The sequence below is a fragment of the Hypomesus nipponensis genome, chromosome 5 (assembly GCF_054491055.1).
Source record: "Hypomesus nipponensis isolate SF chromosome 5, ASM5449105v1, whole genome shotgun sequence".
Taxonomy (NCBI): Eukaryota; Metazoa; Chordata; class Actinopteri; order Osmeriformes; family Osmeridae; genus Hypomesus; species Hypomesus nipponensis.
In genome coordinates this window covers 3555079-3627167 of record NC_140365.1, presented here as the reverse complement: position 1 = coordinate 3627167, position 72089 = coordinate 3555079, and the positions used below count along the sequence as shown (strand labels likewise).

At 49.4% G+C, this 72089-nt stretch overlaps 1 protein-coding gene across 1 annotated transcript; it reads right to left on the bottom strand.

Moving 5' to 3' along the window:
• Positions 1-15202: 15202 nt before the first annotated feature.
• gabra3 (gamma-aminobutyric acid type A receptor subunit alpha3) lies at positions 15203-62381 on the bottom strand. The gene is made up of 10 exons (XM_084698727.1): positions 62353-62381; positions 61516-61637; positions 58450-58520; positions 46833-47053; positions 35285-35367; positions 32724-32867; positions 30482-30634; positions 26156-26361; positions 20164-20202; positions 15203-20029 (listed from the first exon to the last, which is right to left on the bottom strand). The coding sequence occupies exons 1-10, from the start codon at positions 62379-62381 to the stop codon at positions 19694-19696; spliced, it is 1404 nt and encodes a 467-aa protein (XP_084554853.1). The 3' UTR covers positions 15203-19693.
• Positions 62382-72089: the final 9708 nt, after the last annotated feature.

The following is a 72089-nucleotide window of genomic DNA, read 5'->3' as shown; positions in this document are numbered from 1 at the left end:
CTGGATTCTGGCCTTTTTAATTAGAATTTATGGTTGAAGAGCCTCCTGGAATGATCACCCTTCCTGACAGTGGGAACTAATCCCAAACATGCTGACTCTCCTTCCACACGTTAAAAATCACTGCATTAGAAGTCACACATTATGCAGGATCACTGACTTTCCGCTGATTTTTTTTTTCTCTTAAAAAATGGCGTACAATAATTCCGACAAATTAATTCCCATTAGACAGAGACATTCTCAAAATGTTGGACGATATTCAGAAGGACACGATAATGAGGTTCTAAGTGAGGTGGCTTTAAAACCAGACAGAGCTGCTTCTGGGTTCTCACAATTTCCTGTGAAGTGACTCACTGAATTTAAATGTCATCGGCGCTCATCAAGTGGTGGGTGCGGTCCAACAATCGGAAAATAGGAGCTCAAATTAAGATTCCCTTCAGTGAACTCAGATAGTGAGCACTCCCTACCCTGCGCTAAGACTCCAGCTTTGTATTCTACTACTCCATTATCCTTTTTACAATAACCCTAAGAAACCTTAACAAACCATCAGTATTCACAGCAGACTCCTCCGTGACAAGGGATGTGTTACAGGGTGAAATCAGGGTTCAATAAAGGTGTAAATCCAACTGTACATTTGACTCATTCCTAGATGTCAGTTCCCTCAGGGGCTTTTTAAATGCTCTGCTATCCCTCTGTGGTTGCGCGGCAGAAGCTTGCGGCCTTCTCTCTGCTCGGCCGGCTCCGTTGCTCATCCGTTACCCTAATGCATTTTTTAACAGGGACCTGACACCGTCAGTGGGCCGGTATTCCCCTGCTGATGGCGGGAAGCGCGCTAGTGCGGTATGGCGAAAACCGTTCAGGATGCGTACCGGGGCTCCCGTGTCCTTTAGGCGTGATAGACTTGTCCAGCTTGATGCATCTCATGGCACTACTAATCACCTTGGCTGTTGCACAGCCATGCATCTGAGGCACTGGGAACAGTGTAATGATGCTGGAGAGCTGGAGGAAGTTAGAGGGAGCTTTCTGAAAGCATTTTGTAGATAAGAGCTTTGTTTTCTTGAGCTACATTGTTTACCCCAAGCCCCCCCCTCGCCCCGTCCCCTCCTCGCCGGCAACAGCTACAAAAAACATTTTGGACGCGTTGATATACAGCATGAAGAAAATTCAGCCTTGATGATTTTCCGTCAGTGCTTGGCAACAGGGGAGAACTGTACACATACTCCAACACTTCTCCTTGGGGTCTCAAAGGGAACTGCCACTCGGCGACAATTTACTACGGCCTTGCTGGCTCTGTTCAACATTCAAGGTCCGAAGTTTTCAGACTTCGGTAGTGAGTGACTGCATTTTGCAAAAAGAACTATCTCCCAAAGTTGGTTCTTCTCAACACTGTTTCTTTCTTGTCACAAAAAAATTAACTCTTACACCTTACTCTCCTTTCAACATTTAAGGAATGGACGCCATGTTTGTAACCAGACACTGGCTCAAACAAAAGAGGATTTTAGAGGGTCCAGTTTTTCACCTGTAGCTACAACAATAGACCATGAACTCCAATCGGTAGGTCTGTCATTAACAGTCAACTACAGCTAATCAAAAGTCCTAGGTCAGAATGAACAATATAAAACTGAATGTACTGGTTAAGATTGAGGTAATTACACAGTAAAATGTTTGGAGTGAGCGGGCCTGTTTAACATCACATGCAGTTGTCTAGTCTGTTATTTGACAGTGAGATGAGCTAGTGAAGGTTAGTGGAGAGCCTGCTGCTTATTTTATCCTTTTCCTTTTGCACAATTCAAATACAGTACTCAGTGCAGAAAAGGTCAATACATTCATTTGTTTACTGGTGGAGGGTTAATATACTACAGATATCGAACCAGGACTGGCCCTGGACTCTGGACTCTGCGTTCGATGAAGGTACTGCTCCTGCCCGAATCAACGGAACATGGCAATGTTTTCTAATGATTCTATGTTGATCTGATGTTGAACACATCATAATAGCTCCTAAATTATCACTGCAGTCACACAGGCTTGCATGAGGAAACCCAGTAATTCATGCCTGTTTTTTTTTACGTTCTTTCGTTCTTTCTTTCATTTGAAGTTCCCTCAAAGAATGATAAGAACGTCTTTCTCTGTGGAAAGGACACATCCGTTTTTTTTATAAAGAATTTAAATACATACGACTGAATGGGCTTAATATAAGTGATGTCTTAAATTTGGAACTGATGACCAAACCCTGGTGTTTCCGGCCTGACAGTTCTGGCTAAAATAAAGATATTTCCATTTCCTAATGTGAAGACAGAACTTAACTGCCTTTGATTTCATATTCAGTGACTTATTAGACTCACAAATTTAATCTAATAGTCGCACATTTCTAACATAATAGTTAAGGCCCCAAAACATTACCAATAAAGCTTATGTTTCATCTCCATCAGATTGAGGATGACTAACCGGTCTTAAATTGTTGAAGTATTGGCAATTCAACGAGGAGGGAACCAGATGGATATCCTGATTAATCTTTTAGTGGGACAGATCAAACGAAAGGGGCCTCTGGAGTCTTCTCCGTGCAGCAACTTGTAACTTTAAAGATTAAACGTCTCATCTCTCCACAGCTTGTCATAAAAGCCCGGGTGAGTTCACGTCACATAATGTCACAGATTAGGCAATTTTACAGAGAACAGCACAAACAAACAAAATACTAATAAACCCTTTCCGATGTGTTGACGAAGCTTAAACCAGAAAGGGTTCCACCAAACATAACCAGAAAGCATTGCACTTTAGTTTCATTTTTTGACTTGTTAACAGTTGATACCACGCATCCATGCAGTACTGTATCCACTGTAGAGGGACCCAACTCTATCCTATCATACTTAACCATCCGTTTAAGTTAGTCTTTCTGCTTCACAAAACAATTGTTCCCACAGTTGCTCGTGGCCATTGAGCAGGTTAACAACATTGGATGGACACTGGACTGTCTCAGTGAGGTCAGAATAACTCTGACCAGCTGGTCGGCTTGTCTGCCCTTGAAGTTAGGTTAGTTACTCCCTGAAGCACAATCCCTCTCCCCCATCCCGTCCCTCATCCTTCACTCTGCCCTCCCCCCTCTCCCCTCTCTCCCCCCTCAGGAACTCTGTGAAGTTGCCCGCTTCAATATGGGACGTCCACAACATCTGTTTGGGATGAGAGGCTGGGTTCAGACGCATTTCATCTGCTTCATTATTCATCCTGCCTTGACAGATACATGCTAGAGAAAGCATCCACGAGCTTAAAAAAACTAGCAGATTCTCATTAGCCTTCTATGTTAAATTTCTTCCTCCTTACTTTCACATAAAACCTGGTATAGAGCACGCAACGCGAGTATAGAGCAGTCACCAAAGGGTCAGCTGGGCGGTACATACACCCCCCTCCTCCTCCCTTCCTCGCATACAGCCTAAAAATGCTCTGCAAGTTTTTGGAATATCAGAAGCTTCTGGAACACCACACCTTCTGGAACGCCACACCTTCTGGAATACCACATCTGGCATACCATACATTCTGGAACACTAGAAGCTTCTAGAACACAAAACCTGGTCAATAACCCAATGGGTTTCTGGGTTTACAGTTGGGACTGTGTCTGAATGGACTGTGTCACTTCTAACGTTTACAAACAGCATGACATATTAAATGTTGCACAGGCTGTTTTCAACAGATGTATTGTTTGTTTAATGGATTGACCACAGATGGACACCATGAAAAGGTAGATTCTCTGGAGAGACCAGTCCTCAGAATGACACATCAAAGCGTGTAGCCATCGCACGGAGCCATCCCAGAGCTCACTCTTTGTGGAAAATTCACACCTTCCCCTCTCATCTATCTGAACCCATTGTCTGTGGGTGCTTTCTCTTTCATAGTGGAGAAGGTGGGTCCATGCTGAAGAAGCAGGGGTTCTTTATGTTGAGCAGATCAAGGACAGTCTGACAGGGGGCTTCAACTGGACATGAGGCCCTGTCTCTGCTTACATTTATGTGTAGCACATTTTGCAGATATTTTCATCCATTGCGACGTACTAATAGTGCACACAGAAAGCACATCAGAAGTGCATAGCTCTGCAGTATTATACTGGTCAGAGTCTAGGAATAGTCTGTATTTAGAAGCAATATCGCAAAGTAACCGCATCTCAGCTACCAGGCACCGTAAACAAAAAGAGAATTCCTTCCCTGGACCAACTGTGCTATAGCACATCTCAATAAGCTGCCCATCCCCAGTGGTCTCCAGGGAGCTAGAGAAGGTTAGTGGGGCGACTAGGAAGCTGAGAACTCAGTCCCAACCTTCAAATAGACATCTCTGTCACTTCAGCCTGGGGGGACGCACGACCAGAACTAAGCCAAGGTGTCCATTTTGAAGACACTTCATCTTCTTCCTCATCTCGGCCCCTGGAAGACCTTTGTTGGGCGCACAAAAGACTGAACCGGTCCAGTTAGGAGAGGGAATTATGAGGCCTTTTATCAACACCCTGGCACCATCTATAAATTCTTAAAGGTTGAACCTGCGTCATCATGTACCCATGTATATTGTGCATGTTTCCATCCAGACTAATTAATATTGGCAATGTTTTTATTTTTTATGACTGTGTTTACTGTCTTGCAGCAGAAACATCAAATTGAAAATCTCTATATTACAATAGATTAAACAAATGCCAGAGTTTCAAGGAAAATGTCACTTGTTTACTGTGACAACCCACGGTAAAGGAAGTACGTTCTGTAAATACTGGAGGTTGGAGAATTCAGTAAATGTTTAACTGTAAAAGGTTTGCAGCTAGGGCTGAAGGTTATTGTAGTCCCTTTTATCTCATCACATGCACACACACACACACACACATCTGCGAATGCCCCAACTGAAACCTTTGTGTCCAGAAAAGGGATTGGAAAGTGTCGAGAGTAGAAATGAAAGCCATTATCAAGATTTACCCTGGCATCCTTTACCTGTAAGGGAAGAGTGCCTCAGGCTCTTGAGTACAGAAACTGTCCATGGCGCTGTGTGGCTTGTCAGAGCAGTGGTAAACACAGTACAGAAACATCTTACCAATGTGGAAAATACCTATGTATGAATGGACAGGCCCGTGTTGATTCTCACCTCCACTGGCTATGTCTGCTCCACTATCAGCAATACTCACCTTGGTACACTAATGTAAAATGGCAACACTGTGTTCTGCAGACTGGCATATCCTCTGTAATCTAGGGATTCAGGTCCTCTGGTGTTGATGAGAAATTGTAGTCAAACACCTGCTCGTATGACCAGCACTGTAGCATTCAGCTATGGGCAATTCACACTGAACATGTGAAAGAATAATTCATATTCAAAGTATGTTTGCTATCTGCAGAGGAATACAAATGCATTCTTACATGACATGAAAAAAATTATCATTTAGCGAAAGCTTTTATCCATATTTTAGGTAAATATATTTTCTTTATATTTTCCTGATGCTATTTCCTCTCTCACTCTAAACATATGTTGGTGTTTTGTGGTCATGCTTGGCTGGTGAGTCTCTGTTTTAGCCCTAACACAATGACAAAAGTCATTGAGGTTTGAGTCGCGAAATCGCCGGTCAACCAATACGCGGTAGCCCTGTCTTATCTGTGTCAAACAGACCTTAGAAAACATCTGAGCCAGTTTTCGATTCCGGTTGGCGAGAGAGCGAGAGACTGCCTGACTAAGCTCAGGATGCGGAAAGAGAGGGTTTCAGTTGTTCTGTTGAACCTCCACAATCGTTTCGGCTTCACAGAACACCACAGAGCAGTAAGTCTAAGGGAGGAATGTGTTCGACACACTCATTTTCATAGCTTGCAATCATATGAATGCAAAATGTTACACTTGGCCAACGTTCGCCCTCACCGTGGATCAAACACGGCATCTCCAACATCTTAAGCACGACAGATGAAAGTGAAAGAAAGACATAAAGAGAAAGAGAGAGAAAGAGAGACAGACAGACAGAGAGAGAGAGAGGGAGGGAAAGGGGGAGACAGAGAAATAGAGAGAGAGAGAGAAACAGAGAGAGATAACCTCACAAAAATGCAGCTGAGTTGTTTGAGAACTGGTGTTGAACAGAAAGGTTGCTAAAGGTGAACGGCAGGCACGGTGGAGCTGTGAGAGTTACTCACTCAGCTTTTCCACACGTTCCCGCACACCTACTTCTGACGAGACCCGAATGTGCTCAATATTCGACAGTTTGATTCAAATACAAGCTGATTCCAAGAAAACATTTTCTTTGTTTCCGGTGGGGGCATATCAAAAACATTTTAAAAATTGTATTATTATTTTACAATTCCGTGCATTGTACATTCATGTCAGACAATTCATTTTTAAGTTGACACAGATATAACAAACACCCATCCCAGAAGCCCCCTGTGGTTCCTAGATCATTACGGCGCCTTCCCTACTGCTCCTTTTGCTCTGGCAGCCCAGAAAGACATGACGACAACAAAGGTCTTTTTTCCTTTTCTTTCTTCAACTTTATCAAAAGGCATCCGGCGTTCCTGCTGCATAGCCGCTTCCTCTTGGTTCTACCGCTCAGCCGGGCTGCTCCACCCAGACAGACTGCTGAGCGGTGTTTCAGCTGTCAACATCAATCCAGCGCGTCCGGACAGAGACATCTGTCACTCGGCCCGCGCTCGAATCTGGCACCGAGAACACAACATGTTAAATGAATAAGAAAAAGATTTTAGGAACAGAGTTTAAATCATTTTCTGACAGGATGTAGGTGGATGCGATGGGATTGGGGAGGTATGTGTGTGTGTTTGTATGTGGTTGGTGGGGACGGGTGTGTGTGTTAAATTCTTACCTTCTCTTACCAATTTCCCAGAATCCTCATTGACATACAGTCACTTCAATAAAAATGAGGCTGCCATCTTTGCTAGTGCGGTAGAATCAATCACTGGTGACAAGGACTATTAGCTGGCAGCTGGTGACACAACATGACGTTCTTTTCCTGGGAGTGTGAGTGTACCATTTCACCTCCACCAGCCAGTATCCTCCCTCTGCTCCCGGCAAAACTAATGACCAGGAAGTGAGAGGTGAGAGGGTGGAGGGGGAACCTACGGATAAACCAGGAAGCAGACCCAGGAGGAGAGGAGGGAGAGATGGAGAAGAGGAGGGAAGGGGGGGAGATGGGGGAGGAGAGGAGGGAGGGATGGAGAAGAGGAGGGAAGGAAGGGGAGATGGGGGAGGAGGAGAGGAGGTAGAGATGGAGAAGAGGAGGGAAGGAGGGGGAGGAGGAGAGGAGGGAGAGATGGAGGAGGGGGAGGTGAAACGGACTCATAGTTTGATTAGGTTGATCGATCAAGGTCTCTGTATAGGTGTTGGTCATTGTCTGATCCTCTGGACTGTTTTTCAAATCACACAGAGCATGGTAGACAGATGCAGTAGAGTATACTTACAGGTACTGTGCCATTCATGTTTTTAGGTTGCTGTCGATGTCAGATTACATGTGCTCCAAAGTGGAATAATCCTGAATCAGTAGGCCCGTTTATCTAAACAACACAGTCTAAATCTCTGTTTACGTAGATCGTTTACAACAAGGGGAATCTACACGCTCGATCTCCTGGAATCCCACACCAGCATCTCTAATCACTGCACTGGGCACAGACTGCAGAGTTAAAGGTACGGTATGAAAAATAGACCGGGGGCCAAGTCGTGACTGCACCATTTCCTGTGAGGCGAAGAGAGAGGGAGGGAGGGGGGTAGGGAGGAGGGAGGGAGGGGGGTGGAGAGGGAGGGAGGGGGAGGGAGGGGGGAAGGAGGGGGGTAGAGAGGGAGGGAGGGGGGAAGGAGAGGGGTAGAGAGGGAGGGAGGGGGGAGGGGGTTAGAGAGGAAGGGAGGGAGGGGGGAAGGGAGGGAGGAGGGTAGAGAGGGAGGGAGGTAGGAGGGAAGGAGGGGGGTAGAAAGGGAGGGAGGGAGGGGGGAGGGAGGGGGTAGAGAGGGAGGGGGGAGGGGGGAGGTAGAGAGGGAGGGAGGGAGGGGGGAGGGAGGGGGGTAGAGAGGGAGGGAGGGGGGAGGGGGTAGAGAGAGAGGGAGGGAGGGGGGAGGGAGGGGGGTAGAGAGGGAGGGAGGGAGGGAGGGAGGGGGGAGGGGGTAGAGAGGGAGGGAGGGAGTGGGGAGGGAGGGGGGTAGAGAGGGAGGAAGGGAGGGGGGAGGGGGGAGGGAGGGGGGTAGAGAGGGAGGAAGGGAGGGGGGAGGGAGGGTGGTAGAGAGGGAGGAAAGGAGGGGGGAGGGAGGGGGTAGAGAGGGAGGATGGGAGGGGGGAGGGAGGGGGTAGAGAGGGAGGAAGGGACTCCCCCCGAACCCCCCAGGGGATCTCCTCTCTGGCTGCTGGGCTGCGAGGCCTCTCCTGGAGCAGGCCTGCTAACTCCAGTCCAGTGGGGATCTGGAACCCTCTGAGAAGTGGTCTGACACACTTCACAGTGATTCCATTACAGGCACATTGGACTCTGCCCACAGTGGCTTGGTAATACAATTTGTTATTTACAGTATAGATTTCTTCCAGTGAAGAGGAAGGGAAGAAAATGCATAGAGGCGAAGCCCAGTGCCACACCTGTGCCTGTAATCATGTTGTTGAAGCTAATTCAGGCCTTATCCATGGGTGTTGCTGTGATGAGATTTTAATGTTGTCACAAGGTTTTCCTGGGATCATCTATCATTTATGTTTCTGTCAAACACAAGAAATGGTTTTGCGGGGAAAGAGAGAGGGAGATAGTGAGAGAGAGATAGTGAGAGAGAGAGAGCAAGGGAGGGAAGGAGGGAAAGAGAGAGAGGGAGAGAGAGAGAGAAAGAGAGATAGATAGTGAGAGAGAGATGAAGACAAGAAAAGAGACAGAGAGCGAGCCATCGATAGAGAGCAAGATCAAGATGGATGGAAAAAGAATGAGTTTTGTAAACATGTTGAGAAAGAGAGGAATATATATAGAGAGAGGAAGACAAGAGAGGCGTTCTCTCCGTAACCAAACATGTGGATATGGGCACACGTCTCTCCTCTCTCATCTCTCCCAGTCCTCCAGATGAGAAGTGACTCATCCGCGCTGCTACGCAGCCATGCCGGTGTTGCTAAGATACTGCATGGAAACGGTGGCCTCCCCACATGTCACACATTAGCGTAATGTGGCTCCAGTGAGTATGTCACTCTGTGCACCACCATTGCCCACAAGGCAAGTACTCCTCCTCTGCCAGCATCCCCTCCACCTCCCCTCACCCTCACCCCCCCTCACCCTCACCTCCCCTCACCCTCACCTCCCCTCACCCTCACCTCCCCTCACCCCCACCTCCCCTCACCCACACCTCGCCTCACCCCCACCTCCACCACCCCTCACCCCCACCTCCCCTCACCCCCACCTCCACCACCCCTCACCCCCACCTCCCCTCACCCCCACCTCCCCTCACCCCCACCTCTACCTCTCCTCACCCCCACCTCGCCTCACCCCCACCTCCACCACCCCTCACCCCCATCTCCCCTCACCCCCACCTCCCCTCACCCCACCCCGCCTCACCCCCACCTCTCCTCACCCCCACCTCGCCTCACCCCCACCTCCCCTCACCCCACCTCCACCTCCCCCGCCCCCTCCACCTCCCCTCACCCCCCCCTTCACCTCTCCTCACCCCCACCTCCCCTCAACCCACCTCCACCTCCCCCGCCCCCTCCACCTCCCCTCACCCCCCCCTTCACCTCTCCTCACCCTCACCCCCACCTCTCCTCACCCCCACCTCCCCTCACCCCTTCCCCTGCTCACCCTTCCCTTGCTCACACTGCCTCTCAGTTCTCCAACAAAACAAACCCCCCCCCCCCCCCTGCTGTCACAGTCTGCATTCCAAGGTAGCTCGGAGATACAGTAGTTCACATTTTAAGTCGCGCGCACAAACGCCCACAATTCTCCAGTCCAACGACAAAAACAATCCACACTCCCGTCTGTGTGTCATTGCAAAACAACCCCCACCCCTCCTTCCTTGTTTAATTTTCTGCATGGCTCCAACTGTATTTATCTGTTGTGACAAGAGCCGGTATAATTCACAGTTGCCTCTTCCCAAACATCTGCAGAGAGACCATGAATGTTGCTTGGTTTCGCCCGAGGGGGAGAGCTGATATGCAGAGGCCACTTGATGTGCATCTGTGTGTTTGTGCGCTTGTGTTTGTGCGCTTGTGTGTGTTTGTGTGTGTTTGTGTGCGTGCATGCTCAACCCTCCATCCTGATGAAACTGGCCACATGAGGCATCATATACTCCAGCACTGATTGGCTCAGAGGGGCACTGAGATCATGAATGATTTATTGATACATACAGTATATTATCCAATGGCTACTGTTTGCCACGACAACAAAGACAACAACAACCTCATCAAAGCTCAACCCTACAAATACAGGAAACATTCGGAAACGTATATATAAGATTAACCTACTGTGCCCCAGAGGGAACTCACTTCTCTTTGCGCGTTAAGTTTCAAACCGATACATTACAGCCTTGGCTCGATGTGTCTGTGCCATTATCTTTTACTGCCAGAGAGACTTACCTTTAGATCATGTCTGCCTCGACTCCTCGAGATCACTTCAAGCCGTCCAGAACTAATTTGGGCAGAATCGCTTTTACCTTGGCGGGTGCAGAGTAGCGCTGCCAAGCGAGGTGAGAGTGATGTTCTCATCATTAGGAATGGTACAATTAAAGCAAACCTTGTGGAAAGCGAGCCTTGAGGCCCACGAGCGCCACTCTGTCTGATGGAGATGTATTAGTTGCTTAAAAAGATCCTCGTCTTTGTCTTCGAGTCGACCTATTTGGAAGATCTCCCATCTCACATGGCCTCAGAGACACCTGGAGGCTGCATCCTTTCCATCAACAACACCAGATGACTCCAAAAATACAAAAAATAAATAAACGTTTTGTTTACCTCAAATCCTGACGTTATCATCTGAGTGTGACTAAAGAAAAGCAGTTTAATTGGGGTGGTGCTGGTGAAGGAGTTGCACCAGACAGCCCAGAGACAAGCAGCTCTGTGTTCTGGGGTGTCTCCCTTTACATATGAGGTCATCGCCCTGTATGGCTGTCTCGCTCGGTTCGAAACCATGTCGATGGTGTCTCAGCTCACCTCCAGCCCCTGGCAGTCCCTTGAGGTGTCGGCCTTTCCAAGACTCATGCATCTTCCCGCTTAAAGAGGTCGCCTAGAGGCCCCTACCACCACGAACTGACATCGTAATTGGGACGAGTCCTGCTATGGACAGTACAGCACTCTGCCCTGAGGGCTGCGACAAACTACATCTGCCAGGAACCAGGGTCGGACCAACCTAGATTGCGATGTCTCAGTTTTATTTTCTTCCGCGGGCTGTTCAAGTTTAAGAGGGTCGCTCGATTCTCCCGGGAAGTGGTCCTCCCTTGTCGTGGACTCACAGAGCGCTCGGATGATAAAACAGGGGTCAGAAGATAAAACAGGTGTCAGATGGCTGAGCGGTTAGGGATTCAAGCTATTTTTCAGAAGGTTGCCGGTTCGATTCCCAGCCGCGCAAAATGACGTTGTGTCCTTGGGCTAGGCACTTCACCCTGACGTTCACCCTACTACCCTACTTACTGTAAGTCGCTCTGGATAAGAGCGTCTGCTAAATGACTAAATGTAAAACGCAGGCCCGTCCCTTATCATTCTCCTGATTAGAAGACTCTGTCCCCTGCACTGTACTGTACCACTGTACTGTGGCAGGGATCTGCGCCCTTGTCACAGCGAAAGGGAAGCTGGCGAGGTGAGGGTGGAGTGTGTGTTCGCACGGAGAGGCCGTGACAAGCGGGCGGGATCGTCCCCTCCCGTGGCCGGGCCACGTCATTGAACGCAACATCTGTCTGCTCTGATTGGACATTCTGGAATGGGTCGGGTCTCTTGACCCTGACCCTCGGCTGCCCTCAGGCTGGTGGGGCGTCTGACTCCACAGACTGGGCAGCAGGGAGTTAGGGTGCATTTGGTTCGGTAGCGGTGAGTTGTTGACCTCGTGCACAGTGAGGTCTGTGGAGGGGGAGAATACCAGGGATGTGAAATAAAATATTACTACACAGGAGATTGTTCCAGCAGTGTTTCTAGTTAAGTATGAATTATTTGACGTGTTCCCCCCTCCCTTGAAGGTCAGATTCAGGAGGCCCTGTCTGCTTGGCACAGATCCTGCTTCATCATCTCATTCCATACCTTACCTTCTGGGATTGCTGAGGAAGGAAAATATTCTACCCCTTGAAGCTAACCATGATGCCTCAGTCCACCTCAGGTGCCCAATGACACGGTGAAGCTCTGTCTCTTCAGACGTACTGTCAATCAATGTTATTTATTTATCATTCATAAAGAGACTCACAACACAGGGTGGGATTTGAACCTGGGACCTCTTGACCTGCAGCCAAATGCTCTACCCTCTGAGCCCAGAGGGAGAGGGAGTGTGAGGATTGACTGTGAGGAGTGTTCTGGAAGGTGATGGGTGTGTCTCCTCGGTGGGGAACTTCTAAAGGATGTTTTCCAGAAAGTGAATGAGAGTCTCACAAGGACAATGCACAGCTGTATGGAAAAAATGGTGAGAGAGAGAGGGAGGGGAGAGAGAGGGAGAAAGAGGGAGGGGAGAGAGAGGGAGGGAGGGGAAAGAGAGGGAGGGGAGAGAGAGGGAGAAGGATAGGGAGAGGAGGGAGAGGGGGAGAGAGAGGGGGAGAGAGAGGGGAGGGAGAGAGGAAGAGAGAGGGAAAGAGAGAGAGATGGAGAGGGAGAGAGAGGGGGAGAAAGAGGGAGGGGAAGGAGAGGGAGAGACGGAGAGAGATGGAGATAGGGAGGGGAGGGAGAGAGGCAGAGAGAGGGAGGGAGAGATGGAGAGGGAGAGAGAGGGGGAGAGGGACGCGAGAGGGGGAGAGAGAGAGAGAGAGGGAGGGGAGGGAGAGGGGGAGAGAGAGCGAGAGCAAGAAAAGGAGGGAGAGAGAGAGCGTGAGAAGGGAGAGTGAGAGAGGAAAGAGAGAGCGCATCCAATGCTTTTAGTGTTCCTATGTGAATTGTTAGAAAAGGGGAGGGTATACCATTACATTAAACACGATGAAGATCCATAACCTTTAATCCTTCCTTTCCTTTTAACCTATTAATTAATGTGACATTCTGAGTGATCGGGGGTCGTGCAAGTGAAGTGGAGGAGTGGGGGTTTGAAGGGGGGCTATGGGAGAGGGGGGGGGGGGGTTCAGAGGATATATCTAAGAAACAGGAACTGCATGCTGTCGCAGGTATAGAACATCAATCTCCGCCCCCATCTCTCCCGCTTACCCCATTTCCTCCCTCTTTCTTTCCCCTTCTCCCTCCTCTCCTCTTTCTCTCACCCTGTCTTCCCCCTCCCCAGGAGCCCCCCCCCCCCACCCCCCCTTCCCCTGCAACGCCTGAGCTGGGATTAGAGCACCTATAGATTTCACCCCAGCCTCCACTCCATCAGGCTCCTCATTAAGCCACTGGTTAACATAACAATGGCCATTGTTCTCCCCCACGCCCACTGTCACACCCTCTAGTGTGTGCTGGCGCCAAGATAAAACCTGAACAGTAACCCCCCCCCCTGCTTCCTTCTCAGCTTCTGGTCCACGTCTTTGCAGAGTGTCACAGGCTAATAAACCACCCATATATATAGCTCTCTGGCCAAAGGGCTTGGCGCTTAGTCTTTAAACCCCTGTGCCGGAGGAGAGAGCGATGGTCCGGACGCTGCTGGAGCCGAGCTGGATGTGGATGAGACAACAAAGGGCCGGAACATTCTGACCCGCAGGTGACCTCAGCTACATCTTCTTCAGGTTAGACCCTGTCACTTCATGGGGACATATTGAGCTTTTTTTTTTTTTACACTTTCCTTTTCTACTCCCTCCATTCCTCTCTTCCTCCCTCTCCCCTCTCCCTCCCTCCCCCCTCTCCCTCCCTCCCTCTCTCCCCCTCCCCTCTCCCTCCCTCCCCCCTCTTCCTCCCTCCCTCTCTCCCCCTCCCCTCTCTCCCTCCCATCTTGGGGCAGGGTTGTGTTGGGGGGTTGAGAGTGATATCACAGGTCACTGACCCTCTGTGACTGGTGATATAACTGACCATCCCAGAGGACACTCACACTGACTTCAAACGCCCCCTCCCCCCCCCCCCCCGGCTTGAGGGATGAAAGCACACACACAGTGTGTGCTACAGTATGCTGTGTGTGTATCCTACACAGTGTGTGATACAGTATGCTGTGTGTGTATCCTACACACAGTGTGTGCTACAGTATGCTGTGTGTGTATCCTACACAGTGTGTGATACAGTATGCTGTGTGTGTATCCTACACAGTGTGTGATACAGTATGCTGTGTGTGTATCCTACACAGTGTGTGCTACAGTATGCTGTGTGTGTATCCTACACACAGTGTGTGATACAGTATGTTGTGTGTGTATCCTACACAGTGTGTGATACAGTATGCTGTGTGTGTATCCTACACACAGTGTGTGATACAGTATGCTGTGTGTGTATCCTACACACAGTGTGTGATACAGTATGCTGTGTATCCTCTGACAGCCCGCTGACAGGTCGTTGAATTGGGAACACATGAGATAATATATACACTATGTTGCCAATTTTGTGATTTTCTTTCCAATGATTAGAGTGTCGACGGAGCACCACAGACCGTAGTTGAGCGGGACTCGCCAAGTTAATATTTCAACAGATATTGATTGCTTTGAGAAACACACAGCCAGACACAGACAGGGCACTTTAATGTTGGGTAGGATCTCTCTGAGCTGAGTGATGGATCGAGGAGCCTTCGGGTAGTCCACACCTTTTAAAAGATGGATGCGGTCCACCCATTCAAGCACACACGCTCGACGAAGCCTGTTCTGCACACTCGGCACACACACTGAGCTCAAACAGAATAGCACATCACCGCCATTCATATTTCATCGGTCTAGACGCTCAATCACGTCTTCCTAACAGCAACATGGAGTTTCATCAACAGAGCGGCTGGGCGTGCGCACTGGCACTTCTAGCCTACCGCTGCCATGAGTGATGGCACTGACGTGATTAAACCGGAGATGTTTGATGCGCGACTCTTCATTCATAAATGGACTGGCCTACATGTGTGATTGTGTTCACTGCGACCATAATGAGCTGTGAGAGGAATATTTATCATGAGGTGGAAAGCGCAAAAGTATTTTGAAGGAAAACCCAATGGATGAAAGCACTGTATCTTTATTCAATGTAAAGAACAGCCGAACCTGGACAGAGGGATGAATAAAACATTTTTAGTCTTCAGCCCCACAAACAAACCTTCACAATAGAGCAAACTTAACACTTTTAGAAACAAGAAAACAAATAAAAACAAACAAAAAATGACTATCTCTGACAGACTTAAATCTTCACATCTCACTCTTATAATCAACAGCGTAGCGAGAGGTAAACATTATGAACCGACTCCTCAGAGAACTTACTGTCTTCACATCAACAATACGATGTCAGTTGTTGCAGAAATGCTGGCTATAGATCAGTTTTTCTGTTAAAGATCAGAAGAGATTCATTTATGTTGGTATCTCACCTATGACAAGATTAATTACAGGACGGCACAGTGACATTATCTTTAGGAGACGGAGTAGCGACATCATCTTTAGGAGACGGAGCAGCTTCCACACAGGTCAACCAGCAACTAGATCACTGAAAGTTGGCAAATGTTCTTTGCTCTGTTATTTTGGGGGAGAGGAGATCAACAGTGCAAGACGCAGCCTCACACTTACCAGAACACAAAGTCTGGCAAAGTCCACAACTCACAAAATGTATCATTTATTTGATCATAGCAAGCACAAGCAAGCAATAGCAGTCTAACCAATCAATACGTCAAACTATTCTAGGGTGGCTTTAAATATTCATGGGCATATTTTAACAGGGCCTATTCTCCTTGGTGAGTGCAAGACTAAAAATGATTTGGCTTTAAATATGATGGACTGGAATGCCCACCTTGTCAAGCCAGTCAAGAGGAATTAGAGTTTCCACTGAGTGATGTTGACCCTAGTGTGTCTTGTGTCACCCTCTTTAATGGTGGCTGACAGGTTCGGCTGTATGAACCTTGCTACTGTCACTTTAACAACCGGGGCAATTTGCTAATAGTGGCAGGGGTTTGAAACTAGTCAGCGTCGAGTGTTGTTGCAGCACTGACACAGATTAATTTACTTCAGTCAGCCAGGTCAACGGACCATCAAATGGAAAATATTCACCCTCAAAGCCCTGATGATTGTCGAGTGGTCTTGGCCTGGCAATGTGAATGTAATATCTGAAACCAGCGCCCGATTAGTGTCTTTATCACTGCCCTCTTGCTACATTTAGCAGACGCTCTTATCCTTTGCTAACCTCACCACCAATCTGTCTAAACGCCCAGCATGCAACATTCTTAAGGAAATGGTTTTATATCAAACTCTCTGGCTTGAAGGTCATTTGCCACATCACAATGTACGGCAATGAGAAATATACCGAATGGAGGAGGGAACTTACATATCCTATATACCCAGACTAAATCGAAGCAGAACTCTCAGTATCATATTTCCGGCACATCTTTCTCATAATACTGTCAAGCCTCTACAAGGTGAGTATCGAGGCTTTACTGTAAGTCCGATGGGCGTGTGCACGAGGGCGTGTGCACGAGGGCGTGTGCACGAGGGCGTGTGCACGAGGGCGTGTGCACGAGCTGGCTGCACCAGTGGGTGCAAGCTTCCACGTTGTAGGAAATGACATCGTTCTCAAGGGCATCCAGCTGACCCCCCCTGGGTTCACCCAAGCATGACGGTACAGACAGCGCTCCTGTAACGTGCCCTTGTTCTGTTCAACTACCTTTTCTGCATCGGATCACAGTGTCAACACAACACAGAGAAAGAGAAGGACTATTAGCATGCGCCGTAGCTCAGCCCGTGGAACAGACGTTCTCACCAAGAGACACGGGATTGATGTTTCAATGAGCCACTTGTCACCAAACACCTGACGACATCCACAGATGTCCCTTCTCCCCCTGAGAACCCCCCGTCCCTTTTGTACTTTTTCGCAGACATGTTACGTCAGCGTCCTTGAAATCCCAACTGCCTCCTATGTGCGCATGGAACACCCAGGGTCCCTGACACAATGCCTAGATTCAGCTTGTGACAGCAACCACCGCCATACAGGAGGACGGCGACCAACCTCCAAGGTCGCATAGGATCTCTTACTGTGGGGGAAGGGTCTATATTCTTACAATGCTTTGGGACATGCAATTTAATTGTTTTAGAAAGAGAATAGAGACAAAGAGAGAGAGAGAGAGAAAGAGAGAGCAAGAGAACAGTATGTACAGCATACTTTGCAGACATCTGCCTATTCACAGTTTCATTAAAGAAGTGCACAATATAGACTGAACCGGCTAAGTCATGTCATGGATACGGAAAAGTTCCGTAACACCAGAAGTGTTGCAGAGTTGAATTAGACAGCAGTACGTCTCAAATGTTAAAATGCAGAACCTGGCTTATTTATATTCCACACACACTCGATAATTTGGATTCACAATATCTACAAATTCACAACTTAGCAACACTTTTTTTGGGTGAGTATGTAGTGTTCTTGCCCTTTATGTTTATACTCTATTACTTTATATTCTTGTCTCTACTGGTTTCTAGCCATCAAGGGGTTTGCACTGATGCTGTAGAAGCTATATCATATATAAAATGTGTAATGAATAGCATAAATATATGAATATCTAAATATATATTCCTTATATATATATGACCTTATGCTCTATTGACTGAAGCTTCAAGAGACAGAATTCACAACCCCCAAGGACCAAACCCCAACTTTGATACTATCGGAAACACAATGCCAACTTTACATGGACATAAACACGCTAATGAATGTCCAGTATTGTGGGTCTAGAGTTAGGATCTGGTCCTGAGGTGAGTATAATGGGGACCTCAACCAAAAAAAAAACAAGCCGTATATTTCAACATGACGAACAGCACTAACTGTTGTTTGCAGACACACACATGTACAGATTGTCATGCATTAACCTAAGTTTCATACATTGTACATGGTTTGTGTATCGTTTTCTTTTCAAACACACCACACCTAGAAGCTAATATGAATCAGCATCCATTGTCCAGACGGTTCGCACTTCTGAACGTCTTCTTAATAACATGAATGGTTTGGAGCGGACCAGAAACCTCTCACCCAGTCCATGGGCCCTAGCTCTCCCTTAACTTTAACAGGCATTACGCAAGTACGTCAGTATGCGACGTGGGCTGTTCAGATTATCATGTTACAGTACGTAACCAAACATCAACAGCTAGCTTCCGTTCTCCTTGCATCGTTGAGAGAAAGTGAGTCATGTTTCAATGTGCTCGTGCTCTGTCCCATCTTGAGTTGTTTTGTTTGCGCTTTCACAGTATGCGTCATGTGGATCACACGTCGTACTGGTGGAACAGAGTTCTCGGCATGGCAATGAGACGAAACGGGGATATAGTCATTTCAACAACAACAAATAGCGATCTCCTCACGTGGACAGGAGCTCCGTCCTGTAGCCTCCCACGAGGAGAAACCAAACATCAGGGACAGGCACGAGGGTCAAAAGCTTTCATCAAAAAACATCGAGAAAAGACCGAGAGAAGGAGAATGTACGTGGAGCAAACTCGACACACGAAGCAACACAAACATTACAAACGAAACATGTGATGTACAGCGATGGTACCTGCTTTCCCACAGGCTAACCACCACACGCTATAATATGGAAACCCATGTGTGTGTGTGTGGCGATAAGGATCAGTGTTATCATTGCATCTCATCCAGTTCAGTGGATCCTTCTGGTCTATAGCATCATGTTGCTTTACACAGGCTTGGGTCCACTGGCCAGCCATGCTTAGGGCCATTTTCATCCTCAGTGACCACAGTGTGTGTGTGTGTGTGTGTGTGTGTGTGGGAGGGGGGTTGGACAATAGGGGACACAGCCACAATCAGACATAACCATGTTGACACCAGTATGGTCAGTGTGTGAGTTGTGTGCATGTGTGTGTATTCATTCCAGTGTCTCGAAAGCTGCATTGTTTGTTTGATAATGTGTGTATACAAAAAAAAAAAAAGGCACAAACCTCTTCTTTATGTTTTAAGCATACTCAGCCTGTTAAAATAATAAAAAGTCGCTGGCCTGGAAAATGTGCAGACAAACCCATAGGACACAAAAGCAATTCCAAATGATATTGCATGGGGTCTGTTGAAATTCATCTGGGCCAAACACTGAGGGTCATTAACGATGTTTCTGTGAAGCCGTACTGGTTGCCGCTGGCTACGGGAGAACACTACCGCATCAGACAGGGCAGTGGCTCTCAAGCCCTCGTCTGACGCACATCAGGGGGAACACACACACACACACACAAGCGTACATATTCTAAGGACATGGTCTTCTGTCATGAAGTGTTCAGACAAAGGCTTTCTCTGCCTTTCTCTTTTCACCACAAAACATGACAGATGACATCTGTCATTAAAAAAAAAAACACACACAACCAAGTGTACAACCTAGCGAAACTGTAAACAAACCGCACACGCAAATGAAAAGAAAACCTCGGATTATGTACAGAAAACGGGTCTACATGAGTCTTGGGCCTATCAATAACTGAAAATACCCAAAGCAAGTCAGAGACGGTGAAACGCTAGCATGTTATGTCCTGGACCCCCTGTCTTCTCGGATCCGCCAGTCTCCTGGGGTCAGAATCACTTCTGGGGGTTGGACTTCATAATGGTGGGTTTCCTGTTCACGTAGGTGGCCCAGTAGACCAGGTTGAAGATGAAAAACAGCACGGGAAAGATGATGCGAGATATCTTGTCCACCTTGCTGACGCGGTTGTAGGACTTCCTGGCTTCCATGTATGGGTCGTCCATTTTGGGGATGTGGTGGTGGTGGTGGTGGTGGTGCCTCACAGGAGCTGGAGAGGCGCTCTTAGAGACGGTTGTCAAGCCTTGGTCTTTGGCTACGTTGATAGCATAGGTGGTTCCGACTATGTTGAACTGGTTGTTTGCCTTTTTGGAGAGAGAGGCTGATTCTCTCCGCTGCGAAATGAAAGAAAGAGAAGCAAAGAGAATCAGGTCTGAAGCACCAAACTGAACCATACTTCCATTTGGGCTCATATAGAGGAAACAGAAGCGACACAAGACGCCACACAAAGAACAAAACATAGCCTAACCATATCTTTAATCCTGGCAATGTTACTCTGAAAGGGTTCCTGAAAAGAAAAGTAGAAAAGAAAAAATGTTTTTACCAATGATGTTAATATTGAGAAATTCCATTATCGCATTGTCATTGTCCAATCTCCAGACATTACTTGTACATTTCAGACAAGTACAGTATATCACTCTCCTGTTCATACATTACTGTACAAGAAATGTAGACAGTCAAATCACTCTTAACCAAACTTCCAAGGCTACAGTAGTAGCTGTAGTATTTTAATTTAATTTCTACCCATTCATCTTCTCTTTCAAAATGACAGTTACCTGCGACAGGAGGGTGTATAGGACGTGGGTGGAGCTAAAGCAGAACAGTGCGACATCCCTACTTTGCACGACGGGCTCCGCGCGCATGTGTGTGTGTGTGTGTGGGGGCTGAGCAGGCTCCTTCTGAAGGGTCACACCCGAGAGTTGACAAATCCCCCCCCCCCTCCTTCCCTCCAGACAGAGGGCAGGGCCAGTGGACATTACCCATCCACGCTCCAGTAAGTGGCAAATCGCATGAGCCCCCTTACGCCGTCCCCCCTCCCCGACAAAATCTTCATGAGCCACTGTCAGGGCAGGGTAACCCTGGGGGTCGGGCAAGACACAAGTTTCATGCACATGGCTCAGAAAGTTTAGAATTGCAGAAAAGCTTGTGGGGGGGGTGGTAAGGCGGGGATCGTTTCGGGAGATGCTCGTTGTTTGGTGAAACTGCACCGTACAGGGGAGAGGTAGAGTGGGAGTCAACAGGACACACCAGAGGGGCCTGGGTGAGGACAGGAGAGGGGCCTGGGTGAGGACAGGAGAGGGGCCTGGGTGAGGACAGGAGAGGGGCCTGGACGAGGACAGGAGAGGGGCCTGGACGAGGACAGGAGAGGGGCCTGGGTGAGGACAGGAGAGGGGCCTGGGTGAGGACAGGAGAGGGGCCTGGACGAGGACAGGAGAGGGGCCTGGACGAGGACAGGAGAGGGGCCTGGGTGAGGACAGGAGAGGGGCGTGGGCGAAGACAGAAGAGGGGTGTGGGCGAAGACAGGAGAGGGGCCTGGGCGAGGACAGGAGAGGGGCGTGGGCGAAGACAGAAGAGGGGTGTGGGCGAAGACAGGAGAGGGGCGTGGGCGAAGACAGAAGAGGGGCGTGGGTGAGGACAGGACGGGTGTGGGCGAGGACAGAAGAGGGGCGTGGGTGAGGACAGGACGGGTGTGGGCGAGGACAGGAGAGGGGCCTGGGTGAGGACAGGAGAGGGTTGTGGGCGAAGACAGAAGAGGGGCGTGGGCGAAGACAGGAGAGGGGCGTGAGGATCGTAGCCCTGGGAGTGATTGTTGGGTGTATATTTGTATGTGTGTGTGAAAAAGGTGTCCCTGAAAGTGTGCGTGTGCATGCATGCCTGTGTGTGTGTGAGGAGCGTGTCCTCCTGACTGAGAGTGTGTGTGAGAACGCAGGCAGTATAAAGCCTGACCCTAACCCAGTATAAGGGCCTTGGAGCATGCTGAGGACAGGAGAGAGCAGGATGAGAGGAGGAGGATGAGGAGCGATGATGGATGTGTCGGAGGAGGGCAGATCTCGGCCTCTCCAGGCCCTCCGCTGGGACTCCTCAGGTGAAAGCGGTTCACACGCTTGCACGTTGCAATCCTCTCGCTCGGATTGCATCACCTCAGCAGCAAAGAGCCAGACGTGGGTGGGAGTGAATCAAAGTTTAAGACGGTGCTGGAGCATGTTCTAGAACAACTGGGGCACTGTGATTGATTCTGGTCCGAGGCTTTGCCCGCTGAGGAGAGCGGAGGGATACGACATGATGAGCTGGTGTGTGACAGGGCTTCCTCTGGGGTGTGGAGCGGTCTCCTCTCAGACAGGTGAGAGAGAGAGAGTTGAGCTGGATTCCTGCTCCTCGACAAACTCAGCCACGCACATGCCGACAAACACACAGACACACCCAGACACAGAACAACTGTGCCGCTGGTGTTGCCAGAGTGTGATGTACATTTGTGTGTGTGTGTGTCTGTATGTGTTTGTAAGCATTGTGAGTGTGTGTGTCCAAACATGTGTGTGTGTGTGTCTGTATGTTTTTTTAATCATTGTGAGTGTGTGTGTCCAAACATGTGTGTGTGTGTGTTAGCCATTGTTTACGTGTTTGCCAGTGTATGTGTGTGTGTGTATCCGTCTGTGTGTCTGTATCTGTGTGTTAATGTGCCAGCCTGGCTGGGTGTGCGTGTGTGTTGCGTCAGAGCGTGTGTATGTGTCAGAGTGTCCGTGTGTGTATTCTCTACAGGCGAGCACTCCATCTCCTGCCAATACTGGTGGAGAGGCAGCGTGCAGGCTGCCGGCGTCCGCTCCCAGGGCGCCCCGGGGTGTTTTCCGGGTATCGATGCCTGCTGATCCAGGGGCGCCCGGGCCCCCCCTCCATCACAGGCCTGGCTTAGATCAGCCTGAGTAGAGGATAACCGTTAACAAGCCGCTCCTCACCCTGCCCACCTCAGGCTGAGCCAGGTTAACCCTGCCTGCGGGCTGGGTCTAAACCCTGCAACCTCACCCACACGCTGATGGAAGTGTGTAATGTTGGGCTGGGTCTAAACCCTGCAACCTCACCCACACGCTGATGGAAGTGTGTAATGTTGGGCTGGGTCTAAACCCTGCAACCTCACCCACACGCTGATGGAAGTGTGTAATGTTGGGCTGGGTCTAAACCCTGCAACCACATCCACACGCTGATGGAAGTGTGTAATGTTGGGCTGGGTCTAAACCCTGCAACCTCACCCACACGCTGATGGAAGTGTGTAATGTTGGTCTGGGTCTAAACCCTGCAACCACATCCAAACGCTGATGGAAGTGTGTAATGTTGGGCTGGGTCTAAACCCTGCAACCACATCCACATGCTGATGGAAGTGTGTAATGTTGGGCTGGGTCTAAACCCTGCAACCTCACTCAAACGCTCGTGGAAGTACATATACCTTCCTGTCAGGAATCCTAGGGTCACAGTCCACACTGGGAGGCTCCTCAGCGTGCAGATCCTGTATCAGTTATCTTCTACTGTATTTTCAATCTTAAATTCAGGTGTAGTTAAAATCCACTCAAAGAGGTACTATGGAAACCATATTAAATCGCTGTTGCTATGGTGACTTTCAAAACAAATCATGGATCTTCTGCTGTGTTGTCTTCATGCAGTATTTGAACGTCGCTTTGGATAACGGCATTTTACTAACAGACTGAATATGAAAAATTGCATTAAATCAAACACATGTTGACCCAGAAGTGCCGCATCCTGGGTCTGTTAGGAACGAGATGTTCCTGGGAACACTTCAAGACGGGCCAACACCACAGACCTGACTGCAGGGCGAGGAGATCTGGCGTTCAGCTCGCAGCGGACACAGATTCCTGAGAGGATGTGAATTTACACCCTGCGGGTCTGTGTTTGGAACAGCCAGAGCATGAGAGAGAGTATGTGTGCGCGTACGTGTGTTAGTGAAGGTGTCGGATTATTTTAGGGCAAAGTGGCTTGCTGTGTGTGAACGAGGCGTGACAGACGACCACGGGCATTACAGTTTCTCACGTGGGTGACGCGTGATGAAACTCAGAACTGTATGTTCCTCCGTGGATGCTGTAGAGCTTGTGTGTGTGTGTGAGAGGAGTGTGTCCCTGAGAGTGTGTGTGTGTGTGTGTGAGAGAGGAGCGTGTCCCTGAGAGAGTGTGTGTGTGTGTGTGAGAGAGGAGCGTGTCCCTGAGAGTGTGTGTGTGTGTGAGAGAGGAGCGTGTCCCTGAGAGTGTGTGTGTGTGTGAGAGAGGAGCGTGTCCCTGAGAGTGTGTGTGTGTGTGTGTGTGAGAGAGGAGCGTGTCCCTGAGAGTGTGTGTGTGTGTGAGAGAGGAGCGTGTCCCTGAGAGTGTGTGTGTGTGTGTGTGAGAGGAGTGTGTCCCTGAGAGTGTGTGTGTGTGTGTGTGTGTGTGTGAGAGAGGAGCGTGTCCATGAGAGTGTGTGTGTGTGTGTGTGTGTGTGTATGAGAGAGAGGAGCGTGTCCCTGAGAGTGTGTGTGTGTGTGAGAGGAGCGTGTCCGTGGAAGTGTGTATGGTGGTAGCGTAGTGGTTTGGAAGGAATGCTGACAGCTGTAGAGCTGTCTGTGTTCTACAGAGACTTGACTACAGTACTGTCTCATTACTGCAGAGAGTATAACACAGTCGGCCAGCATGAATTAAACATGCTTTCAAAATTCCTCATCAAGGTAAAAGTTGCCACCTCCCTCCCTCGTGTCCCTGCCCGGTGTTCAGGCTCTCTCCCTCGCCAATTGTTTTTCACTTTCGCATCCATTACAGGTCAAAAACCGGGCATACAGGCGTCTTAACTTTCGTCTAAGTGTCCAGCTATCAAACGGGCTAAGTGCTGAGGAAGACTTTCACAACAGCACTGTGAGTCACGTTTGATCATTCCGAAGGGCTGAGCGCAACCGAGGAAAACGGTGGGTTGTGCAATCAGCCCTGCAGGTTTTAAGTGTGACGATGTTCTCTGTCAAAACTGTCACATCCCCCACCCACCCCCCCGCCCCTCCCCACAGCTGTGTCATCGGGCAGGATGGTGACGGGCGCGATGGTGACCCCTGGGCGACCCCCTGCGACCCCTTCAGAAGGAGCCTGCTCATCAGGCCTGCGCCTGCCGTAACGCCGGATCAAAGACGGAGGAGCGTCCGCCAGCGGAGAGACATCTTCCCTGTCAGCACGACGCCGGGCTGCCAGTCATCCAGGACACCCCCAGTCAAGCTGCAAACCCTAACCCATCTGGGAGGGTTTGACAGAGGGACGGGTGTCGTACTCAGCAGTGAGGCCCGAGAGAGAGAGAGGGAGGGAGGGAGGGGGAGAGAGAGGGAGAGAGGGAGGGAGGGGGAGAGAGAGAGAGGGACAGAGAGAGGGAGACAGAGAGAGAGAGGGAGAGGGACAGAGAGAGGGAGACAGAGAGAGAGAGGGAGAGGGACAGAGAGAGGGGCAGAGACAGAGAGAGAGAGGGACAGAGAGAGAGAGGGACAGAGAGAGAGAGGGACAGAGAGAGGGGGAGAGACAGAGAGAGACAGAGAGAGAGAGGGACAGAGAGAGAGAGAGGGACAGAGAGACGTTCCTCTGGATGGTGACAGATGAGGAGGAGAGAAGCACCTCGGCAGCCCGGGTCACGTGTTCCACTTTCCTTAAAGACCAAAACCTTCGGGTTTCTCAACTTGATTGCTCCTGAAAGCATTTTCGAACGACTAGTTGTTGCGCTGGGTGTTTTAGTGCGTGTTAAAGTCACAGTGCTTAATGAGTTCCCCATTTAAAAAAACCCCAGAGTGTTCATCCTGCCTCCCAGACGATGCGCTGCACACAGTGTTTATCTGCAGAGCGGGGGAGAAGGCTGTGACTCTGGGAGTTCACTCACTACCCCCCCCACCCCCCATCCAGACTTCCTGCTCCACTGGGTCGTTAACGAACAAACAAAACTCTTTTTTTCTAGGTTGACCAGACCTGTTTCCACCAGGGTGGAGACAGGCCTCCCACGCAGGCTCCCCAGGTGCAACACCCCCGTCCCCGTCCCCACAACAACGCGGACCAGTCCTCTCCTTCTCCCGCACTGCGTCTCCGAACCATTAGCTCTGAAGACTCCCATTTTTCAGGAGGGCTATCAGGGGGGAGGATGGATGGGGAGCAAACACTCTAGAACAAGCAAAGAGCTTCTGCTCCCCAGAGCTGCGGAGGAAAAGGCTCATCCCAGGGTTCCTGGCTGTCACATTAAAGAGGATGGAGATCTGAGCGGGGAATCGTCTTCCTCTCCACATCTCTGACGAGCGTACCAAACAGTGAGCAGGACTCGCAGGAGGTGTCGGTGCGTTGACGTGCCGCGTGCGACTCCGCGAGGGGGGTTAGTGACTACACACACGCAAGCACGCACGCGCGCAAAAAGGTTTCTCGTCCGTTCTCTGGCTAAGACGGTCGTCGCGGCGACGGCGGATTTCGGCGACTCACCCGTATCTCCTGACCCTCCTTCTTGCCGTCCCAGGCCCAGCTCCTCTTGGTGAAGTAGTTGACTGTGGCAAACTCAATCAGAGCAGAGAAGACAAAGGCGTAGCACACGGCCATGAACCAGTCCATGGCCGTGGCGTAGGCCACTTTGGGGAGGGAGTTCCTGGCACTGATACTCAGTGTCGTCATTGTCAGGACTGTGGTGACGCCTGCGGACGAGAAGAGGGGATTAGGAAGGGGAAGCAGAGCGGGCGATGATCCCACGCGCTCGCCCCACGCGCCCGCGGAGAGTCGACTCACGTGAGGCGGGGCATGTCCACACATACGCACACTGGACACACACGCACGTACAAGCACTCACACACACACACAGGTTCTGTCTGAGCTGAACTAAATACTGTACAAGGACAAGTATCACTGTAAAACCAAAGTGCTATCTTGGTAAACACACAGTCACCGGGAACAGTGACACAAAGCCCCAAACAGGATGTGACATAATCGGACTGCAGCGAGCACCTAAACTTGACTGTGCTCTTGCTGCCTCCAACACCCCAGCTTAGGTTGTGACAAGGAGGAAAGGCCACAGGAACCTTCTACAACAGCCGCCCCGCGCGTCCGCTAAGCGCGCAGGCCGAGAATGTTCTGGAAGCGCGTGGATCCTGGCAGAGGTCCCAGCGGGACGGAGCTTGTGTAGCGATACATGGTTCTCCCTGTATTGATACAGCCCTGGCTATTACACAGTCTCCTGCTATCTGACTGGAGAACAGCCAGGGATGGGAGGGTAGGGAGGGGATGGGAGGGTGGGGAGGGGATGGGAGGGTAGGGAGGGGATGGGAGGGTAAGGAGGGGGATGGGAGGGTGGGGAGGGGATGGGAGGGTGGGGATAAGGGGCTGAGGAAGGTGGAGAAGTAGGCAGCATTCTATTCTCCTACTCTCGTCCATAAACTACCATTTAATATGGTCCTAAACATAAATTTGACACTAGACCTTTTCTCAAATTTCCCATGTCTGTCCTTTTCCAGGACGTGTGGGAACCGCTTACCTCTACAATAATCTTTCACCACTTTCTCGTCACTGAAGCACAAAACTCCACTGGGACGTCATGACAGACGACCAAAAACCTCGAAACGAGAGACGTCCAAAATTAGGATTAAACTCCCTCTCACACCGGTTTGCTTCGACACAGAAACGCGTTTCAAACGGGAGATTTGTTCGGCTCTGACATTAGATTTTGAATTATAACTCAGACAGACGCGTGAGGAGAGAAATCAATTGCTGTGTGAAATCAGAATCTTTTTTAGGTCAATGTTCTCGCGCTGGCCTTTGTCTCATCGCTGCGCCGAATCAGGAGTGAAATGAGAGGAGAACTGGGCAGGGGCGTCCATCAAGGCAGATATAAGCAATCATTCCACTCCGCCTGGCTCCACCTGCCTCATCTGTTAAAATAAAATATAGCCTTTAAAAAGTGACAATGCGGCAGGATGGGATGGCGCTTGCTTCCCCTGATATCTGAATCTTGCGTCCTCCTGGGACGTCTTTCCGTTGATTTATGCGAAAGATTGAATGTTTCTCCCTTAACAAGCCCGCTAGATTAGACTCGTGAAAACGAAATAGGGTTTCGCGGTCATTTTTCAGATATAGAAAACTAGCGGTCCCCACGTTTGATTGTATGTATTCCATCATCGCTGAAGTTGTGGAAAATATTGACAATTTTTAAATGCTAACCGCCCAAAGGTTGCAAACTCCCCATGTAAGTTTCCATAAGGCTCTCAGGCAATTAGACTACATCAATACAAGAGCGAACTAGAATGTCACGGGAGATTGTTTTGCATTGTGTCTGCTGTGTAACACGTCCGCATGAAACCATAAATCACGCATTACACTTGGGTGAGGAGGAAAATTACAAACCAGATTATCCACACAAAATATCGGGTCACACCAGCCAGCGCAGATCCTCCAACCTGGCAACCCGCCAGAGTACAAATGATTAATTAAATATCAACTTTCAAACTGCGCTCTGGGGGTGTAGATACTTACAGATGGCTGTGAACTGGCGGCTCTCTTATCCACAGAATAAGTCGTTTTTCCTCCAAACATTTACACAGATACACAGTTCTCAGCCTTGGGTTGGCAGCAGATTTCGAAAATCACTTCGAGTTGCTCTTTCCCTCCTTCCATCCTCCCCTCACTGGCTTCCTTCCTCCTCCCTCCTTCCATCCTCCCCTCACTGGCTTCCTTCCTTCTCCCTCCTTCCCTTCATTGCTCCATCCACCCTAGTGTCGCTCCTGCTCTCCTCTACCTCCAGCACCTGTTCACCTGCATGTCCCCCCCCTTCTGTCATTCATTAATAAACACCTGCCTTAAACCCTTGTTGGGCCCATCATGCACATCCATTACAAGTAGCAGCTTGTTCAGGCATAGCGTCTGACTAACTTTCGCTGAGCACTTTCTCGTGCCCTCCAGCAGACCCAGACAGCCGTGTCTGTCTGCTCGCAGGATCCCAGGGGCCTCAGCCTGGTTCCAAACCATCCTCCTGGAGAGATATCAAAGGACTTCTAGTGAAGACAAGCAGAGATAATGACTGTGCCGTTCCCTGGTCGCGACGTGACACGGTACACCATGAAGCCACCAGGGCCTGGTCATCTACTCCGCTGGAGGATAAGAGAGCTGTAAAGCTGAGGAACTTTACGCAGCCTAGATGGTCCCAGTCAGAACCAGCACAAATCCCATTGCAGCTATAGTAAAAACAATGTCGATAATATCAATATCTACATTTAGAACATCGAATAAAAATGTATTTGTATAGCCACTCTTATTAAAAGAAGAGACTTTTATCCAAGGGACATGGAAGTAGAGATCTGAATGTGACCTCTTGATCCGCAATCAAATGCTATAACCACTCAGCTATGTTTGGGTTGTCATGACATCACATCTTAAGAGGCAGAAGCGTGGGTTTCTGTGACCGGGGAAAGGGGACAGTGAAGTGTGCTGGAGTGTGGGGTAAACTGATTAGAGACGACATATGCTGGCTGATTCCTCTACTTGTGAAGCTCTAGGTGGGGGGATTAATGGGTTTCAATGGCTCTGATTTCTCAGATTAGTCACGTCTCCACAACGCTTATTCTCACACTATTAAATGAATAGTTGGGAAGAGTCACAGGCCTGATCGGCTATGGTGTCGATACTCGCCATGCGTACGATTCAAGTCGACGCAGATGGATTTGGTGTTGTGGTAATCGACAGCGTTGTGCTCCAGAGTTGTGTCTGGTGTGGTGGTGTTTACAAGCCTCTAGGTTCCTTTTCCTTTCAAGATGTTTTCTGAGATTCAGAGGAAATGGTTTATGGTTTTGTTCTCCTCTGACAGGAGTATTAGGTGTTTTATCATTGACTGTGACATTGCCTAGGGGGACAGAAGGGGGATTTCTATGTTGCTCTATCACGCCCTCTAAGCCCACGTAGACAGACTTGTCTTTCAACCCCGAAAACTCAAATTGGCAAGTCTCATGTTTGGTTGTGCGATATCACAGGGAGAGAAACATTTTACCCTTCCCCAGTCTCCCAGTCAATGCGGGGAGGATCAGCAGTGCTTTCCACCCAATGTGTGTGGCCCACACACACACACACACACACACACATATACATACACGTCCGCACACACTCACACTTAAAGTCACACTGACAGACACACACCCAAGAAAGTGTTGACAAAGCCAGACACCTTGCCAAAGTTAGCAAGAGCTCAATAAGCAATAATCTCTCTCAAACTTGGCCGGCTTAAACTTTCTGCCAAGCACGTCCAATACCCTTCTGTAGGAGATGCTACTGCAACACTTCCTTTATCACATCCACCTCAGACGTGGGCAGCCTCACTTTCTCCAACTCGATTCCTTTCCAAGTTTGCTCCCGCTAATCTGTAATTAATTAGGTGGATTTGCGGTGGTGAAAGTAATTACGGGGTCAAGTCTGTGATCCAAACACGATATTTAAAACCAAATTCATCCCTGTCCCAGACTGGGCCTGGCCAGAAGGGCCCCCGTCCTGCTTTTACACTCAGTATAAAACTCCACCCACCAAGCACTTCAGATTACCGAAGGCGTCTGACGATGCGAACGAAAGCAGCTCTGCTAAAGCGTAGCAGCCTGAGTAGCACATTTGTTTTGATGTAGCTTCATCATTTAAACGCCGACCTCTCCCCGTCGCCGTTCCACTGTGTCGCAACGGTTCAATTACTCGTTAAGTGCGTTTCGAGGGTTAGGCAACAAGAGGAGGGGGGTGGGGGGCGGAGCGGGGATGGGGGTGGTGGTGGTGGGCTTTGTGGTAGTCACTTACCAAATACGGTGCGTGCAGGAACTGACTCTCTGTTCAACCAGAAGGAGACCTGGGACAGGATGACAGTCATGATGCAGGGAAGGTACGTCTGAATCACAAAATAGCCAATTTTCCTTTTCAAATGGAAATACGTTGTCATCACTACATATTCTCCTGGTGGGGGAAGAGGGGGGGGAGAGAGGGAGAACAGGGAGAGAGAGACAGAGGGAGAGAGAGAGAGAAGCAAAGGACATGAATTATTAATACAGCTCATGTTCAGTCCAGACAAACACAAGCACCCTGCTGAAATATTCAAAAGTGTATTTATGAAAGTTAATACACCGGCCTGCATACTCAGACAGCCAGTGGCTCCTGTAGTAGCAGCAGAAGGAGCTGTCTGGAGGAGTGGAGGTTAACTGATTACTGGGCTGTCCCAGTGCCTAGTCGTTAAAGGCAGAAATTGGTTTTCCCACTACAGCTGCCCAGGATTGGATGTGTTGACCTTGGCGTCCTTCGAATCAGCAAGACGGTGACAGAGAGCGCGGTGTGTGAGAGCACAACATCTGATTGTCTTTATGGTCTCCGCCAGATAGAAACGTGATGCAGTGCGACCCGATACCGCGAGGGTTTTGTCTCTCGGCAACCGGGTTTTAGAACACACTTGGATGTGACAAAGTGTCGCGCCCGCGATGACCCGACGTCAAACCACATCTGTCCACAACACAAACTGAGGGCTGAGGGGAGGTGAGACCTGTAAACCACGTTACGGTCGCAGCCTGTTACACTGCCCTAACCGCATTTGACGGACGTTGATCGACGGGAGACGGTAAACAGTTTAACAGTTCAACGACATCACAGATTCATCAGCCTCAGAGCTCGGCGCAGTTCTGACCCATTAACCTTGAGCCGGGGCGTTCAACTCAGTCAAGACAAGGTTTCCCCGTCCTGCCAGTGTGAACATACTGCACACAAGGGATTTCTAGCGATCGTCACAAGCCTGCGCTTCGAGGGGCCTGAACAACAAGCCGTCTCCACACATCACAAGCCACATCAGTCCTTATCTGCTCCCTGTGTGTCTATCACTGTCGACATGCAACCAGACCAAACCAGCCGATAACCGAGACCAGGGGGCTTAACACAAAGACTAAAAATAAGGTTAGACACTATCTATCGCCAATGGATCTTGTGTCTCTGAATATGAGGCTTAAGGGCTGCTCTCATTTGGATGACGGTCTTTGACTGAAACAGATTGACCTGCCCCCGAGAGTGGGGAGAGAGGGAGACTGTCAAAGTCGTGGGTGTTTTAGATAAAGGGCTTTCTCTGCTAGAACTCCAGCAATCAGAATTTAAGATCAAATGGATGGGTGATCAGCAGTGCGCTGACAGGATTTCCTGTATCTCACTGCCAATTCAAATGGACCGCAGTGCAGGTTTATGTCAAGGAGTGACAGCAGGCTTCCCCTTCCCTTATCTTTCTGGTTCAGAACAAAGTTAGCGCCGTTAAGAATACACTCAAAGGGGGGGGGGGATCAATTTCGTACTTTGCTTCGATCTCGGAATGCGAGCGGGTGTTCTGTCTGAGTAAGTCAGCTGCTAGGGGGGTTCTGCCTTCTCAATCACCCTCAAAACGCCTGATATTTCTTTTTCTCCCCAGACACAGAGGAGGATAACAAGGGGAAGGTTAGGCTCCTGCTGCAGGAGAAAGCTCCTTTCAGACCCACGGGTAACGCCTTCTCCTAAAGTCAGCAAGTCTACCGTCGTGGCGGAGGGACCAGGGTGACCCCAATATCACGGGCAGGAAACCAATCGATGAGCCAGCCGCTTGCAAAGCAGAGAGGGGGAATTACTTTACGAAAAAGACACAAATGGAATGTGTAAGTGTGTGCCAGCGGTGGCGGAGAGGGCGAGGGTAGAGACAAGAGGTGGAGGCATTAATTCACCAGAATCATCTAGAAGGACAGGAGTGTGGAGGAGGGGAAGCCAGACTTTAAAGATGTTAAAATAATAATCGCTAAATTATTTTCTTTTTTTTCCCCCACTCTTATTGTATTATGGTAATCAGTGTCCTGTCAACTCAAGACGGTGGAGACACGTTGTCGTGTATTTGGAGGGAAATCTCTACTCTTTTAACTGTACTGAACCCGATAGATCTATACTGTTGTACCTGTAGAGGATGTGATGGTCTCTACTGTTGTACCTGTAGAGGATGTGATGGTCTCTACTGTTGTACCTGTAGAGGATGTGATGGTCTCTACTGTTGTACCTGTACTGGAGCTGATGGTTTCCTTCCCAATGACGTGTCCCAGTAGGTCGTACTGGTTTAGTCTGGAGCCGTCCTCTGCGACCGCCACAGACTTCTCATCTCCTTGCGTCCATAGGTAGATGACCTCGTTGTTGGTGTAGGCATCTGAGAGGCGAGAGAGGGGGAAAGGAGGGGTGGAGATGGGGGTGGGAGTCAGAGAGGGGGGGCAGGAGAACGGAGAGAGAGAGAGAGACAGAGAGATAGACAGACAGAAAGACAGAGAGAGGTGGTGTGTCATAGGGGAAGACAGAGGGGTCTGCAGTATATGAAGCAGTATTTCCCATAATGCCTCAGTGGCAGACTATAAAAGCAACAAAGGTTGCTAGCAAAGTGGAGGCCTTGATCTGAATAAATCCATATCAATGAATTGTCTTTGAATGGCAGTGCAATAAAAGCAGTTTGTAGAATTTGGTACCTTGAATTCAAAGCGCATCAGCATAAAGCCTTGGGATTTGAGGGTCGATCAGTTTTGATGAAGGACAATGCCTTGAAAAATTGTGAGAAGCCCTTTTTGGAGAACGTAAACTAGCTCACACACATACACTCTCTCTCTCTACAGTTCTGTGCATCTGAACATGACAAACACAAATGCAAAACAATAAACCACACTCCTCAATCGCTCTGTATTAAAGTCCAAAACAAACTCCTCAGCTCCAGGGGTCATAATTCACACATCAGCCTTAGGTCTGCTAATTACATTTTGATAGTCACGGAAGAACCTTTATTCTCCTGGGAACTCATGAATCCAACACCTTATGCATTTACTTTTAACACCTCTTCAGCAATATACAATAGTAATTGCTCACGGAGTGTATAATTCTATCATCCAGCAAACAAGAACAGTGTGGCTGGGATGAGGATACACAAGCAGAGACCACCTCTGCTGCTGAAGAAGGTCAACTACATCTGACACTTTCATCGCACGGTATAAAACATGGTGTTTAAGACTATCAACTTTTTTCTCGCTGGTCAATTAATTCCGTGTTTCTCCTCGCTGTCTGGGATGGGTCAGTTGGTACATGCTAGCATTATGGGCAACACATGTACTGTTACAGACCACAAAACAGGGCATTGTTCTGTTTTCGAAGGGGATTTCATTGACTCTCATAGACTAATTCATTATCTTGTGTGAATGGGCATCCCTTTGTCACTTGTGAATGCAATTGTTGCATTTGATCCGCTTTAAAAAATTCCTCGACGAAGCATTGTGACTACGTGTGTAGCTTTGACCTGGTTTGGAACATGTAAATGACGTGAAACCTAACACGCTAGCAGATTCCTAACATATGCATTGTTCTCTCACTGCGCCTCGGAGATTTCCTCAATGCATACCGTCAAATCCTACCTCGACGCTTAAACCTCAAGAGAAAAAACAGACAAAAAAAAACCCCACACGCTTTTTAGCTGATCCGGATGTGAAAACTTGAGAGTTTCAGGTCTTGAGGCGACAATAAATGATACATAATGCTCGCGATTGCTGTGCCATTTCCAACGAAAACAAAATGAACGTAAAATAGCAGAGATTGGGGCGTACACGGTGCACAAAATTGCGCGTGCCGCGACAGCCCTCCACAAAGGCCGCTAATTACTTGCCAACCCTTGCCCCGTTGCCTTGAGGATGGCGATTGTTCACCAGCTTTCAGCCGGATTTCCGTTGATATGAAAACAGATGAGAGCGGGAGCTTCAAGTGTCAGGACCATTGTGCTCCAACCCTGCCAATATCAGCCCCCCTAGTCTGAAAGCACAGCTTTTGTCTTATTGGTGGCCTGCTGATGTTTTATTCACAGCATCCTGGCCACTGTGTCACACTGACCTTTAATATGTCATCGGCACAGTTATCATCTTTAGGAATAATAATTATGTGTGGACCCCCCTCTTTCCTGGTCATCTCCAGAGAGAAACACTGATGTCAGAGGAAGGGAGGGAGGGAGATGTTCGGGAGGGAGGCAGGGAGGGAGAGAGAGAGGGAGGGAGGGCTTTCTCTTACAAACCCTGACGAGGAAAAGAATTAACGACCAAGGCACAATCCTCTTTTGTGTTCTACATGCTATTCACATAGTCCATTCAAGGCTGGAGGCCACATTAAATTGATTCTGGCCTTCTACCCATATACGCAGGGGGCCAGGGGAGCACAAATGGATCATTGTTTCAAATGAAGATGTCTTGTACCGTACAAATCCTTATCTGGAGAGACTTACAGCTCCCAAACGTGAGAGAGGGGGTGAGATTGGGGAGAGAGAGGAATAAGGAGAGTGAGAGACAGTAATTGAGAAAAAGACCGGGAAACAGACATGAGAAGAGAGAGCGAACAGGAGTTAGAGACAGAGCACGGGAGGGACAGAGAAGAGAGAGAGAGAGAGAGAGAGAGAGAGAGAGAGAGAGAGAGAGAGAGAGAGAGAGAGAGAGAGAGAGAGAGAGAGAGAGAGAGACAGAGAGAGAGAGAGAGAGACAGAGAGAGAGAGAGAGAGAGAGAGAGAGAGAGAGAGAGAGAGAGAGAGAGAGGGGGTCTGGAGAAACTTACAGCTCCCAAACTTCAGAGGACAAGCATGGGCATCCATGGGAAAGTCCTCCAGATGCATGGGGCACTCAGCATGTATGGTCAGTCTGGGAAGACAGATGAGAGGGAAACACAAAAATAGAAAAACGAGAAAGAGAGGAAAAAGTCACAATTAGTCTCTATAGAAGCAATTCTTAAAATGACACAAACACACCACCTGACACTGGTCACATAGCATGAACACAAACCGTGTTATTACCGTGTTTACAGCTGCGCTTTGTGACGTGCTCATGGGTCAACAAACACAAGATCTTGTGAAGTAGGTGGTGGAAGTCAAACAGAGATGTTGACTGAGTGTTTGAGCACGTCCTGTCTGGATGGGAAGGTCGTTCTGCCAGATATCTGAGGTGAGATCATCTACAGTTCAGAGCTCACCTGACATTTGGGTTTTTGATGAGGAGGAGAATGAAGGAGGAATGGAGAGAGGAGAGTGAGAGAGAGGGAATAGGGTAGGGAGGGGGTGATGGAGGGAGGAGGGTGACAGAGAGGGAGGGGGAGGGGGTGATGGAGAGAGGAGGGTGAAAGAGAGGGAGGGGGGTGATGGAGGGAGGAGGGTGAGAGAGAGGGAGGGGGGTGATGGAGGGAGGAGGGTGAGAGAGAGGGAGGGGGTGATGGAGGGAGGAGGGTGAGAGAGAGGGAGGGGGGTGATGGAGGGAGGAGGGTGAGGAGGGGGTGATGGAGGGAGGAGGGTGAGAGGAACAGGCAGCACTAGCAGTCACGTAGTGAGTCTGCCTGACAAGCTGCTGAATCAGACTGGTGTGTCTGGGCTGCTAGCGATTTGTCAGTTTTCCCATCAGTGCAGATTTTTCTCTCTCCCTCCATGCCTTCTCCCCCCCCCCTCCGTTCCTGCATCCCTCCCACTAACTATCTTTCCCTCCCTCCCTCCCTCCCTCCCTCCCTCCCTCCCTCCCTCCCCCCCTCCCCCCTCCCCCCTCCCTCCCTCCCTCCCTCCCTCCCTCCCTCCCTCCCTCCCTCCCTCCCTCCCTCCCTCCCTCCCTCCCTCCCTCCCTCCCTCCCTCCCTCCCTCCCTCCCTCCCTCCCTCCCTCCCTCCCTCCCTCCCTCCCTCCCTCCCTCCCTCACATCTCTTTGGATGAAAGCTAAATTGCATTATATCATAAACATACATAACTAGACATATTCTGAGAATGGCATATCTTTAACCTGGGCACCAAAAACGTGTACTTTCCTCAAGTCCCTCGAGCAGCATGAAACGATCTGCTTTGTTTTCTTGTGACAAAAACAGGTAGAATTTTTCTTTTAGAGCTTTAGTGGACTGGGAATATGTTGCTGGGATTTGGAGAACTGGGCTTGACACTGCCATCAAAATGTCTACATTTCCCCTAAAGTTTCTTCAGTTCCATGTTCCTGAAGTGCTTAATGAGATGAAAGATTCCACCCTCTGGGTAATCTTTAAACATAATGGTTATGATGTTCTGGCCTCGCAAATTAACTGCACTTGGAAGGAGAGGAACACTTTGCAGCTGACATTAATTAATGGTTTTCCTGTGTGCGGGCGTGTGTGTGTGTTGGAGGGCGGGTGTTTGTGTGCATATGTGTGTGTGTGTGGGGGGGACTGTGTGTGGGTATGCATGCGTATGTGTGTGTATAGGTCTGTGTGTGTGTGCGTACGTACGCCTGTGTTTGTTGTGCTTGTTGGCCCCAGAGCCACAGTGGAGAGGGCCTCGTGGGGCCGTCCCCTCCCCTCTCCTGTCGGCCCTTCCCCTGTCCTGTTGGCCCCTCCCCTCTCCCGTCGGCCCCTCCCCTCTCCCGTCGGCCCCTCCCCTCTCCCGTCGGCCCTTCCCCTGTCCCGTTGGCCCCTCCCCTCTCCTGTCGGCCCCTCCCCTCTCCCGTCGGCCCCTCCCCTCTCCCGTCGGCCCCTCCCCTCTCCCGTCGGCCCCTCCCCTCTCCCGTCGGCCCCTCCCCTCTCCCGTCGGCCCCTCCCCTCTCCCGTCGGCCCTTCCCCTCTCCCGTCGGCCCCTCCCCTCTCCCGTCGGCCCCTCCCCTCTCCTTTCATCCTCTCTGCTTCCAGAAAAACAGCTGCATGGATCGAGGTACGAGCCACCAGCACCTCGTCACTGTGTCAGATCCACCAGGGGGCCTGCGGGCTGGGAGGTATGCATCCTCACTCACCTCCATCCACTACCACCCAGCCCTCCCATCCACTACCACCCAGCCCTCCCATCCACTACCACCCAGCCCTCCCACCCACTACCACCCAGCCCTCCCATCCACTACCACCCAGCCCTCCCATCCACTACCACCCAGCCCTCCCACCCACTACCACCCAGCCCTCCCATCCACTACCACCCATCCCTCCCATCCACTACCACCCATCCCTCCCATCCACTACCACCCACACCAAAACACCCCTCACCCACTCCTCCCCGTGACTCACACACAAACACACCCTCAGTCCACGCACCCACACACAGCTCTCAATCTCTTCAAGTTTCAGCTGGCATGGTACCATCTCCCTGAGCCTGAACTTTCTCCTATTACACCTGCAATTTCACGAGTGGAGCCTGTATCGACGGAGCTCTATTGGATTTGTAGCGAGTCTCTTTGGGTGATTCACAGCTTCTGAGACAGCGTCTGGTCTGCCTGTCACCCTGTCAATCAAGAGCCCCTGGCTCTGCGTGGTGATAAGCTTTCACCTTGGAAAACAAACGACAGCGTCGGACGCTAACACCGGCCCCGTCCACCGCTGTGCCCAAGGGTGCCTGTGATGAGTGAGAAACCTTCCAGGACATTCATCATACTTAGCATCATATCTGGGTACTGATCATGATCAATGAGTCTCTCTCTCCCTTTCTCTATATCTATATCTGTCTCCGTCTTGGCTCTCTCTCTCACTGGCTCTCTCTCTCTATTTGTGTGTGTGTCTCTCTCTCCTAGTCTCTGTCTAAGTCTCTCTCCCAGTCTCTGTTTGTCTTGTCTTCCCGTCACACGGTCTCTCTCTGCTCTCATTCTCTTTTTCCATTTCTGTATCTTTCCACCTCCCTCCCTCCCTCCCTCCCTCCCTCCCTCCCTCCCTCCCTCCCTCCCTCCCTCCCTCCCTCCCTCCCTCCCTCCCTCCCTCCCTCCCTCCCTCCCTCCCTCCCTCCCTCCCTCCCTCCCTCCCTCCCTCCCTCCCTCCCTCCCTCCCTCCCTCCCTCCCCTCCATCGCTACTTTGGACATTGAGTTACACGGAGATGTATGCTGCCATGCCGACGCAACCATAGCCCCCCCCCCTCCGGGACCCCCACGGGAGAAGGAGGGATGACAAGAGAAAGATGGAGTGCACACCAGCTCTGGAGTTTTATGGAAGGCTGGTAACTGACCCGTGCACCTGCCAACGGGACATCCAATCAGTCAAATGCTGAACGACAAATTTCCCTTTCCTCAAGGTCAACCGGCACGTATCCACGGAGACGCCACGTCCACGAGCCTGCCACCAAGGTGTCATCTCCGCTACAATCGGCCCGCGCGAGTGCATCCAGGTAAACCCAGAGAGAGAGGGGGGGGGGTCAAAGGATCAGGAAAGTCATTACTTTTTTATGTTTTTGATTTTACAGCTCCACCCTGGGCTTTAAGGCTGCAGCCTCGGCTCATAATATTACAATCCTCTCAGAGGTTCCCAGCTCCCCCCGGCCACAACAGAGACCCTGTTTGGGAGTCAGATGGCTGAGCGGTGAGGGAGTCGGGCTAGTAATCTGAAGGTTGCCGGATCGGTTCCCCGCCGTGCCAAATGATGTTGTGTCCTTGGGCAAGACACTTCAACCTACTTGCCTCGGGGGGAATGTCCCTGTACTTTCTGTAAGTTGCTCTGGATAAGAGCGTCTGCTAAATGGCTAAATGTAAATGTTTCCCCCCGTTCCTTCGCCTGATGCAGTGGGGCGGTTGGATCGTCAACAGGGCCTTCAGCACAGTCATGACAACGAACAGCAATTAGCCGGCGAGAAGATCACTGTAATTACCATTACCAACAAGGAATAGCGCAGAACCGCTCGGCAACGCTCAACGCACTGCACAATTAATTTACTGCTGCATTAGGCTCAGTTGTGTTTTGGAATATGCATAGTTGAAATAGGGGAGAGAGAGAGAGAGAGAGAGGGGCATGATGGACCTACTGTAAACAATAACACAAGGCTCGCAATTACCCTGCTTCATCACAGACCATCACATAGTATCACAGACCACCACAGACCCCTTTTTTTTTTTTTTTTTTTTTAGTCCATCAGCTTCTCCTCTTCAGTGTCAGTGTAACTATTCAAATGACGTTGTGTCCTTGGATAAGGCACTTCACCCTACTTGGGGGGAATGTCCCTGTACTTGCTGTAAGTCGCTCCAGATAAGCGTCTGCTAAATGATAATGTAAATGTATTCATTTAAATGAAGACACCTTTATTCAGGATTCATCCTCCATAGTACACCATCCAAGCTAAGGCAGGGCACCCTAAAAAAACTGCCTGCTCCTGGTTTCTAAGACTAGGCTTAGCCTGGATACAAATCTTAGCAGGCACAGAGGAAATCCCAGAGAGAGGTAAAAAGATTACATCCAGAGTTCAACAATAATCACATCTCCTTTCCTGTTTCAGTCAGTTAATACTTTTAAACCCATTTACTAAAACCTTGTTCAATAAAAACATAGCGGGATCCAGAGTCTCTTTTTGTATGGTCACTACTGAGTAAAGCATAGCTGGTCTTAGCAGTAGCCTGCTGCCACCCCAATTAGAAGGTGACCAAGCATCTAACAGAGCATGAAATGTCCTGTTAAAGAACGTGTCAGTCATCACAGTGCCAAAACGAGAGGTGATGTGAAAGGCTCTCTCCCCTCCTCCCCCGCCTCCCCCGTCATTCATTCAAAACCTTCCTCATTTAGATGGCCTCATTAGCCTCAACAAAGAGCTTGCCCGCAAAAAATGATATATATATATATATATATATATATCACACATATATATATATATATTTTTTTTTTATAATTTTGAGGGCAGGAACTTTGTTGCGGCTAATGAGGCCTTCTACATGAGGTACATGTATATATGTACTGTATATACGTACACTTTATGTATAATTAAATAAAAGCTCATTAAAATATAGAAACCACCCTGGGGGTCATCAATCAGTAAACAAGCTATGGCTCAGGTTAAGCATCTGTAGGGCAGTTTGACTTCACTTCCTGGTGCATCATGGCTACTGTACTGTGCCATTATGTACAGTACCTCAAAGCTAAACTGCACTGGACAAGCTAAGTACGTTTCTTCGGTTCTCACTCTGTTGTCACACTGGGGAACTCTGACCACCAATTGCATTGTCTGTGAACTCTTTCACAGGTTCACACATAGTTGAAGAGTCTTTGTGTGTTTATGCTCATCTTTAGCTGTGTTAATTGCGGTTAAGAAACATGAATATTAAGCCTAGGCTCTTTGGTTGAGTGTCCAAACATCATTAAAACGAAGCCCGAGGCTCCAATTAGGACCCTCTCTTACGAGGAGGACGATGCTGTTTGTCGTTCTTTTCGCCATTTAGCTGGACTAGAAATACTTCACAGAAGCTGTTCCTGTGGACCTGAAACCACGTTTGACCCAAGTTAAACTGCGGCTGTTATTCAACCATCATAAAAAAAAAGACAAAAAACAACAAACAAAAACAAACAAAAGCCATCCTAACATACGAGGAAGAGATGGTCAAAAATAAAACGATATTATGAAAGGCCCAATATGCAATAGAGCATCAGCATTCACTGAAACATTGACAAACCTGTTAAAATCTAAGATGGAGACGACTGATTCAGATTTAAAAAGCAGCTCAGCTGAAGGATGTTTAAAAGGTCTTCCATCACTGTAAGTATCTTTCAAACAATTGACTCCCAGCGGGCTAAAAATCATTACAAGAAGGGCTGCTGCTGACTCAGACCTATCTAGCGAGCTATGAACAAGTACTCAATCCTTCACAAGGATGGGCACAAACTCACACATCATAATCAATTCTGATGTTTCAGATGACAAAACCATGTCACAATTATGAGCGGTGCCTGTGCTTCCATTCCAGCTCATTTAAGTGAAGAGAAAAGCCTTCTTCATCTCTTGTGTCATGTAAGAAGTGATCAAACTACTCTGTTCTTGATTTTAAGCCATGCATACGGTAGGGGAAGGAATCTCCAGCGTCGCCGAGTGCTGTTGATTCAACTGTAGGTGTTGCGTAATGTTTTGACGGCAGCTCAAAAGGTTGCAGGTTCAAATCCCCCCTGTATTTAGCTTTAGATAAAAGCGTGAGCTAAATGAATGCATTCCATTATGGAGGAGAATGTAATGGAAAATAACACTTGGCAAGTGTTCAGTTAAGGGATGCTGCCTGGTTAAAATATGAATGTGGTTTTCCTCAGAGACTGTTCCTCATTCCTGCAGGTCCATATTTAATTCAAACTTGTGTGTGCATCAGGAGTCACTGGAGATCTGGCTGGTGGGTCAAGTTAGGAGGACTTGTCCACATTTCAGAGCTGCATGTTTCCAAGAAGTACTGTGATTTCAAAACCCCCTCCCTCCCTCCCGAAATTATAACCGGATCCACACGTAATTGAATCACTTGACAATAAACCAGTTTACACACTTGGTGTTTTTCTGCGAAGGATGCAGTAACAGGCGTGGACGCGATCAGACGTCTCCTCAGTGGGATTAGGGTGCTCTTAAAGCAGGGAAACCTCTGCTGCTGAAAAGCAACGCAGAACGTTGACACGTTTATTCATTTAACTGCTTTTATCTGAAGCGACATACAGCCAAAGCCTACGGAGTGAACAGCAGGAATGAACGGATCAGAAGTGCGTAGTTCTAACCGTATTTCCGTGGTTAGAGTCGAGGAGTGGTCTGTATTTGATTAGGCACAGTGCACCAATAACAACAACCAAGTTGGAACGTCTACGGGTACAGCTTCATCTTCGACAAACGCGTTGGCAAGTTAAGTTTGCTTGTTTCGGGAATATGAGAATTCCTCCCTCCACATTAAAACAGCCTTTTTCCCCCTCTAATTAAATGAGCCAGACAGACAGCTGTTGAGGGACTGCAGAGAGGACTCTGATAAAGGGCACAGCTCTGCAGCTCCACTTCTTGGTTGGTGGGCTGTCATTGACAGGTGACTAAATCACTGGGACACCAGCGCTGTGCAGGCCCGACCCGAGAGCAAAAACAAACACGCCCTCCGGTCATGTTTGACATTATGCATCAAGGCGGTAGGAGGAACCTAAAGATCCCTATGTGTGACAATTATTTGCAGGCAGCAATTAATGTCGATCTCCATCTGTGTGTCTTTCAGCTGGTCCTAACCACCATCCAGGCCTGCCCGCTAACCTCCCCTCTCAGACACCCCAGCCACACTGCCGGAGCAGCCTGACCTCTGACCCCGCCCTGGCAGGAGAGGGCGCCCCCACTCCACGCCACGGAAGGTTCATCCTCCCGCCAAGAGGCTCGTACGGGCAGTTCTAGAACGTTTCAGGACGTGTAATTAAACCCCAACCCCTGCTGGCCCTGTACTGAGGGGTGTGCCTGGGCCCTATGCAGGCCTCCATGCGAACGTGAGGAAGAGAGAAACTCCAACTTAAAAAGGACAATCTGGCGGAGGAAACAGATCGTGACTGCTTTACAAAGCAGCCTGTGTTGGGCTCACGCTTTCAAGTCCTGCTCCAGGACGGAGATCAGGACTAAGCCGAGCGCCGCGCGGCAAAGACACGCCCTTTCACCGAATCTTATCGGCCGCAGCCTTTTGAAAGATTGCGTTATGAGGTGACAGTCCCTGGTCTTTAAGCGAGCTCCTCAGAGCCGCGGAGGAGGATTGTGAATCTCCACGCCCGGCGACGCTCCTAAAAAGATCTGTCATCTCGCATGGGCACCACGCGGCGCCTTAACGAGGCGTCACTCAAGCGGCGGGACCGCCATCCATCCTGCCAACATGGAACATATGTGTGCCATACCTGCAGCATGTGCGCCGCGGCGGCGGAGCATCTCCACCTGGGCTTCTCCTCGCCTGTCAGCCTGGACGATGGCACATAATGGATGAAGCTTCCTCAAGCACATCTGCAGCTGGGAGATGGGGAGGGGGGAGAGGGAGGGAGGGAGGGAGGGAGGGAGGGAGGGAGGGAGGGAGGGAGGGAGGGAGGGAGGGAGGGAGGGAGGGAGGGAGGGAGGGAGGGAGGGAGGGAGGGAGGGAGGGAGGGAGGGAGGGAGGGAGGGAGGGAGGGAGAGGGGCGAGGGCTGTGTTGCTACAACAACAGGACACAGAGCTGCTTTTGGGGATGTGGGGATGTGGGTTTGTGGGTGTTTGGATGTTTGGGTGTGTGTGTGTTTGGGTATGTGTGTGGGTGGGTGTGTTTCGTCAGCCAGCCAGCCACAGGAAGGAAGTTTGGCAAACACGCTGGCTCTCTGAACAGCGACTAAAGCACCTTGGATGAGGTCACTAAAGGTAAATAGACCATTAACACACTAATTCCATAGCGGTTATCCAGTATATGTATTAAATGTTGGGTATAGCTCAGTGTTAGAGCAATTGACTGCAGGTCAGGAGAAGACCCCCCACCTCTCCTCGACCTTGGATGAAAGTCTCTTCTAGATGAAATTCATTGGAGTTATAGATGACTGGACTTGAGTGCCTGCATGTGTCTGATGAAGGTAGATAGCTGAGCATAAGCTGGCCAAACGTCCCTTACTCCTTTTTTGTGCAATCTACAAAAGAACCCAAACAAACTGTCCATCTGGCTGGCGCATAAACACATCGGTGACCTGTCCTTGTGCAGCCAATCAGATGTGAATATGCCAGGTAACCGTGACTATGGTACCGGGAGGCCTGCTGCTGATTGGTTTTGGCCTTGGCTTTGATGATTCTGCAACATTCAGACTTTTTCACCCAACAAAACTACAACCGGTATCTCCCGTCCTGCTTTTGTATCTTGGCATATTGATTTTCCTTTCTTTAGCGGCTCGCAGGACGCCCGCTCCTGTCTGTTGAAGTGCTGACTAAACAGAAAGAGTTTGTTTGGTTTTATAAGAAATCCTTCTTTGGCTTTCTCATTGACACTGCAATGCGTTGCCAGAAGATTCCACTCAGCACACAAAACAGAGTTGAAGCTGGGGATGTTTTTGACAGAAACAGAAATGAGGAAGACAAGTCTGTGGTATTCGAAGGTTAAGGACAGTCGATTACGCTGAAAACCCACATTGGGACATTTTAATTCACTACGTTGATATGAGCAAATAGAGAGTCATGTTACGGACGCTGCAGCCTGCTGTTCTGGAACAACACCGCGACGTGACTACACTGAAGGCACCTTGTCATTTCATGGATGACAGCACACTATGAGGTCTCGGTGTAGATATTATGTTATGTGCGTGTGCAGCACTTAATTATACATAGTACAGTGCATACAATTGACATATTGTCACATTGTAGAACTTACACCATGACTACAGGATGTGTTGCTATTCATTGATATGGTGTATATAGGCAAAGGTATACAGTGTATGCATCTTTAAATACAGTGTATAGACAGAGAGGGCTCCTCTTGTTCTGCTCTCTGGGCGGAGGAAAGGGCCTGCTCAGTGTAATCTATCTTTTGTAAGCGTCACATTAACCGCAGGCAGACTGCGAACACAGTATTCTTTAATTCATGAAAACATAATGTCACTCTCTATAAAATGCTGCTGGAAACAACTTCAGCTTGTCTCCAAGACAGAGCAGGCACCACCAAGGGCACTCAAGAGAGAAGATTCCTGCCGCTGAAAAACACCAATAAACATCCAGCCTGGGATCAATTATTCAGCCCCGTCTCCTGGCCCCCACCTTGCCCGGCCCTCCGCCCGGCCATTCAAACCACAATGCCATCCTGAACCAGACAAGGAGAGAAGTTCGGAGGCTCCTTAAAGTGCTGCGTGCCACAGCAACACTTTTCAACCCTGTCGAATGAACTTGTACGCAAGCTAAGCGTTGGGCTTTGTTGTGTAAGGGAAGGCGGCAGCTGAGACTGTGTGTGACTGTGGGCTCTGAGGTGATGTGTGCGCGTGCGGAGGGACGCTGACTTGAGGAGTGAAGACGATGACGTCTTTAGCGATACACTGAGCGTCTTGGTGGACGCGCCTCTGTCAGTTGACACTGCGACGAGCAGAGGCAGCCAAAAGCAGAGCTACATTTTCCCTTTATCGACACGTGCGTTCATCGCCGTTTAATGGTGTTGCTCCTCTTGAAACATTCACAAGCGATTGTTTAGGACCTGTATGATGTCCAAAGTTCACTTTTGTATTCCTGCATTACGTGGGGTGAATTTGGGTAATCTGGGACATTGAGTAATGTGGGACACCTAAATTCCAGAGCGTTTTATTCCCTGCTATGACAATGTCTAGTTCACAGAACTTTTACCCTAGGTTTAGCAAGGATGTCATGTGACTGAAATCAAAAAACGTGATTGGTGTCACAGAAAGGGTCAGGGCACTAGTCAGGAAACTCAGATGAGAAAATGAACGCCAAAAAATGTCCCAGATTAACCTGAATTCACATTATATTTTTAGTTCTTTTTTTTCCCCTGTATTCCAGAAAGCCCGGAAGTCATCGATAACAACTCGTCTTGCCACACGCCATCTTAACTCGAAAAAAAAAAAAAAAAGTGACGTTTTTTTTAATCCATCCACAATTCAAATGTTATGCTTAGCCTCGGGAGAATCACAGCCACATCAAATGAATTCATGAGAGATCCCCGCATGGGAAAGGATAGAGTTCTATCAACCTTTCAATAAGCAGCATGAAATCCACCGCCAAATTAACTCTACCGAGAGCTTGTTACCTTAATTATCAGCCAAGTCCCTGTGGACAAACGTCATAGCCAAATGAAGAGGCCTACTTAGAATTGGAGTTTTGATTAAGGGTTATATGTCAAGCAATTCAAGAGCAATACTCGATGATGTGATGATAGAAGGTACTAGAATCATCATGCAATTGCCTGAAAATATTATTCTGTCACACATAATATGAACCTCATCTCGTGTATATTCTCGTAGTTGGGCTATAAGCGGATAAAAGTATTTTTAATAACGCTTGAATGTGACATGTAGGTCAAACTGACAGAGCTCCACACTTCAAAATGACAGGTGTGACATCATAGGGCTGCTGTTCCGACGTTTGTGACATGGAGCTAAGTTCCAAACCTGTGGTACGTAAAGGTGTGACATCCGTAGTTCCATGTGTGCGACACGGAGCCACATTTGACACCCATAGCGTGTACAGGTGTGACATCATAGTGCCATGTGTGACACTGACCCAAGTTCAATAGCCGTGCTCTTTTCCTGTGTGACATCATAGTGCCAGTCCTCCAACAAGCTTGTGACCCAGGGCTGAGCTCCAGGAAGGCTTCACTGCAGTCAGGCCGGATGAACACATCACCTCAGCTGACACTAGACAGCTAATCAGGTGAGGGTGGCCACAGAGGGGTTTCAGTGCTAGCCGGGCCAGCTGCATGTCTGTCACAGCTGTGGAAGTCACTCAGCTAGCCTTACCTCATCGTGTAGAGCAGCGTTCCGTTGTCCACCAGGCGGAGGAGTTTATTGGGCGTGGTCATGTTGTGGGCGACCGACTTCTTGCCGTTGTGGAAGAAGGTGTCGGGCGTCCAGATCTTGCTGGCGAGGAGGTTGTTCAGAGGGAGCACCTGCATGGGCCCGTCAAACTTCAGCCTCTCATCCCTCCAGCTCTGACGGAAGAACACGTCGATGGTGTACTCCTGAGGGGCGGAACAGAGGCACAGGTGAGCAGGAATACACAGGCTGGCGCTGCAAAGGTAGCTTGGTTAACATCGCAATGTTAGGTTTGCTAACACGCAGTTAGGTTAGTTAACCTTTAGATTTGTGAGTTACAAATATTTCCGTTGGTCCCCACAGTGTGAGTAATTTGTTTTCGAAATGGTGGCTAGCCAGCTTAGATAGCGGCCGGGTGTGTGTGAGGAGGGGGGGGGACATAAACAATACCCTTTTATACTCCCTGGAAACCCTGCAGACATGTCTCAACATTGCGAACTGGGAATTGTAGTTACAGTTATTAAAGTTCCAACTCTTGGAGTTTTCTCATTTTAAATAGGTCAGTTCCTGTGTGCTTTCAAAGGTTGGAGAAAGTCTTCAACTCGTACACCTGTTATGTTCGTTTCTTCTCACCCCTACCTCTCCCTCTCCACGTATGACTACATATCAATGTTAGCCAACATTATACCTACATTAAAGGAATTTTTCTGAACTTTTTTCAGCAAGGCAAAACAAAATGTTTTATTTTCTAGTCCTCATCTTACATTTACCATCTTCCCATATAACTTTTAGATGAAACCCAGATGAAACCTCTCTATCTTGAGAAATCCTGTCAGATGTTACCCTGGCGACCAGAGGAATACAGTTTCCTCCCCAGCAAGGAAGTCAATAATTCATCATGCGTTTTATTTTAAAGGGGGAAGGGGGGGGGGGGGAAGTGCCATGTCACTGGGAGATCCTTAAGGCATCCTTCAGACTTCATACACCCATGATTGGGTTTTCACAGCTGTCGCCAGCGGGGCAAAACATGCCTGTTCCAAGAGTTATCTCTCTGACCATATTGCCACACACGTAACGAGGGACACTGTCCTCAATAAACCTCTCAGAGTTCGGAGGGAAACAGCCCTGCTGTCGGTGGCCTCGGCTCGGGAGGGGAAACTGTCGTTAGTCGCGTCCGACCACTCCTGACAGGATTTTCCAGAGCAATTAAACATCGCCATGACGACCATCCAAACAGGGTGGAGCTTCCATTTTCAGTTTTTAGGATTTTTTGGGGGGTCAGCCAAGGTCAAGTCTGATGTTTTACTGCAAGCTCTGAATTCTGTACGTGTTGAAACGGTAGGCTACATGTTGGAATGCCATCTGGAAAGAGTAGTCCTTTATTCTGTACCAAGTTACATCAACTCTCTACTAGTTTGTAACTTGGATGCTATCTACATATAGTATAAGCTAGTACAGTATAGTTATTTAATTTAGTCTTGTAATACCAGTGAGTACTCGGTATAGAAGTCATTTTCAGTCATTAGTGCAGCCTGCATTTTAGAAGTCATCATTAAACGAGCCTGTGTTTGTTTCAAAACTCTGAATCATAAACACTGGGTTGTTCACATGTTCAGTTCAGTTCTGATTGGCTGCTGGCAGGCGCACTGCATCCCGCTCACCAGCACAACACAGCACGCCTGGATACAGTGTCTTTTAAAACCGACCCATCTAGGAACAAACACCGCATAAACCCTCTAGGAGGCCTGCTAATTGTTCTACCGTTTCCACGTGGCCTGTATTGACGGCATTGATCCCACGCTGGAACAGAACCAGACACTGTGTGATCTAACTCAACATGACGGTTCTCAGACGAGGAACGCGTCTCCCATCTGCATAGATTAGAGAGTGTTTACAGAGCGCTCTGCTACTGTACGTGTTCTGGGGCCCCACGGACAGGCTTAGCGCGGGGAATAAGACCACCGCCTGGCCTGCTTCTCCAGCAGAGGGCTTTGATCTGAATGTGTGTGTGTGAGTGTGTGTGTGTGTGGTGTGTGCGCACATGTGTGTGTTCTTCTTGGGTTCCTCCCCAATAGTTTCACAGATACAGACAGACCACCACAGACCATTACACCACCTGGCCCCCCTCACACCAACACCACCCAGCCCCACACACACCAACACCACCCAGCCCACCACACACACCAACACCACCCAACCCCACACACACCAACACCACCCAGCCCCACACACACCAACACCACCCAGCCCCACACACACACCAACACCACCCAGCCCCACACACACCAACACCACCCAGCCCCACACACACCAACACCACCCAGCCCCACACACACCAACACCACCCAGCCCCACACACACACCAACACCACCCAGCCCCACACACACCAACACCACCCAGCCCCACACACACACAAACACCACCCAGACCTCCACACACCAACACCACCCAGCCCCACACACACCAACACCACCCAACCCCACACACACCAACACCACCCAACCCCACACACACCAACACCACCCAGCCCCACACACACCAACACCACCCAGCCCACCACACACACCAACACCACCCAACCCCACACACACCAACACCACCCAACCCCACACACACCAACACCTCCCCAGCATCTCTCCCCACCTCCCCGTCCTACGCACCACCTCTCCTGCTTCACCTCTACTGTACACTACCCAGGCTGGAAGGGACCATCAGCCCAGTTGAAGCAGAACAGACGTGAGGCATACAGGAATGGCATGATTACTCACAGTCTGGAAAATGCTAATTACAGATGAGAGATTCGGGATTACGCATCGAAAATAGGCTAATTCTGTCTGCCACAGTGTTTTCAGCTATAGAAATACTAAGACTCAAACAAAGAGGATGCATGAAAATGTGTTGCCTCTAGGTACCGGAAAGCAGAAAGCCAAGACTCATTATGTGTAGACAGAAGCCATTTCCATGTCTGGCCTAGCTTCTGTGATGCTTGAACAAGACAATCTCTTGAAGTCCACATCTTTATTTATCACTCACATCAACGTTGAGAGGAGCAGTGAGCGTGTTTGCAAAAGAGCAACATCTCCCTGATTAACCGTACCAGCGGAAAACACACCACAAGCACATGATGAGCTCACAGCATGGAAAGGGCCCTGAACGCAAAGGCGCAGCCTAGATTTTAATGTTCCTGACCTGAAGGATCTTTATTTTATTCGGCACCTCAAGAAATGTTTTGGATGGAACGAAAAGTAAAATACAATAACAACCACACTCTGATTCAACTCTTGAGTTTCTTCCACTCAAGACTCCTTTAGTAACTGCGCGTGAGCTGGATAACTAGGATGCCTTGCGAATCATAAGAGGTCTGTTCAGCTCACAGAGAACATCTATCTGTCTATCATCAACATCATTACAGCCTGTCTTTCTTTCTCACCAAACACAACTCTGCTACAGACGGGAAGAACAAAAAAGCACACTAACACACACACAATTTCTACAACTTTGCGCTGTTCCTACCCAGTCCCTTGTTCCCCTGTTTGAACTAGTTTCCCTGCTCAAAGCTCCTCAGTATAAAGAAGATAATACACGAAAACCTTAAAAGCAGAAACAAAGACACGTGACTAGAGTAGGCCCGTGTGTGATAAAAAAACCCAGGCGCCAGTTCCAGGGAATCTTCTAGAAGCTACGTCTCATTCGCTCACATCCCCCATGTGGTACGTCTCTGCTTCATTTTAATTACTTTTTGACGCCGTTCTCTCCTTGCTAACCCAACCTCTCTTTACCGCCCCTCTCTTTTCAACTAGCTTTCTTCTCCCCCTCCTTTAAGAATTTAGCTCAACCCTTTTAAGTCGTTCATCTGTGTTAATTATATCACACAGAGGGTGTTAGTTATGAAGTAGACACCCAGTGGAACCAGCAAAAAGATGAATACACAGGGAAATACGCTGATATGCTAAACAACATGTGCACCTTTGCAAAGTTGCAAAGTTGCAGATCCCTGTAGAGAGAGAGGGATAGCGCTAAATTGGGTGCCATATGGTGACTTTTGAATGTATAGATTGTGTTTAGCAGCTATTCATACAGAATACTGTGTGCCTTGGACTTATCCAAGTCCTAGGTGGACACCGCCGCCACAACTAGCTACCTGTTGCCTCTGAATCTTTTTTGTATGTATTTTGTTAATAAATCCCAATTCTTTATTGGACTCCTCTTCCTGCCTCCTGCACAACCCATGCGGAACATGAACTTCCAGACACACACAGCGGTGTGCTGGGTTAGGCTTGGTCCTACCAACCACTTTCAAGGAGGGGGATTCACTTGAGGAAGGGGAAAAAAAGGAGGGGAAAAAACAATTAAGGGAGTGGAAGTAAGCAGAGCAAATCTACACACACAAGGCCAAGTGGCAGAGTTGATTCAAAGACCACATACCAGGTGGGCCTAGGGAGGGGGCGCCTAGGGAGGGGTCGATTGATTCTCATCAACAGAGCATGGGAAGAGAAAACACACCTAGACCCCATGGCTTGCAGGGAGTAGGAGAGACTCCATGAAGGTAGGATAGACTCCAGGGGGTAGGAGAGACTTCATGAGCTTTACTGTCTGTAAAGCCCTTTATGACATGTAAACAAACAGAAATAAACTATGATTTGAGATGTTAAAACAGGATCTTGTTGAATAAGAACAACATCTTAGTTTACTCTAACTGGGCCCAACATTTAACCTCAATATGGATCACACTTGGCCTCCATAATACAGTCCCCGTATGTATAACCGCATCCTTAACAATGCTGTGTTAGAACGTACAGTGCAACAGCAGTGTCAACTAAACAGTGTCTCGGTATGTTTAATTGGAGAAAATCCGAGCATCCGGGGTAGTTAGCTTTGTAGCTGTGGTGGAACTCCACCACCCCATCAGACTAAGTGCCTTAAATTATGTAGCGCATTTCCAACTTTGTGATCTACCTTTTATTCAACCCCAGCAAACGGCCTCGTTTTTTTTTTAGCTCCTCGCATTCTGCACCCTCGTTATTTGGCTGCTTCTTAGCTACTCGAATTCCAAACCTTCAGTAGACCATGCAGTATGCTGCGTTTCGTTCAGTTCTGCACACATAAGCAAGACTGAACCTCGCTAAAGCTCACTGCTAGACTCAGCTCCTCTCCCGAGATGAAATCATTGCATCTCTTCGTGCAAGTCTTGACGTTGCTTGGTGCGGGGAGCACTCGAGGAGAGCCCGAACACTCCAAAACATCTGCAGCCACGGAATCAATGTCAGCTCGCTAGCGAGTCACAATCAGACACGGGATTCCATATTGATGAAAGGCTTTTGCATCGCAAGAGCTTCATACAGTCCTTCCCATCCCTGCTCCTTCCTGTCTCTAAGACACACACTGACATGTTTTGAAACACGCTGTCAAAACAACAGGTAATGTACAAAACCCAAACATGGAATAATTGAAGTGTGTACGTGTACGCTACCAAAGGAACTTCTCCTGCTGTGTTCGTCCACCTGCGGCTTGACTCTTCTCCTATGGGAATTCAAAATTCTAGATTCTAGACTGGTTCCAAAGACAAATTAATAATAGGTTTCCCTTAGTACTCCTAAACAGTAATCACAACGCGAGACAATGTGGTATTGCTTATTAATTAAAGGGGAGGTCCCTCACTATACCATCCGTTTAAGGATGAATTCATTTAATAATTTCTCCTCTCTTAATTGCAGCAATTAGATGACAAAGCCTTGATGTAGAGAGCTCGCTATGTTTTTTTTACTACTTCGCGTTCAATGTAGATTATGTTGATTTTAGATATGAAGATGTGTCTGTTAATGGTCAGGTGTGGGTGTTAGTGTGGTTACATCCCAGCACCAAGTGGAAAAAAAGAGTTTACTTAAATCGAACAAACGTTTTACAGTGAGAGCTTAATACATTTCCAGTATGTTTATCTTTTTCTACACGTTTGGAAGTGTGCTTACAATGTACTTATACTGTACATTCACATACTTATTGTCAACTTAAATATATGTAGTTTGTAATATATGTTTGTACCCACCCAACAACCACACCGCGTACTGCCGTCAGAGGTAATGACCCTTTAAATGTAATGCATAGCAGGTTGTATGTAATGTAATCTATTTTAATGTCATGTAATTTAGCATGACACTTTTCTCCAAAGCGACATACGGGGGGATTTGAAACTGTGACATCTAGATCTGCTGTGCAGTGTTATCCTGGCCTTTGAGCAAGGCACCACAGAGAATGATGTATTAAAACTATTAGCAAAGGTTATTTATTTTATGAGTTATCACATTTTAACCATTATAATATCGCTTGCTGCATTATTCCAGCTATGCAGGTGCGGCAACCGATAACACACTAAAAAAGGTTGCATTCTGGTTTAATTCTCTCTCTCCCTCTCCCAATCTTCCTCCCTTTGTCCGTCCCTCCCTCCCTCCCTCCCTCCCTCCCTCCCTCCCTCCCTCCCTCCCTCCCTCCCTCCCTCCCTCCCTCCCTCCCTCCCTCCCTCCCTCCCTCCCTCCCTCCCTCCCTCCCTCCCTCCCTCCCTCCCTCCCTCCCTCCCTCCCTCCCTCCCTCCCTCCCTCCCTCCCTCCCCTCCCCCCATCCCACAGGCGTTTCTCTGGAGACAGCAGAAGCCTGCGAGGAGGCAGCTGAGTGTGGTCCAGCTCTGTGCCCACAGACCTGGCTGCCGGCCCCTCGTGTGAGGCTGAGGATCTGGTGACTGTGATGCTGCCGGCCAGACAGGCTTCCTGGGAGACAAACGCTGTCTCCTGTGATCCACGCAACCGCTGCATTCCCTCAAAAAGTCGCTGCCGGCGTCTTCCGGACCAAATCAAGGCCTCCGTCGAACGTCCGTGTCTGGTGTTACAAGATGGTGAAATCTCATCCCGTCAGTTCAACAAACCTGTACTGCGCTCTCTCTGTCTGTTTTCGTGCTCATCCTTCATGCCAGTTGGAAAACCAGGTAGCTTCTTTGTTTTCCTTAGGTTTTGCTGCAGTCTAGATTTGTCTCCAAAATCCTAGTCTGGCCGTCCCATGTGAGAGATCTGGAGGCTACCATGGTCTCGCTGGAACCACCGCAATGATGAGCCAGAGAATTGGTCGCTTACGCATGCATTAATTACGTTCGTCATTCTCTCTCTCCATCTGTCAATCCCTCACCTCCCTGTCTCACTCTCATTTCCCAGTTCAATCTCCCTCCTTCCCTCCCTCTCATTCTCTATCTCTGTTTTGCTCCCACTCTCCCTCGCCCGCTCTGTCTCCCTCTCCCCCTCTCTCTCCATCTCTCACTCATCTCTTCTGGGAATTTGACCCGTGTGAGACAGTGATGTGTTGTCAATCACACATTTATCAACATTGTTCAACAGCTTCCCCCTATTTGGCTCAGAGGCAGAAACACATTTTCATAACAGGCCGTGTCAGACTAACACATTGTATTTGCTCCAGAAAAAAATCTCTCTGTATTCAACAGCATTCTCCTACAGTACATACCATGGATGTACAATACGGATCATCCTAATGGATTGATTTGCAAAGCTTAACATTTTTCCATTACATTTTATTGATGCCAATAAACACTGACTTAGTGACTTAGTACTCATCCCGGATATCAATATGCTTTTTTGATTTAAGCAAATAATGACTTGATGTTCCCTGTGGCACACAATCAATATGCAGAGTCGAAATGGATCAAGGTGAAGCTGTCCACTTCTCAAAGACTGCATGTGCCCTGTCAACTTTCAAGCTCTCACGCTGATTCAACTGGGCTTTGCCGATGCTTGAAAACTAATTTTCTTCGTATGGATAATTGCATAAAAACGACACAAGAGGCATGTAATGAATCACATTATCCTGTCCAATTGGTCCAGTACATTGGAGACAATGAGATAAACACGAAGGAAATACATAAGCAGGTAATCCTTCCAGCAGGCTCCACTCTCAGCTTCCCACATCGGGTAGCACACAGACATCTCGTGATTATCTCCACGAGGAAATAGGCCGTTCCAAAACCCTCTCTCGCCAGCCAACATAACCCTTCCCCGCATGCCAGAGGTGGTCATGTAGAGAGCAGTGAGGGGCTGCCAGAGGACTCTGCGGGGGGGGGGGGGTCGGGAGGGGGGACGAAAGAGGATGGGGGTGGACAGAGGCCTTGTGCTCTTCTAGTGAGGGAGGGGGCAGAGGGCTGGAGGGAGGAGGAAAGAGGAGGGGGGAGGGGGCAGGAGGAGGGGGGAGGAGGAAAGAGGAGGGGGGAGGAGAAGGGGGAGGGTGGCCAGAGGCCCTGTACTCCTCTAGTGAGGGAGGGGGCAGGAGGGAGGAAAAGATAGGAGGGGGGTGATTGTGGAGGGGCGAGGAGGGGAGGGGAGACAACGTTACGACCACTGATAAGGCTGTGATCACATCCTCTCCAGTCACACAAGATTCCTCCATTAAGAAGACATTTTCTCACTCCTGGCTCGTGCTGTTTGCTCTTTCTCAGACTTGCGGCTAAAAACATCCCCTGTTGGGACGGGTCCCTGCTGGCTGGATCACAATGAGTCATCACCAGTTTCGTGTGCTTTGGATGATCACATTACTTATCGGCGTGCGTAGAAGAGGAAAACGGGATGGGAAAAAACTAACGAGATACGAGGCCAAGCCACCGCAGTGAACACATGGTGGAGCCTGCGTAAGAATGTTCACGATGGAGATGCAACTTGGGGAGACAGAATGGGTTTAAGAGAGAGGGCTTAACGACTTGTAACTATGGCAACGCAATACAGACACTGTCGGGTTCGGCCTATTAGGGATGCAAATTGTGTCCTTCCAGAAAGCACCCGTTCAACTCCCAACACTTCTTCCTCTCCCCTGAATATGAGTTTATCATATTGTGACAATGAGGGAAATGAAGACCTTTACTGGAGGGAGAAACAGAGCAGTTTTATTTCGAAAGCATATTACAGTTTCACTTCCCCCCCCCCCCCCGCAACACCAAATGAGTCTTCCCGCAGGAAAACACACACAGAAACAATGGTTTTAATTCTCTGTTAACCTCCCTTCAACCCGCTCTGTTCTCTTTCTCCTGCAAGGGGACTCATTTGGCTGCCATTCCCTTGAGCAAGGGCAAAATGATGGATGCAGAATCCGAGCTTTCAGCCTCAGATGCGAACAAAACCCTACTCACCTAATTTGTCAGTTCGAAAGACCATTTACTGTAAAGGTTTCCAAGTTTTTGGTATCCAAGAGTTATTTTTCTTCCTTTGCCACAAAAAAAAGTTAATTTGGTTGCAGGAAATTGGGACCAATTACTACATCCGAAGAAATATGAGTTGTCAGAAAGAGAGCGAACGAGAGAGAAATAGGGAGAGAGAGGAAAAGAAAGAGATATATCTATATATAGATATATTGTACATACATAGTGAGAGAAAGAGAAAGAAAGAGAATAAACGTTTCCTTGGGTTCTTGAAATAGATTACAGAGAAAAAGAGAAAATCTTGTACCACAAAAAATTGCACTCGTTGGGGAAGCTAGTTTCTGTTGGGACAGACCAGAGCATCGTGAAGCCTGGCGATATGAACCTACTTTCTCTACAATCGAAAACCTTTCTCATATCTCGAAATATTACAGCACACTGTGTCACCACTCCTTAGCATGCAGGGATCTGATTTTGAAGGTTGTTTTGAGCACTGAGGACAGTGAAGGGAGAGCAGGCATGTTCTCACTACAGCACGCTTCTGCACACCCGTCTAAACAGGATAGGCGTTCTCCCAACTTTTTGTGCCACATACCAATAGGCTACAACTGTACATGAGTTTTGAAACATTGGTGCTCTGATTGGCCTTCAACATCCATTCAGTCTGTAATCCCGGTCAAAAACATACATTTGTGGCCATTTTGAAAATGAACCAATTTAGACACACTTGTACATGCATGTAGGGATTTCTATTGAAACGCACAGCACACGTAGAAATACAACGTGAGAATGTGGCGTTAGGATCTAAAATGAGACCTAAAATCTCCCTGACTGTCTAGCAAGGGTGTACAAGTTACCTGGGGCAGATTAAACTGCCCCAATTGAATCACATCCGCCTTGTCAGCCTACCAGAGAGCAGGACAGCAAGCCCTGACAGGCAGACAGAGGGGAGAAGGGCTCAGAGCTCCACAACCCACAGAAGAGAGACAGAGAGAGAGATGGAGAGAGAGAGAGATGGAGGGAGAGAGCGAGATGGAGGGAGAGAGAGAGAGAGGGGGAAGAGAGAGTGAGATGGAGAGATGGAGACACACGGGAAATGAGAGAGACACAAAGAACAGTAATGGCACCACTTTCACCTTCCCTGGGAAAGCTAACAGCGTAACCCACATTCCGAGGATTGTCCTGACAACCTCTGGTGTAATCTGGTGAAAACACAGTCACTTACTGTACATCTACTGCATTGTGTTTTTTTCCCCTGCCCTGGTTAGAGGGCCAATATTTGAGGTTTGTTGACGTGGTTTTACTCATCTACTACTTATCCTGCTCACTCCTCACTTGTCGTGAGGAGGGAGGGAGGGAGGGGGGGGAGGGAAGGTGGGGGGGAGGAAGGAGGGAGAGAGGGAGGAAGGCAAGGAGGGAGGGAGGCAGGGAGGGGGCGTCCCTGGCACACATGTGGGTAATTGGGCCTCTGGATGAGTGAGACACCAAGTTGTGATTTGCTCTGAGTTTGGGTCGTCCTCTAAGAAACGAAATGACGTAACCGTTAATTAAATCTGTTTTCCCAGGCGTTAAAGCGGCCCTACTTTTTTGGTAATTAATAAATCATTTCTAGAAACTCACTAAACCCTTTTGATACTCACAGGATGATTATGTTAATGTTAACCTAGCTAATTATTGCTTTGTAATTCAAGCGTTGTTTTATGCTCTGTGTAACGCAGCAGATTGCTCACTGTTTTCCTCTCAGTGTTGGGAAAAGGGGGCCTTGCAGAAGGAACAGCAAAGCAGCGGGGCTCTGGTGATTCATCTTACATGCCAAACCCAATTGTGTGTATGATGAAGATGCATGTAACTCCCCCAGGCTCACCCCACAACCAATTTCCTCATCTCTAAAATGAACCTATTCCAAAACCCCAACGTCCTTATGCTATCCGTCCTGAATAGACTTTGTTTTGACTCGGTGGACAAACGGCTGGCTGACATTTCCAGTTAAATTACAGTTTTTTTTGTTTGTTTTTTTACGTGTTGAAACAATGACTTTTTACGGGAACACGTCTATCATCCATCCATGAACGATACAGTAAAAAAAAAATTGTATGAAGGCTTTTACAGTACCATACTTAACTCTGATCCTGCACAGAGCTTCCATCAAATGAAAATCTTAACCTATCAACTCCCGACAAGGTTGACAGAATAATAACCACACTCACCAATTCAAGAAGAATGTAGACATTTAGCAGACGCTTCAATCCAAAACATCAGAGAGATGGGGAATTGAACCAGCGACTTCTTGATCACCAGTGAAAGGCTCTAACCCGTGAAGCTACTCACCTTCAACCAACCAAACCATAAAGACTTGACAAAGGAGCGTGTACATAATGAAGCTGGTCTTAATCCTGGAAGGTGTTGAAGATGGAAACACTCACCATGTCAGTGTCCGACACCGGGCCGAAACTGGTCACATAGATGTTGGTCCTGACCTCCGTCACACTCTCGTCTTGGAACGGCAGAACACACACACACACCCACACATAACACACACACACACACAACACACACACACACACACACAAACAGACAAGAGGACATGCTTGTCAGACAAAAGCAGTCAAATGATCCAGCTTCCACTTTACATGTATCAGTTGAAATTATTATTTGTATTTTTATTTTTACAGTTCAGTACATCGACATTATTACAGCAGTGTAAAACAGAGTATATCACAGTAAAAGCCACTACCACCAGGTCTTCCTGTTACCAGTGTATGAGCCTATTTTACAGGGGGAAGTCTGCCAGATTTAGCGACACAAACATTAAAGTTTTATATCCAACCCACTCAACAAAATAAACAAGAGTGGACTCTTGTTGGAGGCTAGCGGACTGGCTGTTAGAAGGGGGTTTGTTTACAGCGAGAGCTTCTACATATTATCCCGAAGTAGACAAGAAATCACACCATTAACGAGGTTTGGCAGGAGCGCATTAAAAACATATTTAGTCCTGTTTGATGGGGAGGGTTTGTCTCATTGTCAGATAATGCTATTCTCTTCTCCTCATGATCTCCCTCCCGCGCTGGATGCCAACCGAGGGCCGCTTCGATCTGAGATTCCGGGTAAACAACGTTCGCTCCGTAATTTACAGCCTGCAGAGCTGTGGAACCACCGTTGAAAGAAACGATTTGAAAAGCAGAGATGAAAGACAGAGAAGCGACTGGCAGCGACGTGCCCATGAGTCACCCGGACTAGGCTGACAGCAGTGGAGTGGAATCACCTTTGGTTATAGGGTTTCCAATTAGAGCCTCAGTGTTGGGGCTTAACTTTGATTCGATCGATCGTCGGATGTAAATGAATGTGTCTGTGCAAATGAGGAAACTGGAGGCAAGATACGGAGTGCCCTCCCTCCCTCCCGTAAGGCGTAATGGTGCCCATGGAACACTTCCAGATCCTGGCGCTAGGGAGCCTGGAGTTGCCGTGCCAATGCGACTGTGGTCATTAATCACAACGCTCACGCCGGCGAGAGTTTGGATTCAGCGCACGGCTGACACATTTTGAGGGCGCCTGAGATTTCTCTCTGCTCCAGACGTTCAGGGGATTGACGGAAAGGTGGCCAAGTGGGCAGTGCTTGTCAAACCCCAGGGAAAGGGTGAACGAGCGGACTATTCTCAGCACTGTCGGCTGAACACATCACATGCTCACACTTTCACTGACCCTCGACACCAAACTCAAATGACTCATAGGATCCAAATTCTGCTGGCCTCCCCACAGCTACTCCTTAATGGATGTAAAACAATTCCTGGTACAGTATTTGTATCCTCCCCCTGCCTCTCCCCCACTCCCTGATGATCACCAGGGAGAGCATCAGCCCTGGAGCAGAGTGTGTAGGAACCCCCCCCCCCCCAGGAGACCCCCCCCCTGGAGACCCCCCAGCCCAGTCTTGCTGGACTTCTGGATGAAGAACAGAACGCCACAACGCCAAACGTCAGGAAACGCTTCCCCTCTGAACACAGCTCCCCGCCGCTTAGTCTTCGATAAGAATCGCCTTGTGAGGGTGTGTGTGTGTGGTTGGGGGGGGGGGGGGGGGGATTAGTAATTTCTCTGTTCCAAAAAGCAATCTGCTCCACATCTGAGGAGAAGGGCTCTCACTCTGATCACGGGAGGCGAGTGCTTAATGAAAACGACGTCTGGCGCCGGCAGATCAATGGGGGTCACGCTGACAAGGGAACAAATTTGTCATGGGGTCACAGGTCTTAATGTACCACCACAGGGCTAGGGTGCAGGGCTAGGACCACCACAGGGATAGGGTACAGGGCTAGGACCACCACAGGGCTAGGGTGCAGGGCTAGGACCACCACAGGGCTAGGGTACAGGGCTAGGACCACCACAGGGCTAGGGTGCAGGGCTAGGACCACCACAGGGCTAGGGTGCAGGGCTAGGACCACCACAGGGCTAGGGTGCAGGGCTAGGACCACCACAGGGCTAGGGTGCAGGGCTAGGACCACCACAGGGATAGGGTGCAGGGCTAGGACCACCACAGGGCTAGGGTGCAGGGCTAGGACCACCACAGGGCTAGGGTGCAGGGCTAGGACCACCACAGGGCTAGGGTGCAGGGCTAGGACCACCACAGGGCTAGGGTGCAGGGCTAGGACCACCACAGGGCTAGGGTGCAGGGCTAGGACCACCACAGGGCTAGGGTGCAGGGCTAGGACCACCACAGGGCTAGGGTGCAGGGCTAGGACCACCACAGGGCTAGGGTGCAGGGCTAGGACCACCACAGGGCTAGGGTGCAGGGCTAGGACCACCACAGGGCTAGGGTGCAGGGCTAGGACCACCACAGGGCTAGGGTGCAGGGCTAGGACCACCACAGGGCTAGGGTGCAGGGCTAGGACCACCACAGGGCTAGGGTGCAGGGCTAGGACCACCACAGGGCTAGGGTGCAGGGCTAGGACCACGGGGGAGAGGGCAGTGGAGGGAAGAAGGAATGGGAGTGAGGGATGGAGGGAGGGAGGGAGGGAGGATAGGAGGGAGGTAGGGTGAGATGCAGCGAGGGGCCGTGGGGGGGGGGAGGAGGGCTGGCCAGGCTGCTGTCTGACAAGTATCCTTTGCTCCTTGTCCTGGGAGGTTAGACTCAACCTGTTAAGCCAAGATCCCTCGTTTCACCGTAGACTACAGGTGAGTTGGCTCAACGCTACAGAATTCCTGTCACAGCTGATGGTGCTGATGTACAGTTTGACTACTAATTGTACCTTGTGTAACAGACGTGGTCTTGCACGTTCCGTCAGAGGTATACGGGCATCCGTCCGCTCCCACGGGGAGACGAACTCACCACCTCTGACTTCCCAAGCGCCACCACTACCAACTACGTCAACGAAAAGCTAGCACTTCACTAACGCGGGTGGCCTGTTACATACTTGAGGAGTGAGTTTTACCATACACAGGCTACACTTGCACCCCCCAACCGATTCATAACCGTTAGGCGTGTTTGACAGTCAGCTAGGTACCTCCCAGCCCTGGGCGGAGCCGGTTGTCGTATCCGTCCAGCAGTCGGTCCAGGATGCGAGTGAAGATGGTGATGTTGTCTTTGCTGTCATCGGGCAGAGGCTCCCTGTGCCCCACCACCGTCCTGCAGCAGGGGAACAAGAGAGAGAGAGAGAGAGAGAGACAGAGAGAGACAGAGAAAGACAGAGAGAGACACAGAGAGAGAGAGAGAGAGAGAGAGAGAGAGAGAGAGAGAGAGAGAGAGAGACAGAGACAGAGACAGAGAGACAGAGAGAGACAGAGAGACACAGAGAGAGAGAGAGAGAGAGAGAGAGAGATAGAAAGTGAGTGAGAGAGAGAGAAAGAGAGAGAGAGAGAGTGGGTGAGACGTCAGACCCAACATAGAGACAGAGGCAGACAGACAGGGAGAGGAATCTAACAGAAATCTAATTAGAAATATTATCAAATGAAATCCAATTTGATTTGTATAGGCCTTTTTTTTTTTACAAGCAATGTCACAGAGGGCTTCACCCACGCCCGTAGAACTGCACCTCAACCAACCTCAACGCCCAAGGAGCCTGACTGAACAAAACAGACTCAATCTACCAAGCACTTCCAGTTGCAGATCACCATGGATACGGGCATGAGCAAGTGCTCGTTATGTAGTTAGGGGGGAAACAAGACGCAACCTAGCGCTGAACTCCCACCAATCCACATCCTCGGTCTAGCATTGTAATCAATTTCCTATTTACTGGAAGCGCGGGTTAGATCGCAGGAAGACAGTGCTGTTGTTTGGAGCCCCAGAGAAAGCTGCTGTGTTTATTGAACTCTTTCTTTCCGATTCCTCCCGCCACTGTCACGGGTCTCGCCCTGATTGAGACGCAGACATGTTGGCGGTTCAATTCGAGGCGCAGTGTGTGCCAGCCCACCCCTCACAGGCAGGAGACGACTGATTGAAGTCCAAAGGGATTAGTGCAGCCTGTCACAGAAGTGACGACAACTCACAGGCAGATTCCGCCTCGGGATTCCTTCCTGCATAATATCCCACGAGTGGCAAACGAGATCCCGTGTATGCACTCAACCACCGGATCCTTAATTACCTTAAATACGCGGCGCAATTATTTCTTCCTTGGCCCCCACGTTCCCCTCATGCACCGCGGTGGTGATGTGGAGAGGGCTCTGAAGACCGAGGAGGCTGACGAGATAATGAGAGCTATTTAAAATCACATCAGGATCCCCTTAGGATTTGACCTCTGACCTGCCTCCCCATCACCCCCATCACCCACCACACACACTGGGCACTCAAGTCCAAACAATCATGAATACTGTACGTACAGTAGAGGCATGAAAGTGCATGGGTACCCAGCGTAGTGTCATGATAGCGTGGGCGTATAACAGTGATGCTATGTGCAGGAACAACGTGCTTTTGTGTGAAAGCATGCGATTGTGTGCGTCCTTGTGTGAGTCATTGTGTGTGAATGTGTGCGAGAGAGTGAGATAGAGATAGAGAGAGTGAGAGAGTAAGAGAGAGAGAGAGAGAGAGAGAGATAGAGAGTGTGTATGTGGCACCTGGACGTCCAAACTCCTATTTGCGTTTCACATCCAATCATCTCACATGCCAGTCATAGCCAAAGGGCCCAGCACGGAAAATGAAGCAAGTCTGATTGATAAACACAGCAGAGAAACAAGGAGGGAGGGTGGTGGTGGTGGGGGGGGGGGGCACAGGGAGGAGGCAGAAGATGGAGGGAGGGATGAAGAGAGAGGACTAGGAGCAGAGGGAGATATGGAGAGGAGAGAGACGGGGAGAGGGGTATGGAGGGATGAAGAGGGGGATGAGAAGAGAGAGACGGCTGGGAGAGCTAGGTAAGGAGAGAGCAAAGGGAGGTGAGGAGAGAGGGATGGATGGAGGGCTGGAGAGAGAGGACTGGAAGCAGAGGGAGGTAAGGAGAGAGCAGGGGAGAGAGCTGCTCTGGGTATAAACTCTGCCGGCATCTAATTAAATTCCTTGAGCTTTAAGAGCGACTGCTTACACACACTGCATCCAAAGTGGGCACCTCGGGAAGCATTGCCCCCTCCTAACCCCCTCTCCCTCTCCCTCTCCCTCTCCCTCTCCCTCTCCCTCTCCCTCTCCCTCTCCCTCTCCCTCTCCCTCTCCCTCTCCCTCTCCCTCCCTTAAGAACGGCGTGCGGGCTTAGAGGGAGGTTGGGCACTGATTGGCTGATAAGGACCCAGATATCCGTCCTCCAGTGGAGCAGCCGTGCCCGTGCGTGGCGTTTGGGGGGGGGGGGGCCTGCCCGGAGGAGAGGATTAGCCCGCTGCTCGGAGCCGCGCCACAGAGTCATTCTGAGAGCTGAGGACTGTCCTCCTGCTCACCGTACTGGAGCTGCAGGGGGCTCCAGCGTCCCGAAGTTACTGCGGCGAAAATGTTAATGAAACGAGCAGCAACCCTCTTCTGAAGCTGACAGGGTGGACCAGGAGGACAGGGTGGAGGGAGACAGCAGGGAGACAGGATGGAGCAGGGAGACAGGGTGGAGCAGAGAGACAGGATGGAGCAGGGAGACAGGGTGGAGCAGAGAGACAGAATGGAGCAGAGAGACAGGATGGAGCAGGGAGACAGGATGGAGCAGGGAGACGGGGTGGAGCAGAGAGACAGGATGGAGCAGGGAGACAGGGTGGAGCAGGGAGACAGGGTGGAGCAGAGAGACAGGGTGGAGCAGGGAGTCAGGTGGAATGAATGTTCAGCGGTGTCCTGCCACCCATCTCATCACCTCCTCCTCCTCCTCCCTCCCCTCCTCCTCCACCTCTTCTCCCTCCATCACTGTACCCTCCCACCCCACCCAGCCCCGGCAATCTACAGCCATTGATATGCAGCTTACTGTTTCATGCGACACACTGTCTCTGACAAAGACGTGGCTGCTATCGTTCAATGCCTTCACAATACGACTTGATTTCCTTTGTCCGTCTCCCTTTTCAGTGTCTTCCAGTTGTCTGTGCTGGTGGAGATAAGACAGCCAGGAGAAAAAAGGAACAGGTGGAACAATGGTTGCTAATGCAGCCTTGATTGACTCTGGGGACAGGTGTCGTGTCTCCCTTCACTGAGGACCAACATTCCTCATTTCATTTCTTTCATCATCTTCAAGCTAATGAGGGTTCGATGCTTGTTAAGGCTCTCGCTTTTGAAGAGCGCCGCTTGGAAAAAAAACAGGCCCAGACTTTTTATTAGCGCCGGAGTAGCACTCGCAAAGTTCTATATCGACGCGCCCTCTCGAAAAAACAGATGCGTGGAAATGTCAGACGCTAAAATCTTCAAGGACTTTGCGGCCCTTTTAAAGAAAGGGCAGAGCGAGTGGGGAGAAGATAAGAGGGAAGACAGACAACACAGACAGAGGAGCAGAACAGTCTTGTGATACAAGACGATAGCAAACCCCAGTCCCGCTGCACACTCCGTCACATCAGATACACAATGAGAGCCGCAAAGTGGCCGTTTGTTTGCTTCCCTACATCTCGTGTTTGGTACAAGACAAGGAGCTCGCCAGGAGATGCAGTGGACACGACTGCAGCCACACAGGACTGCAGCTACACAGGACTGCAGCCACACAGGACTGCAGCTACACAGGACTGCAGCTACACAAGACTGCAGCCACACAGGACTGCAGCCACACAGGACTGCAGCTACACAGGACTGCAGCTACACAGGACTGCAGCCACACAAGACTGCAGCCACACAGGACTGCAGCCACACAGGACTGCAGCTACACACAACTGCAGCTACACAAGACTGCAGCTACACAAGACTGCAGCCACACAGGACTGCAGCCACACAGGACTGCAGCTACACAGGACTGCAGCCACACAGGACTGCAACCACACAGGACTGCAGCCACACAAGACTGCAGCCACACAGGACTGCAGCTACACAAGACTGCAGCCACACAAGACTGCAGCCACACAGGACTGCAGCCACACAGGACTGCAGCTACACAGGACTGCAACCACACAGGACTGCAGCCACACAAGACTGCAGCCACACAGGACTGCAGCCACACAAGACTGCAGCCACACAGGACTGCAGCCACACAGGACTGCAGCCAACAGAACAAAAAATCCCCCCTGAACTCCCGTCACGTTCTCCGTGAGTACTTCTAAAAACACCTTTCAATAAACCGTGGGAGTACCCCTCCATCTCAGAGATTACATTTAACCCTTCGGACCCTGTGGTAGAAAGATGTGTGTCTTCTTTTATCTTTACTCTCCCTGTCTCCCTTCTCTGGACACATCCCTGGAGGTGGAAGACTGCGGTTAGCGAGTCACAGGTGATGAGACCATGGAACCGTGTCTCGCAGGGCAACTACAGACATATGTGCCCCCCCCATCTGCTCTCATCCCCCTAGGCCTCCCCGATACCTGGGCCCTTGGCTCCACGCTGGGGCTGGCGGTCTGGGACGCGGGGGGGGGCAGGGGGGGTGTGGGGGGGGGTGCAGATGTTCCCTCTTCTCCTCTCATCATCCTCCTCAGCCCCTCTTCCACAATCATACCCTTTCCGACGCTCACCGCAAATCCCTTAATCTCTTTCCATCTCTGCGGCCCCTCTCTTTTCTCCTCCCTCTCTCTGTATTTTCTTGCCTCTCTCCCTCTCCTCATCTGTCTCCCTCTCTCTCCCTCTCCTCATCTCTCTCCCTCTCTCAGTCTTTCTCTCACTCTCTTACCTTCATTTCCTACTTCATTTTACTAACACAAGCCGTGAAATATATTCTGAAGCTGAAATGAGCTGCAAATGTTATTCATTACATGCAGTAACTGCACATCATTTATATGCACTGTGTGCATTATACGAACATAGGTTTGACGCGGGAGACACCACTAATGTGGTGGGGTGCTTCTACAAGCTCATGGCACAAGAGCGAACCTGAGAGTGCTCTAATGTACATTCCTGAATAAAAACACACTCAAACTATGCTGTTTATCAATAGCTATCTTCGTTTGAAACTATATTTACTGTAGGTGATTTGCCAAGTACACACACATCTACACACTAACAAGAGAGTCAGGTGTGGTCTGATTAAGTCTGGATCGTGACTAGTTCTTCAGTCTTCCTGGGCCCTCTGCAGCTCAGTGATGTGGTATTGGCAGGTGACACCCTGGGCCTCGCCATCGGCCCCAGCCAGCCCCGGCTGTTTGTCTGTAGTAATAGGACGCCCGGTCAGCGAAGGTCCTGATCCAGACAGCACTGGGCTGGAGCCCAGCCTGCTCTCTGGAGGGGTGAGTTGGACCGGCGTTCAGAGTTCCAACAGCTCCATCTCTGGTCCTCAGAAGCTCCGCCTCCTCTCAGGCCCTCCACATGCTGGCTCCGCCTCTTCTCAGGCCCTCCACAAGCTGGCTCCGCCTCTTCTCAGGCCCTCCACATGCTGGCTCCGCCTCCTTTCAGGCCCTCCACATGCTGGCTCCGCCTCCTCTCAGGCCCTCCACATGCTGGCTCCGCCTCCTCTCAAGCCCTCCACATGCTGGCTCCGCCTCCTCTCAGGCCCTCCACACGCTAGCTCCGCCTCCTCTCAGGCCCTCCACATGCTGGCTCTGAGAAGTTATAATGTTCCGAGGGGGTTTGAAAGGAAAGTGGTTATGTTCACAAACGTCTCCGATCCACATGCGAAGAGCTTTATTGTTAGTATTTGTCCCTTGAACATTAAAGGGGAATACGTCCTTGCTTTGGAGCCTCTAGCTAAATTAAGATCTACTGAGTAGAGTATGAATGAATTAAATATACAGCAGCATGCATTAAAACCTTTGTTCCACCGCTGGGATCATTATTCCCAACATTTTACTCAGGCAGAATGCAACTCCTAAGGGCTTCTTTCATATTTGTTTCCCTTCTTTCAACTTCATAATTTTTTCAGTGAAAAAGTTTCGCACCTTTAATAGAGCAAATCTCGTTAAGCGAACATTGTTTAGCCGACTGGCTTCCTGGAGTTTTGTCATGCTTTACTAAAGCCTTTTTAAGTTGCATTCACTCCATCTAGATGCTTCACTTCTGCTTTCTTTTCCCCTGGCGCTAAGACCAATGAGGCATGAGGATGGCACAGTACTAAACAGCATGCTTCCGGAGAATAATCCCCAATGAGAGCCTGTTGGAGCAGAGGGGGGTTATGGACTGGGGTTAGAGATGCTGGTCTGTCCAGTCAGGGCTGCAGGAAAGCTAGCTGCAAGGTACGCTGGGTAAATGCGAGTCCTCTACCACAGGGTACCACTGGGAGCCACCTCGACAGAGAGCACATTGTTAAGAATACAGTTGTGGATGTATTTCATACAGAAAGCTGGATACTCCTTTTATACAATAATTATATCATAAATGAATATTATAATGTCATTATACTTATAGTCTACTAATTCTTCTTTTTTTTTTTCCTTGGTACTATTGTTTGTTCTGTTATCAAGTGTGTTAACAAAGGATCGAGTTCATTGTGTCTGGGAGGCCAAGGTCTAGCCGACTCGTGTGAGGCGAGGCGGTGCTGGCTGACTCGTGTGAGGCGAGGCGGTGCTGGCTGACTCGACCGCACCGTGTGTTCCTGAGCTCCTCGGGGTAACAGGTGCTGCATCTCGCCCGGGGGGGAAGTGGAGCAAGAGGCTCGGAGGTCAGCCGCACGTCCTTCCGCCGGTCCGTCTGGAGCAGAGCAGCGTTCTCGGCACGACGACACGTCCGTGAGGGCAGCCCGCCGGGCCGCTAATCTGATTCACAGATGCCCCACTGGGAATTCTCGCCTATTACGAAGTTTGAAGCTGACGGATCTCCCACTCGTTATAAAACTGCACAATGCTGCCGGCAGTTATCAGGACTGAAATTCGGGTAATTAGCACCAGGATCAATAAACAGCGTGCAGGTTGGAGTACATGGTGAGTGTCTGAGATTGAGAGGAAGTGGGATAAACTCATTACGATTTCTTTCTGGTCAATAATTTGAAACGAGTAATTAATCTGGGGCTGATTGTGGGGAGGGTGTGTGTGTGGGGGGGGGGGGTCCTACAAGACAAGGACAAGGTGGGACATGACATCGATGGAGCACCTACGAGGAACACTGGCACTCATCTCGCACAGCAGACACAGACATCGGTTGTCGTCTTTATCCGATCTCCTCATCTTCCAATCATGTCTCAGGTCCCCGCCCCGCCCCCCCCCCCCCCCCCCCCCAAAAAAAAGAAAAAAAAGCGACAAAAAGAAAAAAGCAAGTCATCCAACGTCCTCGAAACAAAATAAAAACCTGGCATTGAGGCTCGCGAGTGAATACATTACCCTCTCCCGGTCATGTAGCACATTAACCTTGACAGCGGTGCCGTAACATTGACAGAACGTTATGTCGACTGGGTCACATCTCAAAGTGATGCCCTTCCTTTTCATCCCCTGAATAAGGCATGCGTGACGGCCCGAGGACGAGAGAGGAGCTGGGCTGGATGCGACGGGATCCATAGCTGTAGTGGACGTCGAGCAGTCTGCCTCTCTTCGCCATTGATTATGTGTCACTACAGCCGGTGGACGTTGAAACCGATTCCAAACAAAACAGACAACAGGAGAGGGTCCGCCTGTCCGCGCTCGTTAGCCGCTGGGCCGAGCCATGGGCGGGCACTGGTCGTCGAGACAGGACGGAGCGGCGTTGGGCCTTGGCAGGATAGATAACCAAACACGGCCTGCTCATTCATATGTAGCCTAAGAGATGGATTGTGGCGAGTAACAGTTTAATCAAGCGCTCCCAGCTCACACCTATCAGTGAGCGTGCGCAGTGAGGGATTGCGGCGATGCGCAGAGTGACAGAAGCTAATATAGGGGATTTGTCTGTGACAACACTATCCGTAAGCAAAGTCTCCTGCCTGCACTGTAGCGAAGCTGATTTGGAAGCCACGCTGCTATCTGTGGGCATCTGGGAGGCAGCAGGATGGGAGGGAGACTGCTCAGCTGATGTGGGGAGATACTGTACTCAGGAGGTACTAGCAGAACTCAGCTGCTCTCAGAGTCTAAAAGGATTATTTACAAACTTAGTCATGGCTCGTGTGGCTTCGCCCCCACGGGTTTCAGTTCACGTACACGATTTGGGAGAGAGACACCGCATCACAATGGCCCCCTCTCTCGCGCTCACCTCGGTTCAAACATATAAAGGACGCCGCGCACCACAGTGTAGCACAGCAGAGGTTTAAGGACATTGTGTACAATAAATACAATTTGCTGAGTGAAGATTGATACACAAGGACACTGCTTACTTGTGCGACAGAGGACGTCTCTCTGACATGCACACAGAGGATCCCTTCGCTATCCTCCACTCCACAGAAGTCACTCATTCCAAAGCCCACCGCGTCGGAAGAAAAGTGTCTGACAGTGTTTTTTCCACACACTGCAAAAGCACTCCAACATGAGGATTTACAAAAGGATATTTGACATGACCGACATTACTGCACTGACATTGGAGAGAGAGAGAGAGACAGACAGAGAGAGAAACAGAGACAGAGAGATAGACAGAGACAGAAAGAGAGAGATAGAGAAACAGAGAGAGACAGAGAAAGGTAGAGTGAAAGAGAGAGAGACAGAGAGAGAGAGAAGCATGGTTTATAAAGCCTTCGACCTCCCAGAAATGGCAGAGGCGAGATCCTCTGGAAACACTCTCTCTTCACTCTCATTAACATTTGGAAACACAGGCTCCCCCTTCTGAGTGAGGGACAACGTGATCATCTTAAGCACATCTAATCTCAGCTAAGACGTGGCTGAGCATGTTTTCCTCTTCTTTTTAACAAAGCAAGACTAACCTTAATGCCAAGCTCTAGAGCTCGGTTTTATAGACACGTTTACTTTTCCGCTCTTATTTCCTGCATCTAAATCCCCATAACCGTATTAGGAAGAAATAATGCATAGCAGGGTTTGTTGGTGTCCCATGAGAAGTCCAAATTAAACTTAGTTTGGGAGAAGCAAGGCAACAAAGGGCTGGGGATTAGAGAGGAAGCTTATCAAAGCCCACATACTGTACTTCCGATTCACAGAGAGGGCCGTTCTGGTGCGGAGAGGAGAGAAATGGGTCACCAGCATAAACAACGCTATTTAAGTTCCTCACTTAAGTCACCAGAAATGTATTTAGGACAACAAAGTGGAGGGAGCCTCGAAACAAGCCACTCCAAGGCCTCAATTTGTCAGTTAAACGCCTTGTTTATTCTGGTTTGGGCTGGTTTGTTTTTCTAATGGTCTGTTTAAATCACATCCTCCAGTAAGAAAGAAGCCTCTGGAAGAGAGAATGAGAGGTAGCATGATGTAACAATGCAACTCTGAGGTGCATCATAACAACCATAGACATATATACATATTACATGTATATATGTCTATGATAACAACCACTATTCATGTGTTCATGCTCATTATGAGAACATGTCTTCAAGCTTGTGTGTTAAGTAAACATTACAAACTACACTGGACTGCCTACATATTTATAAGGTAAAACGCATCTTCTTTTCCCAAGAGCCAAATCAAGCCAGACACGGATGAGGGTGTAATAAAACATACATTATTGATTTGTTGTACTGGTGTGTATAGATGGTCTGGTCTGTTACATTAAATAGGTGCATTTTTCTTATACTTGCTTTGCTGACACAGTATAAAACGAATCATTCCGGCAGAAGTGCTACCGTGGGTTTTCAAACGATTCTACTTGAATTTCACGTGTATGTAGGTCCGTACATATGTATTTGTGTGTGTGTGTGTGTGCGAGTGTGTGTGTGTGTGAGTGCACTGATGTGTTGCAGAGTTGGATTGCACATTTTGCAGCCTCCATCTTTCCCTACGTGCCTCCTCTGCTCCCCAATTTGACTCCATATTTACTTCCACTGCAGCGAGGGAGAGAATCGTAGAGATTTCAATCAATGAATTTCCGTGATGGATTGCCCTGGCTGTCTGGGTTCCTGCCTGCGTATGGTGTCCCTGTATCTCAAGGTCTGGCCGTATACACAACACACACACGCACACATGCACACACACACACACACACTAGCCACACAAAGACCTGTCAAAGCTTTATAATAACCACTTTTCCCCAAAGATTTGGCTTGATAAAAGCATCATAGCATGTGTCATGCTGATCCAAGGTCTTCAGAATCCTGACTCCCTGAGTGGACAAGATGACTAATCGAGATGTAATGAAGGAGGAGGAATCGCTAACACACAATATTAATTACGTGAGTCGGCGAGACTGAATATTAATAACTATGATACAGAGATGTGGGGGAGAGAGGGGCAATGGGAATAATACACCGCTTTTCCGTTCAGAGCTAGAAAGCTATAATCATGCCGTTGAATGCCGCCACCACAGCACCAGGCTGTGGCAGGTCCCACCCAGGGCTGCGTAGGAGCACAGATTTCGGTTCTACAACTCAAGGCCAGGTCTAGCCACCCCCACCACCCCCACCACCACCACCACCACCCCCACCACCACCTTCCTACTAAAACCCCAACTACGGCAGAGCTGACTGGCCCCACCGCAGGGTGACCGTGGGCTGAGTCTGCCTGACAGTCCCTCAGGACTCCTCCCTCTCTCTCAGCCAGGCCCCGCTACCTGCATGGCTGAGCCTGCGTGCCACCA

What these genes read in the sequence shown, in the direction of transcription:
- gabra3 (XM_084698727.1), bottom strand. Translation starts at nt 62,381, where the DNA reads ATGTCTGCGTCTCAATCAGGGCGAGACCC. An exon ending in TCCTGCACGCACCGTATTTG is followed by an intron (nt 26,362 to 30,481) that starts GTAAGTGACTAC and finishes TCTCGTCCGCAG; the next exon opens with GCGTCACCACAGTCCTGACA. An exon ending in TTGCCAGGATTAAAGATATG is followed by an intron (nt 20,030 to 20,163) that starts GTTAGGCTATGT and finishes TTCATTTCGCAG; the next exon opens with CGGAGAGAATCAGCCTCTCT.